Source organism: Platalea leucorodia (genome assembly GCF_965183815.1).
Source record: "Platalea leucorodia genome assembly, chromosome: 11".
NCBI classification, from domain to species: Eukaryota; Metazoa; Chordata; class Aves; order Pelecaniformes; family Threskiornithidae; genus Platalea; species Platalea leucorodia.
The window spans coordinates 23782692-23852793 of NC_138833.1; the positions used below are offsets into that span (position 1 = coordinate 23782692).

General features: G+C 55.1%; 1 protein-coding gene across 1 annotated transcript; it reads left to right on the plus strand.

The window, feature by feature from the left end:
- Positions 1-6705: 6705 nt before the first annotated feature.
- On the plus strand, positions 6706-41945 carry ADRB2 (adrenoceptor beta 2; the record flags this gene model as incomplete). The annotated part of the gene is made up of 2 exons (XM_082323722.1): positions 6706-7879; positions 38472-41945. 2 exons carry the CDS (start codon positions 6706-6708, stop codon positions 38504-38506), a joined length of 1209 nt encoding a protein of 402 aa, XP_082179848.1. The 3' UTR covers positions 38507-41945.
- Positions 41946-70102: the final 28157 nt, after the last annotated feature.

Here is a 70102-nt window from a genome sequence, read left to right on the forward strand (position 1 = left end):
GGATGTCCTCTTCAGATGCCTGGAAGAGGAATAAGGATTAATGAATTCTGCCTCACTGAGGGAAAACAGAAAACTAAGGGCACAGTGACTGAAAAGGTCTGTGTGATCTAGGAACAAAATCCCAAGGACTGCAGTCTTTTCTCCTTGCGTGCATTGATGCTCCAGGTCTGGAGCACCTGTGCAAATGCGAAGCACTTGCCCAGGGGCTCAGAAGACGGGGATTGCGTGGCTTTTGAAGGATGCCAGGGTGCCATAATCTCCGCCACGGGCTGTGCAAACCTGTCCAAGATCTCGGCATTGCTGAAGCCCTTCCTCCTGCGCCCTTACTGCTGCTGTCGGTCCTCCTGGCCACGCGTACAGGGCAGAGCTGTGCTTAGAGCTCAGCCCCATCTCCACCTGGCCATCTTCTCCTTAGGCACCTCTCTGCTCCCCAGCTGGCTCTGTCCTGCCCGGCGCAGGGCACCCAGGCACCAGCTGTTGGCTTGGCCCCGGCACTTGTTGGTGTACTTGCTTTCAGACCATGCCAAGGGCCTTGCCCACGGTGGAAAAGGCGATTAAACTGAATTAAAGTCCTCTGGGTGTGCACGCAGCACCCACCATGGCCACGCCACCCTGCAGCAGTGCGTTAGCAAATCCTCCTCTGGCTCTGGAACCATCCCTCAGAGCTGAGGCAAAGCTTGGTCTGACCAGCAGCCACACAAGCTATTTTGGGTTTGATATGCAGCAGATTTGATAAGAAAGCTCTCAGGAAAAAACAAATTTCCTCTTGGACTCAGTAGAACTGGGCACATATTCCGGCACACAGAGTTCCCTTTCCTATAAGCTCATGAAGTAGCCTTCTAAAATTAGGAATGAGAGGTGAAGCCCTGGCCCCACCGCCCGCAGGGATCTCTGTCCCCAGGCCCAGGATTCACCTGCGGGGTGCAGCAGCCCCTCACTGATGGTGGAGAGGTGAAGAGGGCAGAGGGCCCTGCGCTTTCTGTGCTGCTTCCCCGGTGTGCCTCCCAAATACATGCCCACTATTTGTGTGAGACAGAGGTTTGCATTGGGCCAGTGCAGGCGCCATGCAATTTGCCTCCTGCCTAATGATACTGAGCATTATCTGAGGAGCTCAGCCCGCCCTGCAAGGACAAGGGCAGGAAAGAGGCTGGAGGTAAGGAGCAAGGCACCTCGGGGTGGCCACAGCTCGGGCATTTTGTTTGAATCAAGCTTGTCTGCCTGCCTATGAATGTGCAATTCAGCGTGGCTCCAGCCCGGGCTCCCGTGAACTTACGGCTACATTTAAGTAGCCTCATCTGCTCTGTGGCCCCAGGTGCCCCTTGCACCTGATGGGTGTCTCCTCTGAGCGGCTGGGTGGGGGTGGCGGAGCAGAAGCCACCTCGGTGCTGATGGTGCCTGGAGGATGGGGTGCATTTTGCACTCAAAAAACCTCCACTGCGTGGCAAACTCCTGCTGCAGCCTCACACCACGGCTTTGCACCATGTGGGGAAACAAGATACTGGGGAGTGGACAAGAAAAACTGCTGGCAGCACGGGCTCAGAGGTCATTGCCAGGGACAAGTCAAGAGGGAGGTGCAGGTTAGAGACAGTGATCTCCTCCACTTAGGAAAATGATGTTCAATTATGGGAAAAACTGTAATAAGAAAAAAAGTCTTGATAACAATCTTTTACCTCTAACCATTACTCTGATGCTCTCTTCTGTTTCCTCTGCTGCCCTCACGTTGTGTCATTTTGTAACCTGTATTCACCATCAGTATTGATTTACAGGCGAGCAGTTCAGTATTTGGCCCAGAGACAATGAATCTCGGGTGCTCAGCTGTTCCAGCCAGTGTCATGTTCCATATAAAGCACCTCGGTTTTCACTGGGGTCATTGCTCATATTCAGCAGTTTCCTTTTCCCTTGGTCTCGTCTAAAAAAAAAAAAATAAAAGGACAATAACTGCTTCCCTGAAGGCCAGCACTTCAGAAGTTAATAGCCGTGATCTCCCACACTCAGCAGATGCCCTGGAGATGCACAGAGAGGACCAGAGGATCTTGCCCGCCTTGGTGCAAGATGAATGAGATCCCCGCGTTCAGCTTCCCTTCACCCCCCCGGCACCTTCACGGGGAGGACGTGGGGCCGGGCGCTCTTTCGCAGCGGTGGCACCTGTGAAAGCGCTGGGGATGCTCCCAGGCCGGACGGGCGCTGGCTCAGGCACTTCGTGCCGTCCTGCAGCCCCCGGTGCGGAGGAGAGCCCCTCCGGCCCCATCCGCTGCGCGGCGCGGGGTGGCCATGGGCCTGCGGGGCGCTGGGGCTGGGGCGGCTGCCCGAGGGTGGAGGTGGCAGCATCTCCCCCGTGGAAAAGAAGCGGGAGAGTTTCTGTCCCTTCTGGTGTCCTCCCTGCTGCGGGCTGGTGCCAAAGGGAGCCCTGGGCTGCGCCTTATGGCTGCGGGCTCCTGGAGCAAGGAGCCACCCCGGGGCTCCCGCCGGACCATGCAGGGAGCTCCAAGAGAGAGACGAGCAAACAAAAATCACTTTATCACTCGAACCCTCATTTCTGATTGCACTGTTTTTCCAAGCAAGGATAAACGAGAGATTAACGGGGTGGCTCACGGGTGGCTCCCCCTCATGGCTTATAAAGCAAGAGAGGAAGAGAAATCGAGAGCCGGGCGGCTGCGGGGCTGCTGCCACAGCTAACCTGCCGGAGCCTCCCGCGCCCTGCCGGGCGGCGTTGCAGCGGGAGAAGCCACAAGCCCCCGAGGAAGGCAGGGGCGACCCTCGGAAGGCGTCCCCGGCCCTCTTCCCCCAGCAGCACCGCCGCAGCACCGCCGACGGCCCGCGCCGGGCACACGCAAACGAACGCAGCAGAAAAAAGGGGAGAAGCAGAATGAAGCCCCTCCGGGCAGGTGCTGCCAGGTTGTCCGAAGGTGCCTGGCGTGGCTCAGGCCAGGGCGGGCTGCTCGCCCGCAGCAGGGGCTGGTGCTGCTCAGCAGCCGCGGGAAGGGGAATGCTTCCCTGCTGTCTGCAGGCTGCTGCTGCTGCTCTGCAGCCCTCCCCGCGGTGACGGACCAGACAAACGCTGTTACTTATCGGTTCTCTGCAAGAAGAGATTCTTACAAATTCCTCTCCCGCCCAGCACTGTGTCGAAGACTCTCACTTCCGAGCGCTTGCCAAGGGCCTGATCTGGCCAGCTGCTTAATGTCAGAGCGCTTCGTGCTTTCCAGCTTGTGATAAGCCTCTGGGCAGGCAGGGTTAAGGCCAGCATCCCAGCTAGTCACAGTCCTGAGGAAGGTCTTGCATGCCCGAAAGCCTGGCTGTTTTTTCCAATTATGTCAGTTGGGCTAATAAAAGTGATTACCTCTTTCTACCAACCCTGCCTTTCTCATTGATCCCACAGGCCGTTCCTCAAATGTCACCCAGCAAGGAGGGAGCACACATCCAATTATAAAAAGAGAAAAGATTAGCGTGATGACAAAGCAGCGGGGTCAGTGCGGGTGTGCTGCACGAAACGGATGAGATGTGCCTGGTTTGGACACCCTCCGAGCCCGGGGAACCCAGAAGGAGGCGTTCTGGGGTGGGCTGGGGCCCTCCCCACCACTTCAGGCAGCATAAGGAGTGCAGACTTTCCCATCTTGGCATGCAAACCTCAAAAGCAACTCAAGCTTCGGGTGGTGAAATTTATTTTTATGTGGGGCAAATTCCTGCCTTTATTTTGAACCTGTGGTCACTAGTCCCACTTGCTGTGGGTGACGGCTGCATAGCCAGGGGCAGAAATCTGCTCAAGCCACGGGCCCACCCCGACACACCTTGCATAGGCGAAGAAAGATTGCCAACACAAGCAAGAGCTGCAGAATCAAGGAAGAAAAATCGGCCTTTCTCTGCTTCCTCCACCGCACCCTGTTAACCAAAGCAGCGGTCCAGGCTTCTTTGAATGCAGTACAGCGAAGACAAAATGTTTAGATGTAAGCTGGGCTCACTGATTGCTGCACCCTGGGCCACAGAGGCTTCCAGAGTTCAGAAGCAGGCTCCAGGGAGGGAGGTAGGACTGACACCAGGGAGGTGCAGGACACACGGATGCCTTTGATAAAGCACTTGTTACCAAGCAGAGAACTCAGCTTTGACTCTCCTGGAGCTGGTGTTTCCCACCAAGTCCCCAAACCCGCTGTCCTCCTTTCGAGACTCAGTGCTTCGTGCACGGATGAACATTTGTATGTCTGTTAGGATAGGGGACCTAATGCCTTTTGAACGCTTTGATTTGGTGTCAGGTATTCCCAGGTGTTAGCCTAACCCACTGGAAGCAGCACAGCAAACTCGCCAGGTTATTAGCAGGAGCTTCCTTTGGTCGCTTGCTCGACCTTTCTGGTCAGCTCGTAAAAAAGAAGGGGGAACAGGGAGCTGGGACAAGGTGGTGTTTCCACACCTCCTGCTTTTCCTTCCCTGCTCTGCTCTCCCACTACTGCATCTCGTCTGTACCTCTGTTTGCCAGCACTTGCTTGCCATGGTTGCCCTGCGAGGTGCGTGCTGCTGGCCCCCGGGCAGAGAGGGTGCGTGGGGGCCCGTGTGCGGGTTACGGGAGCCGGGGCACGGTTATTGCATCCAGCAAGCGCTAACTGAGCCTGCGCCTGCGCACGGACCGGGTGCTCAGCGGGTGCGAAGTCTGTGAGAGCCGATGGAGTGCTACAGCCCCACGCCGGCTGGTTACAGCCGTACCTGTCGGCACCCGCGTGAAACGCGTGGCCCCGTTTAGCTCAATGGTGGGCAGCGGAAGCTCTGGGTAATTAGCTAAGGTGATTAGCACCACACATGTGGCTCCCCCAAATGCCCCCGCTTTCCAAAGGCTGCGCGTGTCTGCAGCGGGAAGGGTGCCCTGCGGATCTTCTGTTCGCGTGTCTTCATTTTTAAAACCTCTGAAGCGTGCGAATGCAGAAGCGGTGCGGAAGCAGCGCGCGGAAGCCACCGGTTAAGGAAGGTCCCTGCCGAGGCAGAAGCCTCATACCACTGAAACTGCCTTTCATCTTATTTCCCGAGGCCAGCACCTCATTTGCCCCTCTGTTTAAACCACAAAGCTTCCTCTCCGTGCACCTGGCTCTTCCCTATAAATAGCCCGGGCGCAGCGGGGTGGGACACGGGCCGCGGTGCGGGTGGCGGGGCGCGGGCTGCTCCCCACCGCAGCCCGGAGACGGCTGCCAGCGCCCGGCCCTCGGCACCGCGGCACAGCCTCGCCACCGGGAAAAAACGGGGCAGAATTGCGAAGCCCGGCTCCGGCGGCTGATGTGTTTCAAACGAGATTTAACATTAGTAACTGCTTAATTGCTAACGAAGGCGGGAGTCCTCCACTGCCTCTGCCGCAGGAGGGCCATGGTGCAGCACCCAACGAGACACCGGGCAAAAGCAGCTCTTTCTGGTCTCCCTTTCGGCGGCGTAAGGCGATTTTAGAGCCGCAGCCTCCAGGCTTCGCTGCCACCTCCGCGAGCCCCGCGGGGCCCGCAGGCAGCGTGAGGTGTCTCTGCGGGGAGCAGCGCGAGGCTGGACGGCGTCGGTACCGAGCAACGGGCAGAAATGAAACCCCGGCGGCAGCGTTAGCTCCCGTTAGGTGAGGAGGAAGTTTGCGGGATTCCTCGGTCCTTACTTAGCAAATTTGTCTGCTTTGGCGGGAAATCTTGCGATGGTGCCGGGGCCGACGGCGCGCCTGGCTGCAGCGTGGCAGCGCGCCGCCGTCCCCCAGCCTCGCGCCCGGCCGGCGCCCCTGGGACAGCCGAGGGGTGCCCGTGCCCCGGCCGGCGCCGGGGGTTCTGGGCTGGGGCCGCAGAGGCGCCCCGCCACCCCGGCCGCCTGGGTGCTCGCCGCGGCGGGGCTGGGGGTGCTGGGCGGGGGTCGGGGGGGACAGAGACCCGGGTGACGTCCCGGCACTGTCACCGGTGGGGTGGGGGCTCTCGGGAAGGCCAGGCCCCAGCGCCCAGCCAGGGACGAAGTCGCTGCGAGCACCAGCAGCGTCCTCAGGATTCTCCTGGGGACAACTGGGGACACCCCGGGGCGGGGAGCACAGGGGGTGCGTGGGTGGGGCGGGGGGTGCGGGGACACCCGTGGGGCAGGGAGGAAGGCATGGGGACGCTGCAGGGCAGGCAGCGCCTGGGGGCGGAGAGCACAGGGACACCCCGGGGCGGGGACACGCGTGGGCGGGGGGGGGGGAGCAGACGTGGAGCGGGGGGGGGCGCGGGGCGGGGACACGCGTGGGGCGCGGGCAGCCCGCGGGGGGGGGAGCACGCGTGGGGCGGGGTGCGCGGGGCGGGGGCGCGCGTGGGGCCGGCGGCCGGGGCGCGGGGGGTGCGAGGGGCGCGCGGGGCGCGGCGCGGGCTGCCATTGGCTGGGGCGGGCTGATGTCACGGCGGGCGTTGCTATAAGCGGCGCGGCGCCAGCGGGGCGCGGGGAGTCCGGCGGGCGCGCGGCTGGCGCGCGCGGGACGGGACGGGACGGGACGGGACGGGACGGGACGGAGCGGAGCGGAGCAAAGCAAAGCAAAGCAAAGCAAAGCAAAACGGGAGCGGAGCAGAACGGAGCAGAACGGGAGCGGAGCGGCCCCAGGCACCCGCGGCGGGGGCGCCCCCGCGCCCAGCCCGCCCCGCACCTGCCGTCCCGTATGCGCGGCGCCCGGTGCAGCGCTGCCGCCGAGGAGCCCTAGGCAAAGCCGAGCCCCCGCCGCCTGCCCGGGGGGCTGCTGGGGGGGCCATGGGGGTGGCGGGCACCGAGCTGCCCGGCGGCAACGCCAGCGCCAACCAGAGCGCCGCCGACCCCACGGTGTCGCGGGACGTGTGGATGGTGGGCATGGGGATCCTCATGTCGGTGATCGTGCTGGCCATCGTCTTCGGCAACGTGCTGGTGATCACCGCCATCGCCCGGTTCCAGCGCCTCCAGACCGTCACCAACTACTTCATCACCTCGCTGGCCTGCGCCGACCTGGTGATGGGGCTGGCCGTGGTGCCCTTCGGCGCCAGCCACATCATCATGGAAATGTGGAAGTTCGGGAACTTCTGGTGTGAGTTCTGGACCTCCCTGGACGTGCTCTGCGTCACGGCCAGCATTGAGACCCTCTGCGTCATTGCCGTCGACCGGTACTTCGCCATCACCTCCCCCTTCAAGTACCAGAGCCTGCTGACCAAGAGCAAGGCGCGCGTGGTCATCCTCGTGGTGTGGGTGGTCTCAGCCCTCACCTCCTTCCTGCCCATCCAGATGCACTGGTACCGGGCAGACCGTGACGAGGCCATCCTGTGCTACGAGAGGGACACGTGCTGCGACTTCTTCACCAACCAAGCCTATGCCATTGCCTCCTCCATCATCTCCTTCTACCTGCCGCTCGTGGTCATGGTATTCGTGTACGCCCGGGTCTTCCAGGTGGCCAAGAAGCAGCTGCAGAAGATAGACAGGAGCGAGGGGAGGTTTCACACCCAGAACAAGGAGCAGGAGCAGAAAGGGGGAGCCGGGCACCGCCGTTCCTCCAAGTTCTTCTTGAAGGAGCACAAGGCCCTCAAGACCCTGGGCATCATCATGGGCACCTTCACGCTGTGCTGGCTGCCCTTCTTCATCGTCAACATCGTGCATGTCATCCAGGACGACATCATACCCAAGTACGTGTACATCCTCCTGAACTGGCTGGGCTACGTCAACTCTGCCTTCAACCCCTTGATCTACTGCCGGAGCCCGGACTTCAGGTACGCCTTCCAGGAGCTCCTGTGCCTCCGCAGGTCCGCCCTGAAGATGTACGCCAACGGCTACTCCAACAGCAACGGCAAGAGCGACTACAACGAGGAGGACAACGGCTACCCCCTGGCATCGGACAAAACCTGCGAGCTGCTCTGCGAGGAGGGCTCCTTCCCTCGCCCCCAGGACTTTTTGCACTGCAAAGGTACTGCGCCGAGCGGGTAGCGGCGAGAGGCGCGGGCTGTGGCGCGGCACGCATCGGTGCTGCAGCGGGGCGATGGAAAAGCGACCCCCCGCTCGTAATAACAGTAATAGCGGTCCTCTGCACCTGAAAGCTGGTGGCTGCGAGAACCCCGGACTCGGCGGCCGGCCTGCCCACGGGCGGGGGGTGCCCGGGCAGGGGCGGGCGGGCTGCGGGCTCTGCCTGCGGGGGGCTCGGCCCCGGCTGCCCGGAGCGGGGCGGGGGGCTCAGGCTCGGCCCCGGCGGAGCTCGCTGGCCGCCGCCGCCGGCGGGAGCGGCGCGGGGGCTGCAGCCGCCCGCCCCGGGGGGTCCTCCCGCTTCCCGCGGGGGCCGTGCGGGGGCCGTGCGGGGGCCCTTGCTCGGCGGGGCGGTTTGGACGAGGCGCGCTCGTTCTGCCGGGTGCCGCGGGACTTTCTGCCGAGGCAACGGGAGCGAACGGCCTGCTGGCCCCGGGCGGGAGGCTGCGGCTGCGGGACGCGGCGCCGCGGCCCCGGGAAGCGCTGCTGCGGCCGCAGCCCGCCCTGTTGGGGCTCCACGCAAAGCGTCCGAGCCGCCGGTTTAACTTCGGGTCTGCAACGGCAGCGAGGCGGGGAGGTGGGAAAGGAGGAGAGGGTTCATCTTCTCGGCGCCGCTCCGGCCGCGGGACGGCGGTAGGTTGCTTGCTTGGTTTGTGGAGGGGCTTTTCGCTTCGCGGCAGGGTTTGCGGCTCGGTGCCGGGCTGCGGGAGCTGGCGGCGGGCGGGGGGGGCCGGGCCCCGCTGCCGGGGGCTCGCTCTCTGAGGGTCCCGGCCGGAGGGAGGAGGCGACCGGGCTGGGAAGCGGAGCTCCCCCCTCGCCGTCACCGGCGGCCGCTGCGTGCCAGGCTGCACCCGGGGGCTGGGCGAGTGCGGGGGCTTTTCCGAAACGCTCGGGACGGGGGCCGCCGGTGCTGCCGGGGGCTGCCGGCGCTCCGTGGGGCCGCCGTGTCCCGCGGGGGTGCTCGGCACCGCCTGTCCGCGGCTCCCCCGCCCCGCGCGGTTCCACGCCGCTGCCCCGCACCGCGCGGGTTTTGCTTGCGCGGCTGCTGCGGACTCGCCGGTCGGTGTGGGGATGGGCAGAGCTGGCTTTGCAGGGGGGTGACCGGCCGGGGTGGCCCGGAGCTGGGTCCCCGGGGGCTGGGACCCCCCGCTGCGGGCGGCAGAGGGGGTCTGGGGCAGCGCTGCAAGGAGGCTGGGGAGGTGGGAGGCGGGGAGGGCGAACGGAGCGGGGTTTCTGGCTGCGACGCCTCTTTGCGGTCCCCGTGTGGCCCTGGCTCTCCTGGCCGCCCTGCGAAGCACTTGCCCCAAGCGCTGGTGCCGAAAGGGGCAGCCCCGGGGAGGCGGGAGGGGAACCCCCCGGACCGGGATTGCCGCTGCTCTCTGCTGCGGCCGCCGCAAGGTGCAGGGCGGCAACCAGCTCCTGGAGCCCTCGCACCCCTCATGGCAAAGCTGCTGTGGGGCTGGGGTGTGGAAACTCCTATGCTCCCTTCTTTCCCAAAATGGACCTGATCCTGCTTGGAAAGGCTGCTGGGCAGGAGGAACACTGTAAGAGCACTCTCCTCTAGCCCTGTGGCAGGGGCTGGCTCAGCTCCGCTTGCCACCTCGCCAGCTCGGCACTACAGCAGCGGCCGGGAACGTGCCTGAGAGCCCTTCCCTCCTGCCTCTCCTCTGCTTCGACGCCTGCCAGTGCCCTCACCCGCTGCCTTGGTGGGGCTCTCGGCAGTGCCCGACATCCTCCGAGCGTGAGCCGCTTGAGCAAAGGCGGGCTGCGATGGCACGGTGCAGGGTGTGAGGCCCCGGGCCAGCAAAAACCATTGCTCCGCAGATAAACGTGAGCAGGCTGTGGGAGCAGGGGAGAGCCGGCACGGGGTCCCGGCAGCCAGGCGCTGTTTGCTTCATGCTGTACACGGGCTGAAACGTGTGCGGCCAGAGGGCCGCAGAGTCGGGGTAGGTACGCACGCTCGGGCTAGAGATGCACTTTAGCTCGGTGCCGGCCACGATTATTCTGTAGCGTTCAGCGGGAAGTGAAAATGTGAAAATGAACCTCTTGATCGTAGCGATCCGTATCGCCTGTGTTGCTGTATCCCCAGCGTTTTTAATCTTGCCCGTCGCTTGCCGTATTTTGCGACACGCAGGGGTAGCGGGGAGCAGGAGGTGTCCCGCAGTGACAGCCAGCTCCTGGCCGGGGGTCAGCAGGCTCCGCAGCCAAACTCCCCCCGGCGTTGGGGCAGGAGCCTCCAGCACAAAGAAATCCAGTGTCCACATTTCGGTTGCTGTCTGTATTTTTACTAGTAGTAATTATTTGCATTTCGGTAGCACATGTTGTGGACCAGGACTTTGTTGTCCAAATAATTGCTCTGTTTGTTAGGCTGGCTGCGTTCCTGCTTCAGATGTTGCGGCCGTATGTGGCCAAAGCTGAGAGGCGAGCAAGTGGCTACTTGCAGAAGCACTCCAGCATCCAGAGTGCCGGGGTGCGGAAGGGGCAGGGGCCGCTGGGCTCCTTGCACTGGGCAGTTGACCTCGGTACACTGACGCTCAGCTACGGTGTTAGGAAACCCCAGGCTTGCAATGAAGTCTGAGTGTTGAAGAACTGATTTCTTTCCTCTAAGGCAACGTTAGTAAAACTGGTGAAGTACAAACTGCAGTTCTGGGGGCAGCTGGAATCGAAAGAGAGAAATATCGGAGGAAAAAATATTATGGCAGCACCAAAGCTGAACCTGGCAAACCTTCCCTGTTCCATGGCTGAAAAAGAAAAGCTGTGTAAAGGAATCCTTTGGCCTATTAAAATACTTTGTAAGAAAAGGATAGTTTTATAGATACATGCTAGGCATTAAAAAGTAGAGCATTGAAGTCAGGACACTAGCTGCTTAAATTGATTTTAGGGTACTTAGGATTTTACAGGAGCAGAGAGTTGGCTCAGGTTAAATACATCTGATAAAACACACAGCAATGACTGCATTTGAGGTAATTCACTGTGACAAAATACCAAATTCTTACTGCAAACAGAGCAGGCTGGTTTCTGCCTCACGGCACTGCCGCAAAGGTGGGCAGAGCACGGGTGGGATGCTGCCCGTGCGTACAGCTAACGGGAGCTTTGCGGTACCTTCACTGCTTTTAGCCGCTTTGGCCAAACAGATTGTTGTTGTTTTTAAAGTCTTAGTCAAGATGAGCATCACAAATGCAGTTTTTGTGTTGTTACAAAATACTGTCCTCGCTGTCGGTTCTGCTGGTGAGTCGGGCAGCTGTAGTTCCCACGTCAGGGGCTGTCTTTGCTTTGTCCTCCAAAACAGGCAGAGTATGGAGAGCTGCTGAGTTATGTCAGTCCTTTGCCTCTGTGGGAGCATTCTTGGAGAGCTTTTGCTTTCTGGGAAGCCCAGGCCTTGAAATATAACCGGCTGCTTGCTCCAGCACTGGGGAGGTGTGGAAGTGCGAGGGGAGCTGGCGGAGGGGACGGGGTCTGGGTGCAGGTCCCCGCTGCAAGCTCGACTTGAGCATCTCTTGAGGGCTGGCCGCTCCCAGAGTGCCGCATATCCCGAATTGTTCAGCAATTCCTAATGCACAGCACTGCCTGTCAGCGCACATCGCGTTGCGCGCGGGGCTCGGCCTCGCCCGTGGAGCCGGGTCCACAGCTGGCAGCCTCCCCGTGGGACCCCGGTCTGAGGACACGGCCAAGGCAGCGGGCACGGCAGAGAGGGAGGGAAGAGACTTACGTTACCCAATGCACCCAAATCTTTGAAAACAGGCCAGGGATTAGTAGTGTAGAAAGGAGATCCCAGCTTCTCCGGAGGGGGAGCGGATGCGTGAGCAGGCACACGACGTGCTCTTCAGCTCTCCCACGTCACAGCCGCTGGGCTTTTCAAAGGGCTTGTTTATGTATTTATTTACTGTAAGGGTCATGTTTTTGCCATAGAGGGGAGGGTATTGACAGGCTAGGAGTAAACAGCAGGCTAGGATCCATCTCCCAGCATCTCTTGCCCTTCTGGTATTTCAGTGCTTCTGCTGCCAGGAGGCTCCAACACCCTCCCTGGCGAAGGGAAGGGCTTTTGTCCCCCTCCCTTTGCCAGTCCTCTGCTTCCGAGTGTTTGTCTTCACTGGTACGATGAATCCGTTTCCCAAGGAGAGGGGTTTATGAGCCCATAAAAAGGTTGCCATCCTTCCAAAAAAAAAAAAAAAAAAGTTGCCATCCTTCCAAAAGCAGCAGGGAAGGAAAGGTTTCCTGACCGACGGTGGCAGCGCCTGGCTGTGTCCCTGGGCAGTGAGGATGGAAAGGGGGACCGGGGACGGTGCCTGCTGCTCTGCTCACCAGCATTGCCAGTCTTCCCCCTCCCCAGCTGCCTCTGCAGAAGCACCCAGCCCTGGTGAAGCACCTCGTACCTCGGCTGACCCGCAGCTTTTGCTGACCTGTAAGACGGTATCGGTGCCTGCGCTGCAGGTTTGCAGTGTGCGCGGTACCCAGGGTGGCTCTTCAGGCTCAGATGAGCAAGGGCTGTTTTGAAAAGCTGCCCTGGCCTCGGAGGTTGTTCTCAGCAGGGAGGTGGTGTCACCCCAGGCTCCCCAAGACTAGTGTTCTGCAAGGATTAAGGTTCCTTTCATCCCTGTGTTTACACTTGTGCTTGGTTTCTCAGGCCCATGAGTGGGACCGCAGCCACTCTTGGGCATCTCCTCCCTGTGCAACAAGGTCTCTTTTTGGGGGAAAGCTTGGCTCTTTCTGAGACTTGAACCCAGCAGCTTGAGCATTTCTGCCCCTTGTTATTCTTCTTCTGGAGCTGTTTTGAAAGCGAGCGTTAGTCCTAACCTCTCTTCCTAGGGGCAAAGAGAACATTTTGCAATGAGCACACATCCCAGGCTGTGGAGACACGGTCATTTGGCAGCTGGGGTAGCTGCACCCTCTTATCAGAGACATTCCTGCGGTGTGACCAGCGGCACGGGTCACCCATGGGGACCTGTAGGCGCTTTTTGTCGTATTACAGAGCAGGGCAACGATATTTCACCCAGCGCTGCCTCTGGGGAGGTGCACGACGGCTGCTCCTCGAGGGCCCCAGCTGCAGCTGGCGGCACGGGCAGGCCCTGTGCCACAGCCGCTCCCCTGCACCCTCGGCAGAAGGACCCAGGCTCGTGTTTGCCTGCCGCAGGACAAAGTACAGCCAGCTCGGTCGGGAGCACAAACGCTCCCCTGGGGTCTTAGTGACACAGCCTGGGTCTAGACAGAGCAGCGCACGCTCGAAACTGGAGTTTACACAGACCTTGGAAGGAGGTTATCTCTCCTGGTAAGCGTTGTAAGAGCAGGGCACAACCCTGATTCACCTGGGTTTGGCAGTGGCTACCTGTGTGTAAGGGTGATGAATCAAGCAGAGTATTTCAGGGGGCATCGAGCCTCTACAGATGTTCTTCATCATGAAAAAAGCAGATCTGCTGCTTCTCCACGCATGCAATTTCCATTTTTCCCCTGCTTTCTCACCCTCCCAATGGCAGGAGCGTACAACTGAATTTCAGTGCGATATTGTCAGTGCCAACAAGAGTGGATTGGGAAATATTTACTTGTTTACTGTCCTTGGTAAGGTCATTTTTGCACAAGTGCATATATAATTAGATATATGTATGTATATTTGTGTATATATATGTCCATTATCTATATAAAGTGATATTAGATCTGTATATAAACAAGGAAATGTAAAGGTGCTTTGTTGTGCTAGGTAGGTACATAGATGAAGGTCTGTATGTTGAAGAGTTCGAGTATTTATTGCAGGTCCTATTGATTGACATTGTGTTTAAATAAAGAGTATTTATGGTATGCTCGTAGTCAAGTGTCCTTGCTTAAAGCTGTTTTGCTGGCTGTATTTCCCCTATACTCTCCAAGACTCTTCCAGTGGGTGCTGCAGGGCTCGTTAGCAAGCCCAGCACCCGAACAGGCTGGTGCTGGCGGGGCGGCACACCCAGCCTCCTCCCGTGGACGAGAGTTTCACGAGTTCGTGCAGCCCTGGAAAGGGTGAGGAAGTTCCTCGCCATAAAAGGGCCTCTCTGGTTTTCACCTCTTGTGTCAGGGTGCGCAGGCAAAGTCGTTTTTAAAAATCCTCCTGCTCTTCTGCCTGTTTGGACTTGAAACAGCGGCAGCCTGGAGTGGCTGCTGTGGCAGAGCAGGGCTGCTGCAGGAGCGCCGACCGGTACAGCTGGGGCCTTTAGTCCTCTGTGGCTGGTCACCAGTGCCAGCCTTCCCTGGGACTGGGAGGAAACACAGGTGTCCAGTGCAGAGACCGTTGGGATGGGAAAGGCGAACCACTGCCAAATGCGCGCGGGGCTTGTCCGTAAAGCCCGGTGCTGTTTCTGCTCTGCTCCGGCCCAGAAGCGAGCCCCCACGCCGGCATTGCGGCAGGGCTGAATACGGACTCCGCTCCCTCTCAGCTGAGCCAGGCCTTACCTCGCCCAGGATGAACGGGCAGGGCTCCTTCGTCCTGGCTCCCACAGTGCAAACACCGTGCTGCAGCCGCTCCAGCTGTGCTGGGCTGGAGCTTGGGCTGGAAGCAGGGGTGATGGGGTGGATTGCCCTGCAGGAACGGGGTGCCAGCAGCACAGTCTGGCAGGTCACTCTGTCTGTCCCGGGTTACTTTAGCTCCCTGTTGTCCTGGTGCTCTTATTGCTTCAGGTGGGGGTGAAGAAAGAGCATGGTTCATGTCAAGCAGGATCCCAGCCCAGCCTGTTGTAATGACAAGTATTTTGCATTCTTTATGCCACTTAAGACCATGATGAAAGTCTTGGCAGCAGAGGCTGGTGTGTGCCCTGCACGTTTTGAGGCTTCTCCTTTCCAGAAACAACAGCAGGGAGTCGTTGTGCAGCTTGGACAGGGAGGGATTACACCAGGCACTGCCAAAACACGGCCCAAATTATAACAATTTATGGGTTTGTAACTTTGTGCTTTCAAGGGATAGAGAGCCCCAGCTAGAAATACAAGCTGTTGCTGACTGCAGGGGTCCTGAAGAGGGAATCAGAGTCAGACCTTCAGCATCTGGCGGGGGGGAGCTGCCATCCAGCTTCCCCCACCCCAGTTAAAACGGGACATTCAAACTGGAGAACGTTTCATATCCCACCTTATGGAAAGGTGCTTGATCCTAAGAGGTGCTTAGAGCCCAGTCCCTACTTCACAGCACCTTCGGTGATGGCCCTGAGGCTCCCAGCAGCCGATCCTGGCTCTGGTCCTCCAGGAAAGGCATTAGGAAACCACGGCGGCCGCTGCCAGAGCTACCTGCGGTCTCGCAGACGTGACTTCATTGCAGGCGTAGGCAACAGGAGCAACGGCGAGAGGATCTCACCAGCCCTAGAGACGGTCCGAACGCAGCTCCCCACTCGCACCACCTCGGCAGCTCGGGGCGTTTGGGCTCCTGCTGAGCTCTGCGGCCTCAGCCCAGTCCTGAGAAATGCATAAGCAGCAAATGGCCTCCGGGGAGCCCCTGCCAAGTCGTTTCTCCCTCATGTAAATATTTTTTCCTCTTAAGTGTATGCGAGTGTGAAAAATCCTTCCTTAATCTTTTTTCCTCTCTGGCTGAAGGACATGCTTGTTCATCCCTGGGCGGGGACTGCCCTCATCTTGGTATTTTGCAGCCATCAGCCTAAGCCGGAGCCACACTGCCGAAAACATTTCTTATTGCCCCCAACGCCGTGCCGCCCTTCCTGCCGCCCAAGCCCGCTGGCGTCAGATCAAACGGCGCCTGCCACGACGGGCGCCTGCCACGACGGGCGCCTGCCAGGCTGCTCCTTGGTGGCTGTCGGGTGGGGGTCCCATGGGCTGCAGCGTGTGGACAGCAAACTGGTTCATCAGCCTTGAAGGACCCTTCAAAAACAGTGCAAAATATCCGTGGGGTTCCAGGGTTCCTGCTCCAAAGCCTGAAATTCCCATCCTATTGTATTGGTCTCGTCTCTGGAAATGAGTGGGAGTTTTTCCTGAGAAAAACTGGAGCAGAAGCCCCAGATGAGTTTCTGTAGGCCTGGCCCTGGAAGCAAAGGGCTCGGTGAGAGAGATGCTGATTTTCCAATACCCACTGAGTAGAGAAAGGAAGGGTGCCTGCACGTAGCAGAGGTAGTGGAAGCCCTGATGTATCTACGTGCAGGGGAGCAGGGTGGAGGAGCTGCGTAGGTGCCTGTTCACTGGGGAATCTCTTCTGGCTGCTCAGATGTTTTCTTACTCTCCATTCCCCCCACCTGGCTTGGGAATGGGTGGGATCAGGCGCAGGCTGAAAGGGAGGACTGTGAGGAGAAGCATCCGTGAATTTTTGTATCAAGGCTGTCCCCCCCCTTCCAGCCCTCCGCCTGGGACTTCAGCCAAGGTCCTTGTCTCACCAAAATAAGATGTTGCTGGTGGTGGTTTCAGAGAGGAAGCGTGCCAGCACGGTGGCCAGCCTCGCACAGGAGAACGATGCTGAGATAAATCTGCATCGGCCTTGACTGTAGGTCTTTTGTGATACCTCATTGTAGCCCGGGTCCTACTGTGATCCTCTGCCTTGACCTGAGTCTGGCTGAGCGTGGGTCGGGCTCAAAAGCTGGAGTGCAGAGCTGCTGAGTGCGAAGGGCTGTACAAACAGGTTTGTAGCTAAAGAAGAGGAGAAAGAAAGAGTTCCCTTGTGCTCAGGTGAGAAACACCCTCGTAGCAGCCCAGCAGTTCGATATGGAGAGATGCTGCCTTTCTAGGCTGGGTTTTAGGATGGTCTCCCAGGGGGATTTGCTGTGCTGGGCCCTGCGATGCCTCTCCTGCCCCTGCGCCTTCCCCCGTGCCTTGCTAGGCTCTGGGTAAGTTAGCCCAGTTGAAGCGGGACCTCCTTCCACCCAGCTTGCCGTATGGGAAAGACGACCATGCTGCGAACCATCAGGTCACAGATTTGCCGTTGGGATGGGTGTTGCTCTGTTCCTGTGCTCTTGTTGAGCTGGACTGCAGTGCCGGTGCAGGGGTGTAAGCTGGAAGGTAACTGGTGGCATGGGTGGTGACAGGGACTCAGCCAACGCTCTGCATAAGCCTGCTTGCGGCAGGGTCAGTGTCTGCTTGCAGCCCTCTTTGATGTGGAAGGTGGGAGGGGAGGGGAGGTGCTTTCATGGTTGGGCTGGAGGGGTAGGTCTTACGCAGCGTGACAGTTTTTTCTCGCACAGGCACCAGCGCAGTGTCTTACCCTGGATGGCATTTTGCTTTGGCTTGCGGTGGGTGCTGGTAGGGACCTGCCTTTCTCTGCGGCTCAGAGACACCCCTCCCCTTGTCTTCTCCTGGCAAGCACAGGTTGTCCTCTTCTTCTTTTCAGCTTCATGAAAGTGGAGCCATCTGTGAACTTGCCAGGGTTTTGCACAACGGAGATGTTAGCACACTCCCTGCCGTGGGAGATGGGGCCCTGAGCAACGTCAGTGGTGGTGGCGGTGGAGCGGCAATGAAGGCAGGTCCCACCCAAACCTGGAGGTCCTGCTGTCTCCAGCTGGGAGACAAGTACAGAGATACAGAGCAGAAGTACATGCCGTTACAGATGTGGAAGAAGCGGGGAAGGCAGTAAGCTGGGGGCACAACCCACGGCTGTTGGAGTTAATTCATATCACTTCAGCACAGCAGCCGAGGCAAAGGGGAGCTGTAGGGGGGAGACGTGGGAGGACGAAGGGGGAGCAGAACCACAGAAAGACACTTTGTGACTCAGGACAAGGCGGCCATTCCTCAGTAACTGCACGGCATGATTTGTTCAGCTCGTTTTAAAGCTGGCTGTGTGGTTCCCTGTCCCTCCAGGGCTCCCTGCTGCAGAGAAAGACCCTTCTTAAAAGGGGATCCTCAGGGTACCTATTTATAGCATGGAAACCCCTCCAGGAGAGTCATCCAGCCCTGAACGAACATCTCCCGTCCCCGGCAGCAGAGCGATGGACAGGCTGTTCCTCCTGCCGTCCCGGCCCCTCCTTCGCAGGCGCCCAGCTGACATTTGCTAGCAGACTGTAAGGGACAGTTGCAGGCATCTCTCTGCGGCGCAGGAGGTGATGACACACCGGCTGCCGCCGCGCCGGGCTGGCAGGGGCCGGAGGAGGCAGGGAGAGGGGCAGGGTGCCGGCTGCTCAGCTGGGCTGCCTCTCGCTTGGCGGTGGGCAGGAGCCAAGTGATGGGAGGCGAGGGGCGCGTGCTGTTCCCAGAAGGGAAAGGTCAGGGCACAGAGCCGCGGTGTGATCAGCCTCCGAGCCAGAGCCGGCGGCAGCAGGGCCGGGGGGCTGTGATTTCTAGGCATGACTTGTGGATGTTGGCCAGGAGAGCCAGAAATGAATTGGAGAGGGGCGAAAGGATTGTTGGTCTGAAGTGAAGCGTGGGGCTCTGCAGCAGTGCTGGCGAGGGGCACAAGGAGGTCTCCCTCCCAGTGTCCCCCCAGACCTTTGGGGGACCCCAGGAGGGGGTGCCGGCATTGCATCTGCTCGGGTTTGGTCTCGGGCCGGGCTGGCTCCAGCCCTCCGTGCCGGGGGCAAGCCACCGCGGAGCAGCACGCTTGGACTCACTTGTTTGGCCACAGGATAGGATTTCGGTTTGCTGCAGTTAGATGGCAGAGCTTTGGGGATTTTCCTTTCTGATACGATTTGCAAAGCCAAAGGCTTATATCAAAGACACAGTGATTCCAGGGATGTTTTCTTTCTCAGCCTAAGAATTCCCTTTAACATGCAAAACTCGGAAGGGGAAAGATAATGATAAAACTGGACAGTGCCAACTTTTTTAGCATAGGTTTGGACAACTGCAGCTCACTGAGGGCCTGTGTCTGTAAGGAGGCTTCCATCAACTCTGCCAATAAAGTCATAAATGCAGTACAGACTGGTGATGAAAAACAGGGAGAAAGAGAAGGACTCGAAGGAGAATGGTTGAAGGGACATGTGGAGGCAACCACAGAACAGAGGCAAAATGAAATATAGCCCAAGAGGAGTGTAAAAAGATGATGAAGAAACAAATGGAGATGAGCACTCGGTCCTAGGAGGATCAATGACTCAAGTGCCAGCAGGAAACTCACGGAGGAAAGCAAGAGTCTGGATCCCACGTGGAAGAGGAGGGAGAAGCTGGAAAGGGATTGCAGAAGGAGAAGAAACAGAGCTGGAAAATGCCATGACAGCAGGATCCGCATTTCAGTGCAGGCAGCTTGACTGGTGCCTCTTCCCTCCTCCATTAGGAGGTTCCTTGTCTGCTTTCAGCCAGTATGAGTTCGGTTTAGCAGATCTGGCAGGAGGAAGGCAGCAGGACAAAGGGAGAGGGAACAGTTTCCCAGTGATACAGAAACGCTGGGGAACCACGGGTGAGAGAGGATGGCCATTGGAGAGGCAGTGCATGCACAGTTTGTTCCCAGTGTTGGGGGAGTTGTCCGAGGCAAGTGGCCAGCCTAATTTATGCTCCCAGAGCAGGGAAGGTGAGTGTTGGTTTATTTTTAAAGACGGGCTCCTCTGCCTTGCACCATGCCACCTCCTGCAGTGCGGTTCCAGTTTCAGGAAGAGCAGGGGAAAAATAACCTCAACCAAATGAAAAGATTCTGCTTTTACCTGTAAATGGCATCACATATTTTTGTCTCGAATCATTACTCTTCCCTCCTGCCGGGCAGAGCCAGTGTTGGAAGCCCTGCCCCGCAAGCAAGCACCTTGGGAAGATGGCCCGGGCAGGGAGCAGGCAGGTGATGGGGCAGGTCTTGGCACAGGGCAGGGGGGCGATGTTTAAACCCAGATCACCCGGGCGATGTTTAAACCCAGATCACCCGGGCGATGAGCATGGCGAGGGCACACCGTGGCAGGGAGCTGCAGACCCCGTCAGCTGAGCCAGGTGCCCGTGCAGTGGGACCGCGTCGGGGGACTGTTGACAAGTTGGAGCTAGAATTTTTCCACGCAAGGCAGAACAAGCGTCCGATTCACCGAGAGGGCTAGCGAGAGATAAAGGGAGGTGGTGTTTGAGCATTGCCTCAGCCGAGCATTTCAGAGGGGAGGCAGGCTGCTCGGCGGACGCTCCTGTCCCTTGTCGCCGATGCCTTGTGCAGGGTTTGGTTTCTCCTGGGGATGGGAGATGCTGAGGAAGAGCTGACTCATTGCAAGCAACTGCTATGCAAGGAAAAGCTCTCTGCATCTGCAAACTGCAAGTAAGGATTTAAGTGGCCCAAGTTAGGTGTTCAAATCACGCCGGTGAGCAGAGCCCTGTCCCTGCTGATGGCTGAGTAGATCAGCTGGGACAGGGCATTCAGACCTAATGAAGGGATGTGGAGGGGGTTTCCACTGGAAAGGGATGAAAAAGAGACAACTGATCCTCCTGTCCAGTAAAAATCCAGCAAATCCTGGCCCTGGGTGTCACCTTTTCACTCTGCCAGTCTCAGGGCCAGGGGCCACAAGACAACGGTATCAAGCCAGTCCCTAGTCACGTCCCATCCTAGCCGGCCACTGGAGAAAGCACGGAGCATGTCCCACCCATGCTGTGCTGCTCAGGTATTCTCCCTGAGCAGGGGAGATGCCTGCAACTGTCCTCATCCCGTGTAGGCGTTGCCTTGCCTTGTGTCTCCCTGGGAGCGGTGGCCGTGCCTCTGCACTCCGGCTCTGCCCTGCAGCCTGCAGGTCTGCCCAGCTCCAGAGCTGAGCCACAATGCTGGTGCCCAGCACCGTCCCTGAGCCCCTGGCTGGTCCCAGCTGCTTTCTTCTGTTTGTGCTTTGGTGCCTGTATCTGTAGCTTACCCTCCTATTGCACAGGACTTGCACCTCTGGCATCCCTGCCTGTGACCCCTCCAACGTGCCCATCAGCCCTTCCCTTGCTGCCATTGCAGCTGGGAAAGGGGAAACCTTTCATCCCTCCTCTCCTCCGTCCTGAGCTGCCTCTGGCCTCCGCCAAGACTTTTCCTCCATCTCCTTGGGGCAGTGGGAGACCCCCAAGGACCCGTGCTGGCAGAGCTGCCCCAACTGGGAGCACAGAGCTGCACATCACGCTCACTCCACTGGGATCAGCGCTGGAGCTCATGCGGAGCTGGAGGTGGGGAGCCAGGAGCCAGCAGCTGCTGGTCCAAACGGTGACCACAAAGGGAAGTCTTGGCATGGGTGCTGTGTTTTGCCAACACGATGCCTACGTGGGAGCCTGCGTGGCTGGCGGACCAGAATACGTTATCTTTCCTGCGCTGGCAATGAGCTTTGCCTGTTGCATCCAAGCATAAAACCTCCGAGCACAGAAGCGGTCTTTGCTGTTGGTGAAACGCCTCTCCAAACTCTCGTGACGTGTCAGGAAGGTGTTTCTTGGATCCAGGCAGGTGCTCTGATGGTGGAAAGGGGACAGGCCCAGTTTCAGCCACGTAGCCAGAGCAAAGAGCCGTCTCCAGCAGCCTGCGCGGCTCGTCAGCTCTGCTCAGGGCTGCAGGGACAGAATTCCTCCGGCGGTTTCAGAGTCAGGCGCTCCCGTCAGGCGCCGCGGCACCCGCACAGCCCTGTGTGCTGGGTAGGAACGGAGTGAAGCTCACGGGGCTTCATTCGGCACCCAGGAGCCCAGGGCTGAGTTATTTCATGGTGAAAATAGAGTTTCCCAGCAGACTTCTGCTGCAGTCAAGTGAAAAATGTGGCAATCTCTCCTAGCATTTTTTTAAGAAAGAGCTCCTATGGGTGGGATGACATGCTTGTGAGCATCCCTCAAAGGCTCACAAATCAAATGGCCAGGAAGAGTCCCTGCAAAATGCATTGTTTTTTAAATAAAAGCCATAGCTGGGGAGAGCAGCATCTTGATTTGGAATTTGGGGCAGACGTGCTTGGGTAGTGCCTGCTTGTTCTCTGGCTGGCATTAGCTGGGGGTTTTAATTTCTGGTGTCCAAGAATGCTGAAAGAATTAGGAGGTGGCTTAAAAAAAAGCATTTTTTAATGTGTTTTCTATTCGGAGCCTCCACCTGTAGATAGAGGTGCCCAGAGAAAACCAGCGGTGGACAACAGCTGAAGACAGCCTGATGTCCATGCCTTAATACACCATCTTTGTTTCCCTTATTTTCCATCCCTCCCCTTCTGGAGCTGGGGCATTTGAGTCCTGCAACCAGGTTCTTTCCTGCCACATCTTTTTCCTCCTCTTCCTTGTAGAAGATACCAAGACAAACCTGTGCATTTGGAAAGTCCCCTCCCAAGCCTTGGCAGAAGGCAGGATTATATAAAGCAATAATTCACAATTTCCTCTCAGCCCCCAGGTTCCTTCCCGAGTTGTTGAAGCTTTGTGTAGAGCGATGATTTCCTCTAAAGTGAACACAAGCCTGCTTCCTTCTCGGAGGCCGCTCTGCGCCTGCCACGGTGCGATTAGGGAGGGTGTGGAGCGGGCGGTTCTGTCCTTCTGCAAGCACGCCTGCCTTTGCAGTGAGCGTCTCTGACAGGTATGGAGACAAATGGGGACAGCCGTCTCCCTGCCCCGGCGCGGCAATGGCCTTGGCGATAGGCGGGAGATGCAGCTGCGAGGTGCGAGTGTGGAGACGGGGTTTTCCCGCGAGGAGACCCGCGGGAAGCGGTTGGGTGCCTGGGTGGCACCAGGGATGCTGCTTGGGCTTTGGCATCAGCATTGCTCCCAGAAGGTTTGCTGCTCTTAGTTTGCTTTTAATTTATCATCTTGGGGTGTCTCCACAGTGCAAGACGTGCCAGCCAGCAGCTGTGGTTTGGAAGGGTCGGGTCAGCGTAGCTCACCGCGCCTGGTATGTCCATCGTGCACACTTGTCAGCGCGGCGCATGGGCCTGCGTTGCTGCAGCCATGCTATTTCCAGAGCCGGCAGTAACACGTATGCGTGCCGCGTGGCTAGCGTCAACACCGCTTGGCCGAGATGATTTTGCCGTGAGCAGCTCCAGGGGACGTGCAGAGGGGCCCGCAGCTGCACCGTGCCCCAAGGACAGTCAGACCTCCTGTGGGGAGGTGCGAGCCGGGCAGGACCGGGACCTGGGCAGGACCCTGGCCGTATTAGGGTGTAAACCTACCCATGGGCCAGGTCCCGGCTGGAGTTGTCCTGCTGTGCAAGGCACCCTTGGAGGAACATGGAGATGCCCCCAGTCTCCAGTGTCTGTAGCCGTCCCTGAAAAGCAGCCTGGGTTACATTGCCACTGGGTAGGGATTGTGCTGTTACTGAAGCACGCGTGACTCGGTAGTGCCAAAATGTTTGTTCAGGCTTTGTACATAATTCCTCAAGACCTCAATCCTCTCTGAAGCACAAAGGCTTTTATGTGAGGTGCTTGTTGAGTCGCAGGAAGAAATACAGCATGAAAATATCACCCTGTTCCGTGGTGACAAACATCTACGATGCAGGACCCAGATTAGAAACCGAGAGCGCTGAGGTCTGCGCTGCGCGGCGGTGACTCATCTCACATCTCGGTGCCTCGCCGCGCTCGCCTGCAAAATGGAGCCTGCCAGGCACGCGGCGCCTGCGAGAGCAGCGTCTCTGCAAGCGGCGTCCGGGAGCTTGGGGAGAAGATGCTTCACAACTGCCAGATATTGTCATTTCTTGGCTTCCGCAGCAGGAATCTGAACCTCAGCCTGATTAACGATTAAACCCTTTTGTTACTTTGCCAGAGCTTACCTAGAGTGCCGTAAGACAACTGCCACTCGGTCAGTACACCTCACCACCGAGAGGGTGAGAGGACAGGGCTAGATCCCCAAAGGATAAGATGCAACCCTTTGCTCCAAGAGGGCAACCCTTGCCTAGTAGCAGCAGAAAGCCATTTTGTGTTATATTTATCAGTCAGTCTTGAGTCATCCTGCCTAATCTAAAAGTGACTGCATCCCCTGCAAAGTTTCCTGTTTTCATTAACCTGAAGTATGCGTTATATTTCCTTCTTTCAGCTGATGACAAAAAAGGTTGTGTTTGCAGAGAACTTTCTTCTTTCCCCCCTGCTTCTTGCATGATTCATCCAGGGATGCCACATTCTTCTGCCTATGATACAAGAAGCAAGAAGGCAGCACGAAGGAGGCAATTGCATCACGAACGTTGGTGCAGATCAGGCCAGAGAAGTCGGCGGATGCTAATCGGTGCTTTTCTGTACACATGCTAATTATAGCATCAGCAAAGCCAGGTCCAAGCTATGGCTTTGCCTGAGGAAATCCCCAGTGATTTTAGCCAGGAGTTCCAATTACTGTTTGTTACAAGTAAATGACTAATAGAAACTAGATGTGTTAGGTCATCTTGTGCATTCCTGGAGGATTCCTCCACTATAGTGTAAACACAGGGATGGAGATATTGTGCTCAGAAGTCACCTGAAAGTTTTTCGTGCTGTGTTTGCCCTGCACGGGACGCTGGCGTGCCCACCTCTGCCCTGGGCAGAAGAGTCTGGGACACCCCAGAGGCACACGGTTTCCTATGCCTGTCCCCTCTGTTTTCCCCCCTTGCTCACAGTTATTCTGTTTCAGTCCTTGCTCCGGAGCATCCCCGTTCAAGGAGGGCAGCAGAGGCGTGCCGGGGTCCTGCCCACACGGCTCATCCCGTGCCTGGGCCATGCCTCTCACCGCAGGCATCCTCATCCCCATCCATAGCTCCTACAAAGGATGGCGATGCAAATAACAAGCACTTTACTGTTAATAATAGAGACAATTTAGAGATGAGCTGCTGAGTGATTAAAGGGCTGGCTGGACTGGTTTTTGAGGTGAGAATAATAGAGCGGAATGTATGTGTGCACCTCAGCTGCTCCACCTTTTATCTTCCTTACTTGGAAGTTGTTAACATTTGACTTCCAGTAATTTATGAAAAGCTCAGTTACGATTTCCACACAGACTCCCTCTGGATAAATTTCCGTGCCACAGAAACCACTCTTTCCTTGCACATCACGGGTTCTTTATTGGCCATTTTGGCACGCAGTTGGAAACTCCTGTGATCCTGAGCCCTGCTCTGTCCTCTCGCCATCGCAGCGAGCCCTTGTATCGCAGGGTCAAATGTGGAGGAATCAGACACCGCTACACAGCTGCTGGGCACTCGCTATAAGAAGTCGGAGGCCTTCAGATTTCAATGCTGTCATAACTATGCAACTGATTTAAAATATAATAAACTTGAAAGCTCCTCCATCTCAGACCATCAGAGGGCTGTAGATGAGCTGCTTGAACCCCTCATACATGCCAGGGCCGTCATTCCTGCAGGTGCATGATCCCAGCCTCCCTGGCTGAAAACTCAGCTGAAGACAGAAGTGGCTGCTGGTGAAGGAGGGCAGGGGCACTGGAGGAAGGGGTGCATCCATCAAGCGCAGCAGGTCACCCTGACTGAAACCATGAGATCATCAACAAGCCGAGCTCCACCTCGCAGGGACATCTTTTTATATCTCCGTGGCAGATGCCAACCATTTGCTCACTCGCTGAAGAAGGTGCTTGCCAGAGAGCAAAGCAGAAAAGCCCCTGAGGGCTGCTGTGGTGCAATTACCAAGCCGGGCCCTGGGAAAACAGGCCTTCTTGGTGCGGTTGTATTTACCCAGGTGCGATGCCCGCTCCACCCATGGATTCCTGGCCATTGCCTTCATGCTGTTTGCGCTGCAGAACTGGGTTGCTGCCTGCTGCGGGGCTGTGTTGTGTCTGCCTGCGATACCATCAGCCATGTGCAGCATCTCGGCGTGCCAGCGGCTGTCGCTTTGCTTTGTTGAAGGAAACCAAAGCGTAATGTGAACTCAGCCATGGTGAGGCTAAGCGTTTTCTGCGCAGGTTTAGCCCTGTAAAACCTGGGAGTGAGTATTTCTCAGCCCTGGCACAAACCTCCGTGCTCCACCCTTTGATGTGGGTGAGCAGGATAAGGGAAAAAGAATCGGCCTTACTCTCATCACATCACATCCACTCATCTACGAGGGGACGATTACCCAAGGCAATTTTGAAAATGGGGCTTAAGCTCCAGAGCTGCTTTTGAAAAAGTTACTGGGGATTTATTGCATCAGATAGAAATAAAGGATGACCAGAGCTCCATCTCTTTCCCTGCCCACACACTAATGTATTTCTAATATGGTTGTCACCGATTTAATGGGATGATGGAGCCGCGGGACTTCCCCAGGAGCAGTGTCCTCCAGATACCAGTGATATAACCATGATTGCAGATAATCGCCACTTAGACTCTCCTTCAAGTTGTTTGTGTGACTCCAGCATGCACAGGGGGAAATGAATGTGTTTGCTCTTAGGTTACTCTTGTGTGAGGTGAAAAATAGGTTCGTTCTTTATTAGATTAAGTACCGTGAGGAGGGGATGGGAAGGCGTGCCGATAGATGCTGTACACTGACGGCATGCATGTGGGCAGTTCAGAAGCAGTCTCAGGGGAGAACGTCCAAGGGGCAAAACGTGCTGCTCAGTCTTCGAAATAAGACTTTCCTGCTTGCTCTGAGGTGGGAGATGGCGTCGTGCGGGGACGCGCCAGCCTCGGGTCTGCTTCCAGTGCTGCACTCTGCAGTTCTGCACGGCTCTGCCACAGTCGCATCCTTTTCCGACGCCTCCTTGCTCCCTGGCTGGACAAGAGGAGGCCACTTGCATTGGTGCTCAGGAGCCTCCAGCCGTTCTTTGATCTTAGGAAAAAGAGGTGAGAAACTGCTGCTATGGAGAGAACAGGCTGAGAGCCCCAGCATGGGGGAGAGCTGCTTTGTGCGGTGCCCGGTGCGGGTCAGGGATGCCAGCTAAGGGGGGGTTAATGCCACCTGCCCCAGAGCCGCCTGTGTCCTGCAGGACAGCCACCGCGCAGGTGGCTGTGGAGACGGGCTGTGACGGGGATGGCCGTGCTGTTACACCGCTCTTGGGTTATTTGCGCTCCCTGTTAGCCAGAGTCGCCGCTGCCACCGGGGGGGAAGGACTCGCGCCTCAGACGGTTTCTTTGTGCTGAATCACTTACATTTACGTAACTGCCTGTCCCCAGGCGCGAGCAAACCGTACGCCTGCAAAGAAAACCTGTGGCTTTTCTTTCTTCTCCCTCGTTCGTTTGCTTTCCCCTGTTCTCTTTGCCTGCTCCCTTCTGAGCTGTTAACGTTCGTGCCAGCATCAAGTTTTCGAGCTGCCATCGACGATCCCAAGGGGCACCGGCATATCTCTTACTTCCCAGTGGCAGCAGCAATACCTTGCCAGGTCAAATGTCAAAATTTGAGGCTCTAAAAAAGAAACCCTGACCTTTACGAGCCCTGTAACCACTCCTGAGAAGAGAGAACGCTTCATGCCTCGCTGCAGCACTAACATTTCACCAGTTTCTCTTTCTACTTGGATTCCCATTCATCAGAGACGCTTCCCTTTCGCCCTGTGCACCTGCCGCGGTCTGGCTCAAAGGCAGCCTGAGCCCTGACCGAACCCCTTCTGCCCCGGGCAGCCCCTGAAATATTGCCACATCTGGGCGCCGTCCCCTCCAGCAGCAGGACGGGAGCAGAACAGAAACTGGTGACTTCTTCCTCCTGCCTTCCCAAAGCAGTGATGCTTGAAAATACATCCCCAAAGTCGTATTTCGGAATAGCTGCTTTTGAGCTGTCCCATGGCCTGCCTCCTCTCGCCAAACGTGAATTTGTGTAACACAACGGAGTGATTTCAGATCGCAAGAACAGAATTTCTCCCATCATCACCTCTCACGGGCAGCTGCTGCCCTGTCCCTCGTCCTCTTTGCCACATCCCAATCCCAAGAAGTGAAGCAGGTGGATAATACACAGTTTTGGAGACTAAGTTCTTCTAAGGGAAAGGAAGGGATTCATTTGAATAAAGAATTTTATTTGTGGCTGAAACAGCATCCACTATGTCTCTGAGTCTAAACTAGTATCCGCATTACCTCATTAGTCACGTTAGTCATAAACTAGCATTAGTGTTAGCTCACGCATTCATCGGGGATGTCAGAGCTGCGCCGAGAGCTGGCTGAAGATTGGAGATTTGGAAACCAGACGTATCACTAGTGGCTCTGGCTTGCTGAGTGACCTTGGTCAGATCCTAACCCCTTATCTGCTGGGTGGGAGAGATAACACTTCTTTCCCAACTGCTTCGAGATCAGCAGATGAAACGCACCATTTTGAAAAAGAGGGAAATACTTTTGTGTTGACGTAAACAGGCAAACGCCTTCCCTTCCTCCTTCCTCCCGGCCGCTGGCGGGACCACGCTCCGACGCCGGCCGCGCACCGCGGCGCCGGGGCCGCAGGCAGGAGCACTGCCTTCCTCCTCCGGGAGGGTCACAAGAGCCATTGCCTCCGTCTGGCCTCGCGTCAGGCCCTTCCTGGCATCACGCGGGGTCAGCGCCCGACGCGCGTCGCGCTCTGGCTTCCATCGCGGAAGGAGAAGAGCAGCGCGGAGGCGGGCTGGGCGGCAGGAGCGTTGGAGGTGGACGGACACAAACCACCCGTGTCCTTCCCCGGCGAGGCTCCGCCAGGCTCCGCTCCTCCCCGGCTCCTCCCCGACGGCCGCCAGCTCCTGGCGTGTAGAGCGGGCTGCGGCGGCTCAGCAGGGCACAGCAGTTCCTAAGTGTGGTGGAAGCGTCTCGTGCAGCCGCCCTGCGCTCTGCCCCTGGGGCTGGCGTGGCGTTCGTAGGCTGCCTGAGGATAAGGGACTTGGTTGTAAACCATTTCCCACATCCGAGGCCGTTCCACTCATGCCCTTGGGATCAGAGATCATCCTCGCTGGGGCCTCGCATGGGAACGGCGCCTGCGAGAGAGACAGCCGCAGAGCTGCACGTGAGGGATGGAGGGAGGACGTCCTCCGTGCCTTGCGCTCTCTTGCTGCCTCTTCCCCCCAGGAAGAGTCTCGAGGGAGCCACAGCAGCATCGCCAAAGCTCACAGCAAAGCACAAACGGGGATGTTAAGTCTCCGTGTTTCTGAAGGGGAGATGATAATGCCCAGTTTCACCTGGCCTGAATTCCACCTGTGTCCCCATCCCTTGTTCAAGGCTGACAGCCATCCTGGAAATGCTCCGTTCGAGGAGGCAGAATTTAGGTTAGAACAATCTGGTAGCTGTGACTGTCAGTTACGGGTGTTTGTATGTAGGAAATGCACCAAATTCCTCTAAAAAGAGAGATTCTGTGGTCTGACCAACCATGGGACAGCTGGTTTGGATGTTTGCCAGTGAATCAGAAGCAGAGATCTGGACCTTCTTCCCCATTCCCTTATCTCCAGCCAGCTTGCTGGTTGTGGGTTGGGTCTCTGAATCTGGCTCAGTCCCTCTTCACTAGCAATGATATGCTAGGCAGGGAAAAGCTCACTCTTCCCACTTTATTCTGTAAAAAGGAAGCCTTTTACAGGGAAAAGGAGCAGATTTGCTTCTGGTTGTTCCCTGTTGAACCCTTGCACCAACAGAGCATGGAGGTAGCCTTGAGGGACACTGTGATGGCTTCATGACGGCTTCTGTTAAGCCACCTGGCCTTGACAGCTTTACTCCTGATGCCCTGTGTTTGCTCTTTCAAATCAGACCCTCAAGAACAACTTACCACTGCGGCGTTGCGGTGGCTGCTGCCAGCTCATGGAGTCCCTCAAGAGAGCTGCGAAGGAGCCGCTGACGAGGTGTCTGCCCATGCCACGGGGCAGTACGGAGGGGACATCCCTGCTTTTTGTGGTAGAAAACAGAACCCTGGCTGAGCGCTTGGTGTGTTACTGCCCCATCGCACTATCGGACTTTCTAAAATAAAAATTCTTTTGCATTTTCCGCTGACCCCAGGTTATTTTGCATAAAACAATTAAACACACCACCCAAAATCCATGTACAAGGTTTCTCAGAACTCCTCGGAGCGTTTGAAGCAGTTGGAGGAAATCGGAGTTCAGAGCTGGATTCCACAAGCAGTGACGCAAAGCCTGGAGAAGGATTTTCATTGCTTGAAGGGAAAAGTCCACACACGTTTCTTTCTTAAAAACATAGGACTTTTTTTTAGTGTGAAGCCCCTCCAGGCATTCACAGGCAAGCCCTGAATGACCTGCTGATATGCCACTTCTGTCACATTTGTCAGATCCCTGGCTCTTTCTCTGGACCATTGTTTGCTATTCTCCTATGTGGATTTGCATCTAAAAGCAGGGCAGGGAAGGCACCTGGGCTTAATCTCTGTCATAATGGCCCTTAAATTTGGTTCTCTTGATGGTGGTCCCCCTCTGTCTCCTGGGGCTGGCAGCCTGTCACTTCAAATACTCCTGGGCCAGAAGGAAACTGGTGGGGCCTTGAGGAACAACTTGACCGTAAGTGGGATCCCACCTCATCAAACCTGAGAAACAACCCTGCCATCTCTCTCGGCAGGAGCTGGTAGTGCCCACGTCGCCAACGCCTTGCCACTCCAATGCCAGTGACACTTAATGGAAGGGTCCTCTGGGAGGACCTCAAGAGCTCCAAGGGAAACTGCCACTGGAACGCCCCTGGCAGCTGGTGTGTTTCCACAGCCCCGCAAGCCCGGTGTGCTGTCAGAGGGCAGAAACCAGACATTTCACGGGAAAACTAGGAGGTAGTCTTTGCTATTTCACAGCTGGCTGGCAGGAAAGAGGAGATGGTGGTGTCTTCGTGTATATCCTTTTTCATGTTGCGTGACCTTCTGCGCCTGGCACGCAGCAGTGCTCCTACCTGCTGTATTTCACAGGACTGCAGAGTAGTCGGGGCTGGCAGGGACCTCTGGAGATCACCCAGGCCAAACCCCCTGCTCAAAGCAGGGTCAGTGTGCGCAGATTGCTCAGAGCTGCGTCCTTTGATTGCGTGGCAGGAGGGGAGCTGAAACCCCGTCCAGCACCGTCCTTCGATAAGGTGTGGAGTACGGAGGCAGGTGGCGGAGCGAGGGTGCTGTTTGGGTGTTCTGTTGTTCCTACAGGGAGAAGGGTGTTCTGCTCATTGTTCACTTCTTGGTTTGGTTTGAAGTCTGTATTAGTTGAAACAACTGCATAGGAAACTGGGTGTAAGCCCAGCTTAAGGACAAGTCTACGCTATGTTGGCATCACACCAAGGAAAGGAAATTACCGTGTGCCACAAACCAAGATAAACACATTTCCTGCATTATCTGGCATGCAGGGCTCTGGTTATAACAGCACACTTATCTCTGTCATAATTTCAGCTTTGCAAAGCATCGAAAAGATGTGGGGTTTTGTGTAGTCATGAAATCATGTGTCTGTACCTCGAGAGCGTAGTGAGATCCCACATACAGGGTATTTTACACTTACATCATGTATGTGCAGTAGCTCATCTTTCAGAGTAAACCTCTTCTATTAAGGCTCCAGAAAGTATCTTCCCTTTCTCCAGTTCTCCCGCTGCCCTGATAGTCACAGCTGCAACGTTTGAGTGAAGTCTCTCAGCTGCGAGAGTGGAGTGCCCCATAGCAGCACATGCCCTAGCGCATTGCACTATTGTCAGGAAAACACAGGGATGAAAATCATTATTTGCCAAAAAGCCATAAAACCCCAGAAAAGCATTACACAAGGCTCCCAACTCTCCGACAGTCAAGAGCTCCTGCTGAGGGACTGCAGGATTTTACAGATTGATTTAATAGTTTCAAAGAGAATTGTTGCTCTGTTGGGAACCACCTTCAATCTGTTCAATGATTTAAAAAAAGCAAAGCAAACAATGTCTTTCCCACTTCCCCAAAATTCAAAAAAAAGAAACAAACAACCCCCTCAGAAAAGCTGGGGCAAGCAAACGAGAGAAATAAGCTAACGCAGCTTTTAAAAGCCTGTTGCTTTGCAGCTGTTCACACTCTGGCTACTTTCCAGAGTTACTTTGATGATCCTCTGCCAGGAAAAAAAGAAGTCCTTCAAACCTAGAACTTGATAAGGACGTTATTTCTCAGCAAAGTAAATGAAGATCCAGGTTTGGGACTTAGTGATGGGACTGCCATCTGCATCCATGTAAGAGCCGGTGATCTTCACCGAGACCCTGGCAGATTCGAGTGGTAGCCTGGTGGTGGGAGATCGGTGTCCTTCAGCTGGTGATAAAGGACAAAGAGGACTTAGGTCTTCAGAGACGTTTCATACCACAACCAACAAGTGGAGGTGTGAAGTGAAGCTGGTGCCTGGCTAGCAGGGAACGGGACACGTGCTAAGAACTGACACTAACTGGGACGTTGTGTCAAAGTTTGGCTTTGTTGCAGTGGCTGCTGGATCCCTGTCCCATAGGAGAGCTCATGGGGAAGGAGTATAAAATAAGCACAGCCTGGTGCAGGGGAGAGTGACAGGGAAGAAATACTACCCCTGCGCTGATGGATGCACTGCAGAGTGTTCAGAGGCGCTGCCAGGCATTCCCGAGGCTGTGACTTGCACCTAGGAGTCATGGAGGAAAGATGCTGTGTCAGAGCCCTGCAACAAAACAAGTAGCATCACCATGTGTCACCCAGAACATCGCCTCGTACAGCCAAGTACAGAGATGCCCTAAAGCACAGGTTTGGGTTACAGCAAACTAAAAGGGCCGAGATGTCATTTTGTCCTTTCTTAAGTAAGTGTGGTCTTAAAGTAGCTTGACTCTGGGATTGGTACACTGGGTTCCTCCTGCCCTTATGTTACACCTCAGCCTCTTGTCGCACATTAACTGGGTCTTCATGGATCTTTACCGTGCTCTGTGAAGAAGCAACTGATCATTCATTTCATGTTGTTGTACCCTAGGAATCTTTTTACACCCTGCACTTTTAACATATGCTATTTAAAGGTTATAGGAAGAATTGTTGGCAAATGGTAGATGACAGGTTGGTGAAACATGATAAAATAGCAAGAGTTTCCAATGAGAGACTGAAGAGGCAGGAAAGAAAAGAGGGGAGAATCTGTAGACAATCTGTGCCAATCTTTACGAGGCTGGCAGACCCCCGTTGAGACGCAGAGACTCTGCAGTGCAAGGCTGAGACTGTCTTGTTTGCCTGGAGTGCAGGGAGGCTCTGGAGTGAAGCCCCTCTGCTCTGCCCTCGCTCCTCCCTGAATCCGGCTGATGCTTAGGGGAGTTGCTGCTCAGCTGCCCTGTGGGTAGCTGCATTGCTCTGAGGCTGGCTCCTCGAGGAGCCCGTATTTCTGGACGACTAGCTCAGATGGAGATTTCCACAGTGTACCTGTCTCAAATGAAGTGAAGCAAATCTTCTAAGATTTGCGAAACCACTTAGCAAACCACTAAGACAATCGACTGCCAATCTACAGCCTCGGGCCAGGGCGGGAATTTTTTCCCTCTTCATCTTTTCCTTGACCCCTTGGGAAATGCCCCTTGGGGGCTGTGACCATGTGGGCAATAGGCGATTCCCCTTGATTGAAAAGGTCATTTTGTCAGCCTGGGATGTGTTATGACTAATGACCAAAAGTGATTTCATCGTTAGTCTTCCATCTCTTCTAGGGCTGTACTGAAACAAAATAAGGGAACGTAAATGAGTGATACCCAGCTGGCTGCGGTTAGCAAGATGAATGCTTGTGGCCTGCCTCCACACATCCCTTGCTTTGTGGGATGCGGGTGGTCCATCCCTCTCGTCGTGTTTGTCTGGTGAGCAAATCCAAGCTTCCCACAGGTGAACAGGCATCAGTCAAGAACAGAAACTGCAAGGTTTCTTCAGCCAGCTTCTGTTTTGAATATTATGTTTTGACTTGTGAACCCTGGGGAATTCAGATCTCGGGGCAGAGGAAATGTTGGAAGAGGTCAGGCGAGCTGTGCTCCCTCTGTGTTACCGAGAGCAGCAAATAGCACGCGTTCCAGTGCAACATCTGATTTTCTGCTTTTATGAGGCAGATGTTTAGGATAAGTGATCTGCTGTTTATTTTAATTGCCATCTTCCAAACCTCCTTCCTACGTGCGCACACACATTCAGAGACGATAAATAAGGATTCTTCAGATTAAGCCGTTATTTGGGTAGCTAGCCCTGTCTTCCATCAGTGCCTGGACAGGGCTCTGTGCTGCAAACCCAGGTCCCCTTGCACATCAGGTTTACAGTGGTGTAAATCAATTAGGTCTAATTCCTTTCTCAATGACACTAGCATAAATCTGAAATTGCTTCACTGACGTCAGCGCCGTAACGGCAGCGTAAAGGAAAGTTAGACTCCCTTGACTTTGCAACGTCGCTGCTGATTTACACCAGAACAAGAGCAAAAGTAGTTGGGCTCAGCACGTCCTAGCACTGTGTTACTGAAGAGCAGGCCAGGGTCTGCTCTGGGATACAGTGATGATGATGGAGAGCAACTCCATGGATTTCGCTGGCATTAAGTGGATGGAAATGAGTTGTACCTTCACCACAGTTTGGGTCTCAAAGAGCTCCATGTAGTAGGTCATTAATGAAAAGAAAGGATAAACCAATGTTCCTGTGTAAAGTCATTAGTCCCGTTGCTTGTCACTATTCCAGGAGAGCCATATAGGGATGAATCTGACCATTTGGCTCATGTTGTGATGATGATGATGGAGAGCAAGGCAGTGGTACCCTCATATCTTGGTGGACACCAGGCAGGTGTCCGTGGCGGAGCTGGTGGTCCTGGCTGAAGGCAGAGGGGCACGTGGAGGAGCTGCCCTTGCAACTGGTGCTAAGAGCTGATCCGGAGGGGTGGGAAAGCTGGCTGCACTTTTCTCTCCGAGAGGACACGAGCAGTTGTTGTAGGCATTCTGTGCTGGCAGCGTTCAGGGTGTTAATCCTTACTCACGTGTTTTTCCAGATTTTCCCACCTTGTCTCTAAAGGGCTAGCAGTGAAAGCCTGGCTGTAAAAGGCGTGCTGGCCCCTCTCTCTGCTCTGCTGTGGCTTCAGCCTGCAGACTGCAGATTCAAGCAGAAGGAGATGGGTGGATATTTCCTCTTGAAGCTGTAGGGCTTCCCAAACAACCTTGCTGCTTAAAGAGACTGTGGCAAGGAGGGCCTGGGTTTCTGGTGGCCGCTCTTTGGGAAGTCAGAGAGCCCAGTGGTCACCTCACAGTCCGCCAGCCTTGCTCCATTAAAGCCAGTGGAGACAAGTTGATTTATGCCCCTCTTCTCCTGGCGTCTGGCCAATCTCTTAATTGTTCGTAAGTGACTTCTTTTTTAATGGCACACGTTTGCTCTGAGTGGCTCGGTTTGCACACAGTGAAATGCAGCCATGTGTAGCATAACTGCTTTAAAGCCAGCGAGTCGAAACAGGGTCCATGTGAGCCACCAGGTAGCCTGGAGGTGCCACAGAGCAGGACAGGGCCATGGGTGTCCCAGGGAGCTAAGCCCTCGCCTTCTTTCTTTTTTTAAAAAAGCTGAGGCCATGCTTTACCCATCTCAGCCTCCCCCATGCTGGCAGAGGTGGGAGGCAGCAGCAGAACCTCAGAAACCAGAGAACTGCAGTCCTTCCCTTTCCCCGTCTTATCCAAGGGTCCAGCCACACCTATCATCGACAGACAGGAGAAATAAAACCATTCTCCATGCTCCTGGCCCCAGGCTGGGTGCACGAAATGGTTCCGGCATCCATGCTGTACAGCCACGGGGAGGGATGGCTGCTCCGAGCCCCCGACGTGGGTCTCGGCAGCTCAGGCTGGGCCTGTGTCCCAGGCTCGCACTCGCCTCCTCGTCTGCACGCTGGGCTGGAGGTGGCCCCGGGGAGACGAAATGAGAGCTAAGGGAGCATGGCCCCCGTTTTCCCACCGTTTTGTTCTCACTAGCGTTGGATAACTCAGCGGGGAGCAGCACAGTTTACCAGTGGTGACACAAACCCGTGATTATTGCCATAGAAACGGGAGCGTGAACGTGAAGCTCATCCAATGGGGCGGGAGAAAGAGGACGCCGGGCTTCTGTCTCCTGTCAAAACTCATGTGCGTGGCTTGGATTTGGAACACCAGAAAGCCAGTATTATAATAATCATGTCAAAAAATAGCCAGATATCAAGGAACATTGGCTTCTTTAGGGTTCCTAGGAAGAACAAAGTCAGGACCTCGGGGCTGGCCTGCGAGGGATGAGGGTGGTTAGTAGCGCCGCTGCGAAGAGCGAAGCTCTTGCCAGTTAGGAAAGGAGGCAACTAAATCACAGTGGCTGAGGGACGCAGAGCCAGAAACGCAACCTTGCTCTGCTTCGTGGCTCTCTTCCCCGAGTGCAGATGCGCAATCTGTTTGGAGAATTCCCTCCTCCTTCCCATTTGAACTCCCGACAGCAGAGGCTTTGCCCTGGGAGCTCACAGCATGGGTCAAGTTTCCTTGTAAGCTTACAAGCTCCATCTATAGGATAGTCGAAGAAGAGCCCTTTGGCTTCAAGCTGATGTAAAAGGGCAGAGAAGCTTCACCCAGAGATTCCAGTTTTGTTCTGGAAAAACTCCAGCATGCTTAGCATACCGCATTGCAGAAAGTCACTGATTTCATCGTCGTTACTTTATATTTGGGTATAGCTTTCCTCCCTGGTTAAACTGTCCGTCCTTGGTCCCGTGCTGCATGACTGGGGGGCTGTTGCCTGTGGAAATTGCTGGCGTCGTGGAGCTGCTGTTATTCCACGTGGGAAATCTCAGGGATTTTCTAAAGGGCTCCTGATCTGCAAGATTTCTGGGCTACAGTTGTGATGCCTTTAGGTTCTCCTAGCCCACAGTGCCCCATGTACAAACCTAAACAGTAGCGATTAACGTGTCCAAACCATCTACACCCAGCTGATATAGCAAATCACTTTCTCCCCAGCTCGGTGTTTAATGTTTACCAGCCCCAGCTCACGCTTCACCGCACAGCCCGCACCAGCAGAAGCAATTGCAGCCCACAGGGGCGTTTTAGGAGGAGGACACGCGAAAGGTGAAAGGCTTTTCTTCCTTCTTTTGTCCAGAGTAGAAGCCTTCGTGCGATAAGGTGTGGTACAGACTGGGGCTGGGTGTGCTTCGGAAGGAAGGCGGGGAGGGAGGGAGGGAGAATGGATGGAAGGAAGGAAGGAAGAAAGGAAGGAAGGAAAGGAAGGAAGGAAGGAAGGAAGGAAGGAAGGAGGGAAGGAAGGGGAAGAAAGGAAGGGGGGAAGGAAGGAAGGTAGGAAGGAAGGAAGGAAGGGGAAGAAAGAAAGGAAGGAAGGAGGGAAGGAAGGAAGGAGGGAAGGAAGGAAAGAGGGAAGGAAGGAAGGAAGGAGGGAGGGAAGGAAGGAAGAAAGGAAGGAAGGGGAAGAAAGAAAGGAAGGAAGGAGGGAAGGAAGGAAAGAGGGAAGGAAGGAAGGAAGGAGGGAGGGAAGGAAGGAAGAAAGGAAGGAAGGGGAAGAAAGAAAGGAAGGAAGGAGGGAAGGAAGGAAGGAGGGAAGGAAGGAAGGAAGGAGGGAAGGAAGGAAAGAGGGAAGGAGGGAAGGAAGGAAGGAAGGAGGGAGGGAAGGAAGGAAGAAAGGAAGGAAGGGGAAGAAAGAAAGGAGGGAAGGAAGGAAGGAGGGAGGGAAGGAAGGAAGAAAGGAAGGAAGGGGAAGAAAGAAAGGAGGGAAGGAAGGAAGGAGGGAAGGAAGGAAGGAGGGAAGGAAGGAAAGAGGGAAGGAAGGAAGGAAGGAGGGAAGGAAGGAAGGAAGGAGGGAAGAGAGGAAGGAAGGAAGGAAGGAAGGAAGGGGAAGAAAGGAAGGAAGGAGGGAAGGAAGGAAGGAGGGAAGGAAGGAAAGAGGGAAGGAAGGAAGGAAGGAGGGAAGGAAGGAAGGAAGGAGGGAAGAGAGGAAGGAAGGAAGGGGAAGAAAGGAAGGAAGGAGGGGAGGAAGGAAAGACGGAAGGAGGGAAGGAAGGAAGGAAAGAGGGAAGGAGGGAAGGAAGGAAGGGGAAGAAAGGAAGGAAGGAAGGAGGGACAGACACACTTGGAGTGTGAGTAGTCTTTTTAAAGAGATGCTGGCAACTGACACTGTTGCAAAGCATCTCTCTCATGTTGGAACTTCATCTTTGATTTGCGCAAAAAATACAACTTCATTTTGGATACCCAAAATTCTTCTGAGAGAGGCATTGTGTTCCCAAAGAACAGATATGGTTGTTTCCTTTCTGCAGATCCCTTCTGGTTTTAAATGCTGCTTTCTCCCCCCCCCCCTCCCCCAACCCCCCCCCCCGCCATAATCTGTGACGCACACTTATTAAAATATCATTTTCAGATAAATAAAAGCACAGACATATCCAGTACTTGTTCCTTTCTCTATCTCAAGATTAATTTCCCATTTTTCCATCTAACGTGTCTGTCATTCAGCTATCTCCACAATCAAGAAAAAGCCCTGTTTCTTCCCTTTTGTAGATTCCAGATATTAAAACCAGAAGGAAACATGTTCGCATCTCCTAGGCAGCTGACCTGAGTGTATATGTAGAGATGCATCTGTTTATTCCAATTATTTCATGCAAAGAAGCTTTGCTTTCTGGTAGCTACTGCGGAAAAATCATTGCTGGGGTGCTAAAGCACCCAGCTGTCCGGGGGTGCAACCCCTGCCGAATGCCTCGGTCGATCGTCCCGCTCACCCAGCTCAAGAGTGCAACAGCGCTGTGGAAACATCGCTGCAAAACACGGGGCAGGAGCTCGCCCACCTCGAGGAGGTGCAGCACCGGCGCGCGGCGGCCGGCGTGGGCAGCACCACTGGGCATGGCGAGGGCGGGCAGCTCCTGGTGCTCCTTCATCCCCTGGCTCCTCCGGGGTGTTCAGCAGCAGCTGGGGAGGGTGCCTGAAGGCTGCGATAGAGCCAGAGGACGTGGTGTACACCAGGCAGGACCAGCGAGTCCTGGGGGAATCTCTCTCCTGGCTTCAGCACCTGAATCCCTCCTCCACCCCAACCTCTACCATGCTAAACTGATGCGCTGCTTCTTTCTTCTTTGTCCCACAGAGATCCCTGGGTGCCCAGGAATGGTTGAGAGCTGAACGGGCTGACCTCTCTTCCTCACCATCCTGAGCTCATGAGGGCTCTGACGAGATTGAGTGGGAGCATGGCCTTGCTTCTCTGAGCCTGGGGATGCTGTGGGAAGTGATTGGCAACGTGGCAAATGTCTTCATCCCAACCCATAGCCCATCGTGCATCACCTGAAGGAGAAGTTGCTGAAGGATAACCAGAGGACCAGGAAAGTCTCTGCTAGCCTTGGAGGACACAGATGGGGGACCGGCACTAGAAGAGGCACTTTGCAGGAGTCACTGCCTATGAAACCGGCTCTGGAAGGAATCTACAGGAGCCCTGTGAACTGAAGGAGGTGAATGTCCAAATCACCACAAAAGGTGCAGAGGGGTTTCCCTGGCACAGCATCCTTGGAAAGCACTTTCAAAAGGGAAGGGGGTATCAGGACCCCGTGGCCGGTTTGGAAGAGGCACAGCAAGGTCACTGCTTACGGTCAGGTCAGGAGAGCGGCTGGACGTGCCCACGTGCTGGCTGGGGCTCCCGGTGAAACAGGAATCTCACCAAGCTGAGAGAGGAGCGTGGAAGATGATTGCTTTGACTTAGTCTGGGCTTGTTTCTCCTTCTGGTGTGTTCTCTGTCTACCTCTTCTTCTCTCTAGGCCTATGTGTACTGCATGGGGGGCCCAGACCCTCACAAACAAGCAGAAGTATTAGCACAGGGCAAATCCTGCCCAGTGCACGACTGTGCTGCCCAGTGCAGCGCTGTTGCTAGACAGGGCTGACATTGCACAGTGCAGACGTAATGTGGCCTTCATTTGCTCCTTATGCCAATAAATCTGCAACTGTAGTGCCTGGACTTCAGACAGGAGAAAGGCTTGAACCTGGCAATCCTTTTACTTGCAAGCAGCCACATGCTAGCACGACCAGCCACACCTGGGAGCCAAGTTTTAACACCCGAGCCCCAAAACATAGAGCATCCGTCCTTCTCCTGTGGCTGTGGCAATGAGCATGGTGGCAGGCTGCACACTCAGCTCCTGCGTCTTGGATTGTGAAACACTCATTAAGCATAGAAGAGACAGAGACGGAGGGAGTGACAGGGGCTCAGGCAGAAAATAGTAGGAAAAACTGATTCAAGACCATAGGAAAATGTGCACCTCTTACTTGCAGGCGGTGTCCCAGCTGCAGACTGTCGTGCCCAGCTGGGACATGCGGGTCTCTGTTCACCGAGCTGCTCCCAGAGGCCTGGGCAGAGCGTGCTGGTACCGAACCGTGCCGGGAGCCCCATCTCAGACCTCCTCTCTTGGGCTTCCAGCTGCAAACCCCTTCCCTCATGTGCAATCGTATTTATTTATTTATTTTCTTGCTGCTTGAGTCAAAGCTGCTGACAGAGCACCTTCCCCACAAACATCCGCAGCCGAGAGAGGATGGAGAGAGGGGGCGCGTGCTGTGTGCCTGTGCGACGGGCGCGGGCCCCGGGGCAGGCGTCTGCCTTCAGCGGGCCGGATCCGGGCATGCCCACGGGGTGTGCGTGTGAGGCGGGGGGGAAAAGGCTGCAGCTAAACCAGAAATATTTTCCCGGGGGGAGTGTGCAATTTTGATCTTTCAAGAATGAAGAACAGGCTGGGCAAATGTTTGTTGGGAAGGACAGCGGGACAGCTGTAGGCTGCAGGAGCTCCGCAGTGCCCCTCCAGCCAGATTTTCTCCACGGAGCTGTGCTTGTGCAGGGTGTGTGTCTCTCTGCGAGCTGCTTGCCCAGCTCGTGTCCTCCCGGCTGTAATGAAGCACACTTACTGTGTGTACGTCCTGGCTTCGGGCACTCGCAGGGGGCCGCATCCCCGGCCAGGCAAGTTCCCACCAGTGTGCTCTGTGCAGAGGTTCGGGACCTGGCAGCCTTTTCTGCTCTGTCCAAAAGAGATACCCGTGTACAGACCCATTTAACACAGCCAGCGTGAGACCGGCAGGCACGAGCCTCTCTAGCCAATGCTGTAGCTGTGCTGTAACGGTTCATGCTCAGCCTTGGCTGTTCCTACCCATTTTGCTAAAAAACTGACACACCAGCAGCACCCGCTCGCGGTCAGGCATCCTGTTTTATGGAAAGCCTGTGTGTCCCGGTGCAGAGGGGAAGCGTTTCCCTGGAGAGGGGGGCTCTCCCGTGCCCGGCTGCTCTCCCACAGCTCCCGTGGTCAGGAGGAGCCAGGGCGGCCGGGCATCCCTTGGCAGGGCTCCTGGCTGCTCCAGGGGAGCCTGCCTTCTCCCATACCCTCCCCTCGGAGATGCCCCACCAAGGCTTTGTCCAAACCTGCGTAGCTGCTGAATGAAATATTTCCCAACCGAAACCTGTTCCTCAGAAGATTCCTGCCTGGCTCTAGTCGCTTATTGTGTACTGGAAACACTGCCCTTGGGATTAGTTTTCAGGTTAGAGACATGCATGGGATCATTGTAGTTCTTTTTCTCGCAAATCCTCTTCTGTGCAAGAGCGGGTTGCAGTAAGTGAAATGGATACACTTGCTCTGATGATTTGCCAGTGTGGCCCAAAAGCAGTGACCTGCTTATTGCTGATTGCTTCCTTGCAGAGTTGTAAGAGTTGGAGATAGAAGAGATGTATTATAAATCCATCTGCCTATGACCCTTCAGGCTTGTTCCATGTATTACATTCACCGGTGGTGTGCTGGGTCTATTTTTAAATGCCCTGGCACCAGGGTTATTGTGCTGTCCTTTGGGAGATTGCTCTGTAGCCCAAGTCAGGAGCTGCTATTAGTATTCCACCTGCGTTTCCTCCTGAAAACTTCATTCCATTGTTCCTAGTGATGCTCTTCAAATACCTGCTGCTCATTATGTCCCGGTCCGGCTCTACCACTCGACCTGCACTCCCTTTTCCTCCTCCAAGAACGTCTCTGGCTCCCTGATCTCTGCCGCTCCCTGTCCTCCCATAGTTCGGCACAGAATGGGCCTGTTGTTAATTCAGCCGTGCAGAGTTTGTCAGGGATCCGTACCCACCAGCGGAGCAGCCGGGACCTCTGGCAATGCCCGGTCTCCCCAGCGGCTGCGGAGCTGCTCTCTCCCTCATTGCAAAGCCCATGGGGCGCAGGAAAGGGGCAGAGGCAGAGATGTGTCCGAAAGCGGACCAGCGTTGGCCATGAGCACTCGTATCCTGGCGGGAGCGAACGCCTGCTGGGGACAGTGCACAGCAAAGGCTTCATCTCAGCAAAGCCCAAGCTGAGCAATGGAGGTGGGTGATGCTCCAGTATTGCCTGTGCAGCCGTACTGGGGATCGGTGGGGGGCAGAGGTCCGTGCTGTGGCAGGGAGCTGTGGTCTGTCCTGCCTGGAAATCGCATCCGTGAGCTGGAGCCGCAGCTCCGCACGCGGGGAGCCGCGCGCGCAGCACGGGGGCTCAGCAGGCTGGGCGCACACGGAGCGCTTGCTTGGGGGGGTCTTTGTGTACAGCACTCGGCTGGAGCACCATTGTGATTGTGAGAGCTCTGTTCGTCTCACCGAACAAATTGTTCCTACAAATAAAGAATGAAAAGTCCTCCTCTTCCCACTCTCCTTTTTTGCGCTATTCATCGCGCGGTGCCAGAGGAAGGGACTGCACCTGGATGGTGGGAGCAGAAAGTCCCTGTGCTCCTGTGGATGCCAGGGCAGCGCATGGGGAGGTGCTGGGGGCACCTGGGGGAGAGGCTGAATGCGGGCAGATTAGCCAGGGGAAGTCAAAACACAACGTGCACCAGAGCAGGTCGCAGGGCCCCTCCACGAAGCTTGCTGATAGGTAACGGGTTGCAATATCTGCAGGCACTGCGGGAACGGGGCTGTGGGCCGAGGCTAGAGAGGGGCTGAGCAACAGCAAGGCAGTCCCTGTAGGTACCGGTCCTGCCAGTGCTGTGGAGCAGAGCGGGAGGAGGACAGGTCAGAGAAACCAAGGAGGAGAAAAAAAGACAGATGAAAGGGTGCCGAGTCTCCCAAGGGTTTCACAGGATGACAACAGAGGAATCTGGAGTCTCCTGCGTGGCAGCGTCTGGTCCCGAGGGCTGGTTCTTTGCCCAAACTTCAGATCAGTGATAGAGCCGAAGGCTCCTGAATTCCTCCTCTCGGTCCCCAGCTGTTCTCCCCGGTGACGCGGGGCAGGGCGGCAGTGACATTACAGCTTTTCAGAAGCAATTGTCAGGGGAAGAACTTGGTCCCCAAACAACAAAAGAATCAGAATGACACATTTCCAACAGAATTCATGATTAGACAATTAATCACCCCAATTTAAAACATCGGAGGGCCTGGAGTGCCCTAATACATAAAGATGTTGAAGGCAGTGGTTGTGCTGTACGCCTGTCAGCAGCCTGGTCCCCGGCTGCCCGTGGGCACAGGCAGATGCACGCTGCGGGTCCGCCGGCCTGGGGACCGGTCCTCTGGCAGGACCTGCATGCAGAGCTGCCAGGGGAATTGGGTAGGGCTTTTATCAAGGAACGGAGGCAGCCTTGAAGTGCTGCATAGCTGTATGCAGGCCTCCCTGGTGCCATCCCTCCACTTCTTAGTGTGACCGCGACCCACAAGAGCTCAGCATCTCGCCCCTGCTTTCTAGGGACGCTTCCGAAGTCAGTTATGGCTCAGGCACTTCGGTGCCAGCCACATGCAGAGCCGGGTACCTACCCGCCCACGCTGAAGAGGCTTGTCTACCCTCTGCAGGCCTCCAGCAAGCTCACAGGATGGATTTTCTCCATCTCCCAGACTTTGTATCTGGATTTACTGGGTCAGCGCTGGGATTTGGGACTGGATCAATTGTGAGCCTTATTTGCCAAGAGCACACACAACCCCATTGCCTCCAGACATGCCAGGATGTGTCCAAATATCTGTCTGAAGTTCCTAAAGCTTTAAAGCAATCCGGACAAAAGAGCTGTGAGGAGATTATTGCAGCACATAACTGCAGTAAACCTTTTCTTTATCCTTTCATGGTTAGAGGTATGAGCATGAATTATGGCAACTTAAAGCTCTTGAGAGCAGCGTGTAAAATCGCTTTCTCAAATGGCTGGTAAAGAACCTCGTTAAGCTAAGATGTCAGTGCTCGCAAATGCTGCTGTTTGAATGGGGCTATTTTACGAGTCATTTTAATCCTTCCAGGAATCAAACAACCCCTTTCCACCCACACCGAGCAGCAGATTCACTCTTTGCTCCTTGTTTTCTGACCTGTTTTTTCATTCAAGGCTCTGGCACCATCACCTCTTGCAGCAGATGAGATGCCTCATAACTTGCAAATGTAAACAGGTTAATAAAAAACTCCACGGCTGGCTAGCTTTCACGCTACCTGGCAAATAGCTGAGGCTACAGAGAAGTCAGGGGCTTTTCATGTGCAGCCAGCAGCAAAACGGGAGGAAAGAAATGTTCGCTTGCTCCAGCTGCAACTTTTAGGGTCATTTTGTTAGGTGCCACGCAAGCAGCTCGCAGGCCCCAGCAGCCCTTGCAGGACGCCTTCCTGCAGTGCCCTGTTGCTCCTGGGCACGGATTTTCCCGGAGGATGGAGGAGGATTGGGGGGACCGTGCCCTCAAGGGTGGCTCAGTTCCCACACCGACCCGAGAGCCATGGTCCCTCCCGGCCGCAGCCGCACTCCCGCAGCATGCAATGCTCCTCCATCCCTTAGCATCCTTTTAAAACTCACGCAGCCGGGCATAAGCAGCAGGTACTTTCCCTGCCTTATTTGCCTTCTGGAGGACATGTCCCTTTCCCCAGTCAAGCTTCCCTGGCCTGACACCCCCAAGGGTGCTCTGCCACGGCACCGATACCATCCCGGAGCCTCTCCTGACAGCCCCCGGCCCCGCTGGCGCCGCTCTCCCTTCCCCAGGCAGAAGCTGATTTCTGGGTCTCCCAAACACATTGGCTTTCAACTCTATAGGCACAAATCCCAGTACATGTTGGATTAAATAACTTTGTGCTGGTAATTTACCATAATTTTGATTATTATGGGAGAATGTTTAAATCCCAGATGCTCTGTTTTGGTCTCCATGGAAATTGATAGAAGGGGGTCACCTTTCGATTGCAGAGTCCTGATGCCGAGGGGAATGGTTTTGCCTCATCAGCTGGGGAAGCGATGGGGGCTGGGTTATTTGTTTGCTTTTCTTTTTGTACGTGTCTGTCAGTGAAATTCATAATGAAAATGTGAATCTGCACAGAGCAGGCTGTCATCTGACAGCAGAAAACAAAAAACAGGAAGAAGGGGTGTTACAGAAATGGAAATTATGGTAATTAAACACAAAAAATAACAGCAAAATGTATCCGGGCATTACAAACGCCAGGCTGGTTTATCAATGCTGCTTCTCTAAAGACTGTTGTGGCTGGAAACTGAAAGAGTAGAGAAATATCTAATGCTGTCGTTAACCATTAACTATTTTGCCGCTAGTCTTGACTGCAGCCTGCATGGGGAGCCCGTGTTTTTGAGACAAGCCTCATTCAAAGCCCGCCCAAGCCAGTGAAAGGCTGTACGGGGGCGCGGGTGCAGAGGGCGGTTAACTGTGCTTGCCACCGCAACAGCGACCAGCAGCCGAGGCAGGGAGCTCCACGGCTCTGAGCCTCGCACCCACGGCTCTGAGCGTCGCACCCACGGCTCTGGGTATCTCATCCATGGCTCTGGGTGTCACACCAGCCATGTGGGAAAGGGTCCAGTCTGGCAAAGCTCAAGATCTGAATAAGCAAGAGGGGGTAAGTGGGAGAACAAAAGACTGGCAGAGGAGACATCCCGGGGCAGCGAACAGCGTCTAAGTGTATACCCTTTCAGATTAAGCAGAGGTCAGCTAAACATCGGGAAATTATGACTATCCTATGCTAGGATAAACTGCCTCTCTATTTTTCTACCAAGATTGCAAAAGCACTTTGGAGTAGCTCTGCTGGAGGCATCTGCATCTGGTCAGGCAAATCCTGGCCACTCTGCTCTCCGCAGCCTTTTCAGTGGCCCTGCACTGGTACAGCAAGGGGGACCCGGCCCTGTGTGTGTGCTTTGCCCCCGGTGCCAGCCTTCCCGGGGCGTTCCCGTTTCATCCCCGCACGTGCGACCGCTGCGCAAGCCCGGCAGGAGCAGCGGCTGCCGCTTCTTGCGGGAAACGCGTAAAAATTGTAGAACCAGAAAGCACTTGCACAATGAGCACCAAGCTTGCAAAGGCAGATTTTTGGGAAAGTTCTGTTTTGTTTTTTTTTTTTTTTTAAAGGGAATATTTGTCATCTTTGAAAAATCACTTCAGATGTTTCTTTCTAAAAAAACAAGTCACATCTCCATTGCCACATTCTTCCCCTTCCCCTTTCTAACGCTAAGTGGAGCGCACTGAGCCATGGACTCCTCCACTTTCTCCTACACGCCTTCAGTTGGAGAAGTTCTGTGATTTTTTTTTTTTTTTTTTAAAAACAACAAAGGAGGGGGAGGCGAAAAACGAGAACACCCTCGGCATCATCTAGACAAGTGCATTCAGGGACAACGCAAATAAAGAGGAAATTAAATTTTTCAGTTTTCTTTTATCATCAAAACCAAGGCAAAATGAATGTGCCAATCCAAAATGAAGTTTGCCATGTTTCAGAGATCCCCCTATGAAAGAGTACTCAGAAACGAAGTTTCTTTGAGAAAAAGATAGTTTTGATGGAATCTGACTCTTTGATCCCCAAATTGTGGCTAGCCAGAGTTAAAATGGCACTTCCAGCTCTCCATGCTGTGGCTGTGGTTGAGTACTTCATGCTGGTCCTTGTACAAACTCCGGATGGTTTTGTTAAATAGCCAGAGAATCCCACTTGGCAACCGAGCCCTCGTGCCGCGCAGCCGTCCCGCGCCCCGCGGGAAGCCGGGCAGGCCGTGATTTTCGGCAGGACACGTGGAAGAGGGGGAGCCCTTGCTTGCCCTCCGTGCGGCCGCCTGCACCGCAGCCTCCAATGCATCCCAGGTGCACGTGGCAGCGAGCCACGGGATAACAGAGCAAGAAATTACACCGCGTTTGCCGGTGCCTGGGGGGCTCCGAGCAGCCCCGTCGGCCGCGGCGGCTCCAGGCCGGCACCTGTTGCTGTTGAGGCTGCGCTCGGCGGGGGCTCGGTGCTATTTTTGGAGCGTGCTTGAGGGCAGGAAGGATTAGCATGCCCCAAATGCAGAAGAGCCGGGCTTGTTATGAACAGAGAGGGCTTGGATTTGCTCAGCAACAAGGTCTGCCCCAGCTGGGGGCAGGGAGGGCTAACCTGGACCTCCTCGGGCGTGGAGGGAGCAGGTCCAGAGCAAGATGCTCAGAACTCACCACCGACAGCAATGGGGACAATAACGGCAAGTTCGCAGCAGTCCTGGGATGGCCGAAAGGTCCTGGCCAGAGGCCGAAGCTTCTCTGCCCACACAATGCTGAGCAAAGTGTCCTGCATCTCCCCCGGGCTGGGATACAAGAGAGAGACGCAGCCCCTCGTGGGGGCTTCAAGGGGGGAAGCAGGAGGAAGAGATGCTTTTTATAGGATCAGGGAGGTTGACTGAAAAGGGACAGTCGTTGCACAGATCAGAAAAACCAACAGAGGAACTTCACAGGGGAGGATTTTCTTGTCAATAGGAGCCAGATCATGTGGTGGCACCCATGGATGCCAGAGGAGCTCCAAAGCTGACACCCTTAATAAAGATACACCAGCAGGGCAAGCTGGAAAGCTTTCAGAGAGTGTTGTTTTCATCCTGCTGGGAACAAACATGCCACTTCTTCTGCCACCTGCAGCCCTGACCCTGCCTGCAGCCTCCCCTCTCTCTTTGGGTCCTGCAGGGAAAGGGGACCATTAGCCCACAAGATGCTCGTGCCAAGTCCTGAAGCCTCAAGAGTGCTTCTTTCCATGTGTTCCCATGGTTCTGGGTTTGCCCCCATTTTCTTCCTCTTGGTAATTGATTCATAAGATATGTAATGGATGCACACCCAGAAAAAATGGTGGCGCACACTCCTGCTCCCGCTGAGCCCCGTAGCTCTGAAGCAATGCAGTGCTGGCAGGGTGATGGAAGCAGCCAGGTTTATCTGCAAGATGCCGCTGCAAATGTGTCACAGGAAAGATTTCAGCAGATGCAGAGCTGGGGAGTCACCACTGCCACACTTCAGCTTCAGCACATGGAGAAATCCAGGATACTTCTCAGGAACAAGAGAGCAAGCCTGTCCCCAGAATAGAAACGAACACCCATTTCATTAGCTAAGACTTCCCTGTGCTTATTTAAGCATCGATTCCTGCGGTGGTTGCGCGCTGTACGGCGCTGATTAACAATTACAGAATGTACCAGAGCAGCATCGCCACGGCACAGCTGGGGCTGCGGAGCCGGCCGGGGCGATGCCGTGTCAACCTGGCGGCTGCATCTCCAAGGTCACTTTTAATAGGAAGCCACTTGCTGGATAACTTTGAAGGAAGCAAACATGGTTTTAAAGTCTGTTTTTCCTTTGCTGTGAATTCCCCTTAGCTCCGCACTCTACAGCTGCCTGATGGAGCCAGAGCCTGAGCAGCACCTCCCTTTCCAAGACTGTTTTGTCTTCTTGCTCTTCTCCTTCTGGGGGGGTGTGTTTCCTCAAAGCCCACCCACACCTCCATTTCTTCGCCACAGGCTGCAGAAGGAGCCTTCCAGCTCAGCGCTCATCCCTGCAGTCTTCTGCACGGCTGGTGAGAAGGAACAGAGTCTCCGTCTGTCCGTGGGCGCATCTTCCAGGACACTTCATGCCCCTCCTGCCCACCCAACGACAGCTTAGGCACTCCTGGCCCCAAACTCCACACGTTTGTGTTAAAAGCTGCAGAGGACCCACTTGGGGTCGGTTCGTCCTGTCCTTTGGGAGGTTGAGCTTCCAGGTTCAGCCAGACGAGGGTATGAGCGAGCAACGCAAGGGGGGCTCCCCCCCGCCAGCACCGCCTTCCCGCAGCATTCCCACCTTCCCGGGGCCCGGGAGCCGGCCGGCGCGCAGCCCAAAGGCTCCCCTGGGTGAATTGGGATCAGCTTAAAATACAACCTGGCTCTCTGGGTTTGAATCCTGCTCTATTATTAACTTGGCTGAGGAACAGGAAAACCTTGTGCGTTTAGCCAGGGCTTGCTTGCTTTGTGTATTCCCCGTCTTCCTCTGGGACATCAGGTGCCACCATCAGGGACAGGACATTGGCCCCAGTGCTAAGGCAGTGTCAAGTCCTCTCCCACAAGCTGTCCTTGCCCAGAGAGGAGCCTCCATGCAGCACCGGAGTGGTCTCCTGCCTCCCATCGGGCAGGGATCCGGGCTGTAGGAGCCTGCATCCACAGAGCTGCGGGTGCGTGGACATCCCAGCAGCTCACCGAGTCCTCCCGGCCTGCCTGCAACACTGCTGCTGGCTATGCTAATACTGCATGGGAACGTCGGCATTTCCAGAAAGTCCCATAAAATAACGGCCTCATCACTATTCATTCCTTCGGTGCAGACTCCTGTGCCCCCATGAATCCTAATGTGCTGATAGGGTATTAACGCGGGTGCCCTGGGTGTCCCTGAGGAGCCGGCACTGATGCAGTGTTAAGAGCCCAACAGCTTCACTTCCACGGAGAAGCTGCCACACGTGGTGCACGCTGACTTTAACGCGCTCTGAGCGAGCTCTTCTTCCAGGCCGTGGTTTCTTTCTGCTGACGGTAGAGGCCGGCTGCAGCGGGGCAGAGCGCCGGGGCCCCGGGGAGCCTGGCACAGAGGGGACCGCGGGCATGCCGGCACTGCTCTCCTGGAGCAGCAGATGCCTGATGGAGAGTCCTGAAGATGGGGTTTATACAGCCGCCTGTACACATCCAACAACATTTCCCCATCTCCTCTAGCTTCCCCAGCACTCATCCCCTGGCTTTGCTTAAATCAGCCCGTGGTGCCTTTACATGCAGTCAGGCAGAGATCTGCTCTCCCGCCTGCCCGGGCGGGCAGCGCTCTGCAGAGCAGCGCCGAGCACGGCCAGCAATGCGGATGCCCATTGCCGGGCGGAGGAGGGAGGTTCATCCCCGGCTGCTCAGCTCGTGCCCTGCTTGTGGTCTGAAACCCAGAGGCTGGCGCTCTGCTGCAGCCCGGCACGCTGAGCTTCCTCCCTCTGATCCGGGCAGGCAGCTGCAATGTGAAATTGAGGCAGCTTTAATTAACCTCAAAAAGAAGACAGACAGTATCTCTGGGGAGGGAGAGAAAAAAGAGAATTTACACTCTGGGTTACAGAACTGCTCCTACCAGCTGAGGGATGTCTGGGACAGCGGGGAGATGGGAAAAAAAGATTTGAGAAGAAAGACTTCCAAAGAGACCTGGACTTGGAGATCAAACATTGAATAGAGTATATTTTATACGTAAAACGCCTGCCGCTGCTGGAACCCAGGCTGTTAATTGGATTGACAATCCTTTTGATCTTAGATATAGCTCTCCTGGCTGATTCATGCTGAGACATCCTTCTGACCTTTTGAATATTCAGCTTTTTGGGGAGAAGCAAACGGGGAGCAGCTTTCTTTTAACAGACTGAGCAACAAAGCAGCCACTGTAGCAGTCCTCCTCGTTTTCTTCAGCATGACGTGTCAATATCTGACTAACGAATGTAGTCAATAGCTGAGTAACTTAACCTGACGGGAGCGTGGCCCTGCCACAGAAGGACGGTCTCCCACGAGCAGTAGTGCCAAGCAGGCAAGCGAGCAGGACCAGGCCTGATGGGACGAGCGGCAGCTGTTGGTCCAGGTCCTCATCAAAGGTGACTCCATGAAGTGGGTGCTGAGATTAACTCAGCTCAAAGCCAGGGACCATCCATAGCAGCAAGATGAGTAACAAGGCAAACGTTCCAGCATCAGCCCAGACCTGTGGGTGCAGAGCAGAGACGGAGCCCCGGGAGCACGGCTGCCACCTCCAGCCCTCTTCCTCAGACAGCGAGGAGGGCGGCGAGCCCGCGGCACCTCGGGGGAGAGGGGGCTTATCTTCACTAGCAGCCCTGCCGTACAGCCCCTACGCAGGCGGGTCCCGGTGGCACCGTCACGTTGTCCCCTGGCATGGCGTTTACAGCACAAAGCATCCCCTCATGTCTCTGGGGGGGACCAGGGAGCTGGCAGACCTGGTTTGTTTGTCATGGGAGCTCCTAACGAGATCCATTAATGTTCCCCTGGGAGATACTGAGACTAAAGTCTTTGGGAGATAAATAGAGCTTCTGCCAAGCTGAAGGGATTTCTTTCTGCAACAGCAATTTATCCTTCACAGCCTTTTCCAGTATTTATTGCCTGGCTTGTCTTCTTCTGGAACAGAAGAACTCCGATGTGGGGACTTCTGCAGGAGCTCTGTGGGCTGGAAGAGTGCCCCTTTCAGGGATGCTGTACCCATATGTATATATGCGCCTGTTTATTGGGAACCTGCATCCAAACTGGATCTCACTTCTCATTTACACAGGCGTAAATCCAACACCACTCCAGCCCCACAGGGCTGAGAAACAGCCAGGCCCTCCAGAGTTCCTAAAGCTCCGCTTTTTCCTGGAAACCTCCCCTGCTCAGGCTCCCCCACGGCCTCACATAACCCAGTCCCAGCTCCCGGGGACCCTTCTCGGGGTGGTATTATTAGAGGGGAGAAAAAGGAGCCTGACTCAACAGGTCCTGCACCTGTGTCTGAATTTCCCTCCAGACTCGCTAGCAGGGAATGCAGGTTCGTCAGGGCTGTTTTTCCATCCCCTTTTCGGGGTTAATCTCTCCAGGGCAGTGCCTGCTGGAGGAGGCTCCCTGACCCTGTCCCGCTGTGGGCAGATGCCTGTCTGATGACAGAAGTGCCCTTCACGCCTGCCTGTAACCTTCATCTGCTGCAACCTGGTCCCTCCTGCGCCGGGGGCAGGTAGCAGGGGGCTCCAGCCCGGAGAGGAGCAGCAGTGTGGGCAGAGGCGCTCAGTCCTGCCCACCACCCACAGCTCGGGTGGGGACTGCGGAGGGACAGGGGACCCAGCAGAGAGCCCTGCCGCCTTCTGCCAGAAGCCAAGGAACAAAGCTCAAGCTTCACCCATATGGATCTCCCTCTTTTCTTCAATCTCCCTCCACCCTCAACGGTTTCAAAGCCAAAGCAAGGAAAACCAGCAGGAATTCCGAGTGGGAAATTTCCTTCTAGCCCTGGATGCAGACAGTTGAGATGTATCTGTATTCCCTGCTCAAGCGCAGGGATAAATTTCAGTGGAAGATATATTTCTGTCTTTTAGTGATTAGTGCAGCCTTCCGCAACCTGAAATGCTTCTGCTGATACAACAGAATTTATAAGCAAGAGGATCATTTACTACATTAGGAACTGAACCACAGGTCTTTCAACCCTCCCCATAACTAAATTAAATCAATGTAAGTGGTCATTCCCCCCATAGCAGGGGCTCACCGAGGGCTCCGCAGCAGCAGCAGCAGGGCTGGGGGCAGACCTCTCCAAGCAGAAATCTCAGGAGGGACTCATTCCTGAAGCAACACCAGCCACAAAGATACCCTAATGATTAGGTTGGCATATGAAACCCAGAAGAAGGGTTAGAGGAGAGCCAGCACCCCCTGCCTGGCTGTGCAATGCAGTTTGCAGAATATAGCAAGCACCCTGGCCACAGGGCTCAGCCCTGCTCCTGCCTGCAGCCCGCTAGGTAGGGAGCAGCTCCCCAGGAGCTCGGGGTCAGCAGCAGCCCGGGAGGAACACAGAGCTCACCAGGAACGCATAGCAGGGAGACAGACACCAGCAGCTCTGACAAAAGATAGAGAAGAACAGACTTCCTCAGCTATGACCCTACAGCTCAGGTCACCTCACAGCTCCCTGGCCAAGCAGTATCAGAAGCAAACCAAGGGTTTATACCTGGGCAGCTGGTGATGCCTTCCCTCCATTCCTGCCAGCAGCCACTCATGCACAGATGAGTCTTTAAATTCTCCACAGCTGGCCTTAATCTACAGCTCTAAGGGCTGTGGGTGGTGGCTATGCTGTGGAGCAAACAGGAGCTGGTGCTGTTTTCTAAAGTAGCTCTGCAGGTGGGTAAAAGACAAGTGCTAATGGGGGAGCTCTTAAATCCAGCTCAGTGGCAAAGGCTTGAGGGAGGGAAATGCTGTAGTGATAGGGAGAAGGTGATCTGGGAAGCAAGGATCTGTCTTGGCTTCTTGCACGTCTGGAGCAGCAGGTGTTATAGGAACGCACCTACTGCTGGTGTTTGTGGTGCTCCCGCTGGCTGTGGTGGTTGTCCTGGCGTTCCTCGGTCCCTCGGGGAAGGTGAGCTTGGAGAGGGGAAAGAAAGCAGCAGTTGTTCATTTCACCGCAAATCACAGCAGGATCCTTCTTGAGCTGGAAGGATTCCTCCTGCTTTTGCATACAGAGCACTTCACATGTTTGCCTTGTAGTCTCTGCTTTAAAACACACTCTGTTCTTCTGTTGTGTGTTTTTCTCCATGTTACCCTGGACCAAGCAAACCCACTGCATCTGCAGCACTCCCAGCCGCCGCTGGCTCTGTAGGGACTGGCTTTGCTGGATCTGAACCCCAACTGCCTGTGTAGAGGTGCCTGAGGTCAGCTTAGCTCATGCTGTTCAAAACCAGGGGAACTGTAACCTATGGCAGTAATTAAGAAGAGAAAAGGTGAGGTAGTTCCAGAAAAAGCTCTTGTGGAAGAGCAAACGCAGTCATTGCTGCCTTTATCCTGGCGTGGTGGGTCAGAGGCAGGCTAGACCCCCCGTGCATGGAGGCTTCTGCCTTTCAGCCTCTTGGTGGGCTTGACATCGGGACCCCCATCTGAAACTCAAAGCATTGCACTTTGGCAGGCCAGAACCCAGCTGCTTTGGCCTGTTTGTGTATAACCATCACAAGCTACTTCACTGCACCGAGAGCAGTCTCCATATGCAGACACTGAACTCCTTGCCCTTCTCGCCCCGGCTGGCTCTCCCCACGGGAGAAGATAACAGCTCAGCTTGGCAGGGCAGCTCTCTGCGAGAAGCCCGAACCCTCCTCGGGCAAAGCTCAAGGCGTGCAGCTGGGTCCAAAACCTGCAGGTGGAAGTTGCACCGAGGATGCCAAAAACAAACCCCCAGAGTCCAGGCTGGAGCTGTGTGTGACGAGGGGGCTCAAAAAGCCGCTTTCTCACCCAGGCTTTCCACTAAAACTACAACTTTCCACGTGCCCTGCTCCAGGAGACCTCATTTGACACGATGTGAGCTCAGCGCGGAGGGGAGGGCGGCACCAGGCAGGAGCCCTCCGTTTCCTAAAATATCCCTGACAGGTGCCCTCCATATCCTGGCTCCAGTGCGGCATCGCCGAGCGGGGGCCATTAGCGATCCCGAAATGGATTTCATCTCATTGAGCCTAGCCGGACGTAACCCCGGACCTCTGGGTCACTTTTATTTGTCCATCCTCTCTCAGGCGCAGAGACTCGAGAGCAGAAACATGCCCGTGCCCACGCGTACACAGCAATCATCCTGCTGCTAACGCCCGTAGCGCTGGGCTGGGGCAAGCGTGCGGCGCGGCGCCGGCACGCCGCCAGTCCCTCCCGGCCAGGCGGCCCCAGGACATGCTGGCCTCTGCTGCCGCCTGCCATGCACCCGCCTTGCGGAGCTGCAATCTGTCTTCCCTCTGCTGCTTCTCATAGGGCTTCTGTGCTTTGTCAGGTCAGGGCTTTTTTTCCTGAATCTTTGATTTCACATCTTCTTTTTAAACTGTCACTAACTAGTAGCAACTCAGCAATTTCACTGCTGTGGTCTCTCCTTGTTTTTCCTTTCTTAACTTTTGCAGTTGAGCCCTCACGTGCTGTCTCACTTAAGAGAGGAAATAAATGCAATGGCAGCTCTCGGTAAAGCTGTGCCCCAGGTCACCTGTAGCTGTTGCCCCAGATGTGTGCAGCGATTGCATCCCGCTGGTCCTACGCGCAAACGTGTTCTTCCTTCGGATTTAAGTCTGGACATTTCCTACGAGGGCTGGGACTCGGTGATGGCTGGACAGCGTTTGGATGGACGGACTCCTGATGAGCTGTTGGAAGGCAAAACTGCCCAGCGCATTGCGCTGCGGCTTGGGGCATTTCTTCCCAGCGCTGCCAAGAGGATGTCGGGAACATCAACTAAATCGCCTCATTCTGCGTTTTGTCTCCTGACTCCCTCTGCAGAGGCACGGAGGTCTCTCCAGGACAAGCACCAGGGTTGGTAACTGCGGTTCTCCCTGTCCGAGGGAGCCCTAGGGATGCCATCTGCAGACAGGTACTTGGCGATCGTCTGCCCTCACTGGGACCTGCGTGGTCCCCGTCCTCCAGCCCGTGGTTTCTGGGCAGGGCCGGCGACGGTGGGGCGGGCAGTATAGCAGGCATTCAGCAGGAGGATGTGAATCCTTCAGAGATGGAAGTTTTTATTAAAAGGCAAGAGGGTAATTCTTCATTTGCAAAATGACACAATGTTCCACCAAGGCAAAAAAAAAAAAGGAAAAAGACCAGCAACATAACTGAAAACAACCCACCCAACCTCAAAACAGTAAATCCAATCAAGCTTTCCTGTTAAATGCGGGCTTTGAAGAACATTGTATTTAATCATTAACAGTGCTGAATCGATATGAATAATCTGAAGCGACTCTGAGCACCAGGAGCAGTTTATGTTTACAAAGAGATTAATATTGATGCGGCTGTTGCAAGTGCAGCCCGAATGCGGCAAAGCCCACTCCTGCCACGGCCCCTACGCTGGGGTGGTGGCAGGGGACGCGGGCCGCTGGGGCAGGGTCCCCACAGCCCGTGAGCTGAATGCAGGGAGAAAAAAATGCACTGAAAATATGTGAGAGGCTGTTCTCTGCTGAATGCAGGTCCAGGCTGTGCCGTGGTGCAGGAGAACCCAGCGCACGTCGTTTTCCATTCCTCTTCCCACTGCTGCTCTCGCTGGTAACAGACATCTCATCCCCGGCACCACCCAGGACCGGGTGATGCGCTCTGCCCAGGCAGCCCCGGCTCCCAGGATCAGGCAGGTGCCTCGGCTGGGCCTGCTGCCCGCCCCGGCGCGGCAAGGGGAGGACTCAAGGCAGACCTTGGCTTGCAGACCTGTCCTGGCGGGACTCTGCAATGAGCAAGGCGACAAGTTTGCTCTCACAATTTAAGTTGCCTTTGTAGGTTTAGAGTGTCCCAGCTGCCTTCAGCCCTGTCTTTTCAAGAAGGTCCCAAGGCATTAGCGTGACGCTATCTGCCTTGACTCATTTGGCAGGGAGCGCGGTGGTGGGTGGGTGCTGGTGTGTGAATCACACAACACATAATTGCGGCCCCCGCTTAACAGGCAACTGCTTAAGTTTTTGTTTAGTTTTGTTTGCTCTCCTATTTTTCCTTTTTGCCGAGCCATTTGACAGCGGTTATTCATTAGAGCGGTTTTTATTTGGACATTTTGAGAGGCCTGTTGCCTTTGGCTCTGGGGTGCCAATAATTTTTTAATGAATTCTCATGAATTTCCCCCAGCTGGAAATGAACAAAAGAGCCGGAGGAGAGGGTATGATTTCCAGTTTCTGGGAGCGCTTTACAAACAACTCAGATGATTAAAAAGGCGAGGGTGCTCTTTTAATAACAGGTTTTGTCAGGATTCAGCCAATTAATTTCAAAGAAAAATGAGGCATTTTGTTAAAGCAGCCACTTGAGCTTCCTTCTCTGTTCAGCTTCTCTTCGGCTTCACCGTGCCTTACGGCTTCAGCGTCCAATTCGCAGGGCGTTAATGCGGGGAGCAGAGGAGCCCTCCAGTTCCCACGCAGGCTTTGCGGGGGATGGCTGTCGTGACCGCCGTGCCGCAGCCTGCCAGCCTCTCCTTCCCACGGGGCAGCTTTTGTGAACTTTTTTTGGGAATACATGTAAGCAGACAAAGAGATGCCTCAACAGAGGGCAGATGTGGGTGACTGCCGAGATCGGGACTCACCTGGGTGCTGCTGGAAGGGAAGCCTGGCTCAGCCCTCTCGGGCAGCAGCCGCCCCCAGGCCGTGGCCCTGCGGGCAGACCACCACAGGCATCGCTGCCATCCGCCCCTGGGCCGAGGAAGCATCGCCTGCCGTCCGCGGGGAAGTGGTTGCACTGGTGGGAGAAGGTTCAGCTATGGGATAACCAAAGGGGAGATAAAATGCGCTGAAAGTGTGTAGGGGGCTGTTTTCTGCCCAACCGGCAGCGCACCCTGCCTGCACCCCTCGGAGCTGGGTACCGGCTGCCATGGCTGCGCCGGGTACCGGCTGCCATCCGAGTTGGCAGCTGACTTCCGAGAGTTTTCCACCGCAGCCCCCAGATCCCTTCGCTCTCATACGGTGCGTGGCTACGGCGTTGCTCTGCTGCCTCACAGTACACGGGGACCGGAGCCAACAGTTTGCTGTCCCGACTTCTGTGATTTCCTGGATTTCCTTTTCTCTGCACAGTTCCTTCCCCTCAGCATTTCAGACTTGGGGGGAAAAAACCCAAAAAACCCGTTGCCTGATGAAAAGAGTAAAATAAATAAATAAATCAATCTTACTCGACATCATTAACTTGGCGCAGCTGGGGCAATTTCGTTCTCCCGTACAGACATCTCCCAGCCAGCCACTGTCAGTGCCTGCAGCGGAGAGTGAAGATGGATTTGTGCAAAACAACCCTCAGAAAACATGTTTTATTTCTGAGGATTGAAACGGGCTCACTCTTTATACTGGTTTTCAAGTTCTTTATCCATATTTTTCCAAATGCTTTACCCCCCAAATTAACCAGCATGTTACAATACAAGAAGTCAAGCCTGAATTTAGCTAGCACTTCTTGGTGTTTCTGTTTCGGAAAGAAGGTATCAGAGACGAGAAAGAAAGTGGCTTTGGAAAATCATTAACATAAAAATGATTGGTGACTTGCAACTAGTGGTCTAATCATATACCTTTTGTGAAAATAGAATATTTTGATGGCTTTCCTTCCGTCTGAAATAGTTAAGAGCAGTATTGATCTGCGACGACAAGAAAATAACAAAAGTCTAAATGACAATTGGCAGCTATTTGAAATGCAACTTTTCTAGCTCTCTAATCTCACAATCTGCAATCATACAAGTAAGCTTCATTAACTGGGGGGACAAAAGAAGTAACACATACAGCTTCAACGAGAAAGTGAATTGAGTAACCAACGTGAGTGCCTCTATACTGGCTTATGGGTAACAAAATAAAAGAAGTGACAAAAGGAGGACATTTACAAAAACTGCATTTTGCTGATTGTCAAGGGAGATGTTAAAGACTCACTTTACTGAAACAAAAGGTCTGTCAATTTAGCACACTAAAAAGCAGCTTATAAAGGGGGTTTCCATTGCTCGTAGTTCGGATTTCTGCAACGTCTCCTTTCCTCTGCCTACCTTACTGCACGGGTGCCGCCTAGTCCCATCTCCTGGTGTCAGCTGGGACAGAGTTAATTTTCGTCTTGGCAGCCGGTACGGGGCTGGGGGCACAGGGAGCTGGGGGGGGCACAGCCGCGGGGGCTGGCCCCGACCGGCCCGGGGCTGTGCCGTACCCTATGGCGTCGTGCCCAGCATAGAAACTGGGGAAGAAGAAGGAAGGGGGGACATTGGGCGCGATGGCGTTGGTCTTCCCCAGTCCCCGTTACGCACGATGGAGCCCTGCTCTCCTGGAGATGGCTGAGCACCCGCCTGCCCGTGGGAAGCAGGGAATGAATTCCTCGTTTTGCTTTCTTTGCATGCACGGTTTTTGCTTTGCCTATTTAACTGTTCTAATTTATTTTACTTCAATTATTAAACTGTTCTTATCTCAACCCACGAGTTTTCTCCCTTTTACCCTTCTGATTCTCTCCCCCATCCCACCTGTGGGCAGTGAGCGAGCGGCTGCGTGGTGCTTAGTTGCTGGCTGGGGTTAAACCACGACATCCCACCATCAGGGCATTTCCCCACGTCCTCCCATCTTCACAGCTTTCGGCCTGTTTTCTCCCAGCCCTTGGTGCTCTGGTTAGGGCGCTGCCCTGCTTTTCCTGCAGTGCTGCTCATGCAGGCTATGGGTTGCATCCCACATAGAAAAGTCCTTAGCAATGCTGTCAGCAAAACCTGATGCTCTCCTTGCAAGTTCCTGTGCGCAGACAGTGTAGAAGATGAATGCATGTGAATGACATCATCTTCGGTGCTAACAGCCTCCAGAATGGTTGTCCACCTCCTCCTCCCAGGAAGGTGGTGGTGTGTTGGTGCACCAGGGTGGTCAGCCCAGTGCTCCCAGCTTTGCAGCAGCTGGTCCGTGTTGCCCGGGGTTCCCTGGCTCCGGCGGAGGGCAGCAGTTCTGGCCCAGGGATTCAGCCGGAGATCTGTCCATCACACGGTGCTCTGCTCCATCCCCTTCTCCTGCCAGGACACTGGGCAGGTACCCCAGCCTGTAGGCACAGCCCTTGGCAGAGCCCCTCTCCTGGCCGAGAATGCCGTGTCTCTCCTCCGTGTTCATCAACGTTTCACATGGTGCCCAGCCTGAAAAACGTTTCTGAGCCAATACTGCGAACAAGAGCCCTGTTGTGAATCACCCACCACCTTGAGCTGGGAAATCAGCTATCAAATTAATTTAATTAGTAGTTACTGCAGGCTTTCAAGAGCCATTTGTGCACTGAACATGCCGCAGTGGCCGCCCAGCCAACTGGCTGAGCCTCAACCTGCAGCCCGTCTCCCCGTGAGAAATGTGGGCAGGGTGAGAGCGATGAACTCTCCATGCTGTGGCCTCGGCATCCTGCAGGATAACACAGAGGAAAAGTTGCCTGCAAAAAAGAAATGAAAATGAACCATGCCTGTCCTCTCGTGCCACATTGGCAGTGGCACCTGGGGTCTCACTACACAGCCGGTGGGGCTGGTAGAAATCAGGCACGAGAAGGGGATGGAGAGAATGAGCACGGAGAATAGGGACACGTGGTGGGGAGAAGGAGCAGGGAGCCTGGGTGACCTCCCAGACATGAGGGACCAAGCCCACGCCCAGTTTTGGCTTGGTTTCCCTTGGTCCCTGATCAACCTCCCGCTCTCGCCCTCTCCAGCGCGTTGCACACCCGGAGAGGTGCCAGGGCTGGGAAACACCGGGGCATCTCCGGCAGTGCGCACCTGGGGAGCGGGGGGCCCGGCTGGGGGGCCAGCGGTGCCCAGAAACCTCTTGCCCACACACAGCAGGCAGCAAATATGCAGAATATTGCATTCATTAGGCCCTGCCAGAAGACAAAACTGCTGGTTAGTTTGCACTGCAGTCTGCACCTTGTTTAAAGGCTGTCAGCAGACTGCTGGTCCAACTGCCCCCTTCCTGCTGCCCTCCCCTTGTTACACTCGTTGGTTAAATAAATGTCTATTTTTGTGCTCAGTTTCTGCTTGTTCACCATGTACTCGCAGGGAAATGAAGAGCTGTGTTTATACCAGATGGGTTTATTGAAGTATCGGAAAGCACAAATCAATTTACAAACGAAATTATATGGTACCCCAGGAATCAAAACTGACAAACACAGAGATTTGCTGTTAAATTAATAGCAAGCCAAGATAAAAGGCAATGCGGACCATAAAATTAGTCAGGTACAATATACTCCCTAAAATTTAGAGCTTACAGGCTCACTGCTTGATTTCAGAACTAAATAACCAGCAGAGGGGTTTTAAAAATCAATATTGCAAGCCACATGGCAAAGAAAATTCCAGAAAGCACTGTATGCCTTTTGCGACGGAGGACTGACTGCTGCCTGCCCGTTTCCCCCGGGAGCCTGGGGCAGCGCCGGCGTGCGCACCGCCCGTGGCGCGGCTGCAGGAGCAGAGCCCTGGCAGAGCTTCTGCAGCAAGGTCTTTTCAGATTGATTTGGGCAGAGGCAAATTCAGCGCTGCCTGCTCTGCCTCTTGGGCAGAGGCTGAGGACCTCCTCGTGTCCTCCTCCAGCGCCGGTGGGGCCAAGATGCGGTGCTTCCCTGGCTGGTTGTGGTACGGGGCTGAGAGCGTGCACCGCTGCGGAGCTGGGGAAAGGCATTTGTTTGGTAAATAAATTAATGGAAGAGATCAGGGTGGCAGAGAGGGCTCACAGCAAACAGGAGCAGAGCAGTCATCACCCACCGCATGGTGAACAGGCATCTCGGCTTCCCCAGGGTGGTGTAACCCAGCTCCAGCGCCGTAACAGTGATGCGCTGCTGGAAGTCACCCTCGGCAGCGGGAGGCTGGCCCCCGGGCAGCCAGGGCATCCCAGCACGGGACACTCTCTGGAGATGCTCCCTTCGCCCTGCTCTGCAGTGAGGAGAGTCCCTGCTGAAAGCCGGGGCCCTGGCACGCTGCTGATGGTCACCCTCGGGCTGGAGGTGCCCCCTGGGCACGGTGCAGCAGCCAGGTGCTGTGCTCAGCGTGTTTTTCCACTAATAGAGCTGTCCTGGCATGGCACAAGCATCTGCCTGCACTCCGCGTTCATCCTGAACGACAGGAACAAGCTGTCCAAAGTGTGGCTTTCACAAAGGGCAGCACCTTGGGCTTTGCTGTCTGAGCTCATTTGACATTTCCACACACGTTTTGTAGGGCTTCTCCAACTTCCGCCGCTCGCTTTTCTGCCCTCTAATTAACTAACGAGACATATGATGAAGCCGTGACGTGCACAAGAAGTGACAGGGCCACCGAGTACTCCAGCGTGGCGTTCCCCTCGGGCACCCTGCGAAGCAGCAGGCGTGGGGCAAGCTTTCCGAGATAATTTGCTAATATACACTGAAATATGAGCACTTTCTAAAGAGAGGCTAACGCATGCCGCGAGAGAGGCTGAAGGCCCTCGAGCCCCGGGGTGCCCTTGCCTCCCCGAGGGCCCGGCGCTGCAGACGTTGGCCGGAGGGGTGGGAGATCCCTGCCTTCTCTGGGCGTCCGCCTCTGCCCAAAGCAGTGGGACATGGACTTTGTTAGAGCCGCCGTAGAGCTATCGTGAGCGCTCGTATCTCGAGGACGTGGGCTAAAACTCTCCTGGAATGTTCCAGGCTTTGAGCTAATAAAGCTATTGTACATAAATTAAGTTATAGGTATCTAATGTTAATCTCTCTGGTTTTCATTGCCTTTTGTTTATGAAACTAAATACAATGATGCATAATAATAATTAAAGATTGGCTGACGAGCAGGAAATCAATCCATGTCTCCTGGGCAGGCACTATCAGTCATTTTTTGAAATCTGTTGGTTTTTTATAAACAGGCGATTATTGTCTTACTAAAACTGAATTAACACACTCGGCTGATGTATGCCTGTACACGAAGCAGCTCTGGTGGGTGGCAATGATTTCTACAGGCTCCAGCTTGGGCTTCTCTCTGGAAGAGGCCCAGGGCAGCCCAGCACAGCCCTGCTTCGGAGCACCGGTGCCCCTTGCCACGGGAACCCCTTTCTGCCCGGCCACGTGCAGCCTTGCCACTGCCAGCCCCGGCTTGTGTTTTTCTCAGGCAGCCTCTGAGTTTTAGATGCTGTCCCTCACAACCCATCCTCTGCGCCATCCCGCCGGGTGCAGACCCCAGCCTTCCCATAAAAGCCTGCCTGCACCCTAAAAAAATGCAGAAAATGCAGAATAGCCTCTTCAGGGAAAAGCTTTCTGCATTGATCTCGTGGAGGAGAACAAATTGAGCAGACAGAGAGCTATCCCGGGAGCTGCCTGTCTGAATGTTTCATTTCACGATGAACCAAGTAAGCCAGTGCGCCGGCATGGCCGGTGCTGCGCGGCAGCCCCTGTCCGGCACGGCGGGAGAGAGGCAGCTCCTGGTGGGGGTGGCTAAAGCACGGACACCCCGGCACTGCTCCGGCAGCAGACGGACCGACTGAGGGGCTGTGCGAAATCTCCTCCCGCAGTCTCGAACTTCCCAGGTTGGGTTTAAAGTCTATTTCATGATTTCTTTGGCGGTCTCAAACCGCTGAGAGCCAACGAATCCGCGGGGGTGGGAAGTACAGTCACGGCCAGGCTCCTTCACAGCTCGCTGAGCAATGATAATGGGTTTGTGGCTGCTCGTGGCACGTCCCTGGGAGCTGCCATCACAGCCCTACCAGCCCGGCGTGGCCGATCTGTCACAGAACAAGAGCCAAGAAACCAGCATACGGACTGGACTGTCCTTCGCCCTCCAAACCCATCCCCATGCACAGCCCCAGCAGCAATTCTCCCTCCGCGTCCTGTTCCTCCTCCGCTGCCGCCCCTGTACCCGGGCCCGGCCCGCTCAGCCAGCTCTCCCAGCTCTCCCAGCCCACCGAGGGACGCTCCCGCCCACGGGGAGCGGCTGAAGCAGGCGCTGCCTCCCGGCGCTGGGCTCCCACGCAGCCGCAGGCTCCGGTTCGCCTACTGCGCCCCGGCCTGCGTCGCTCCTTGGCTGCCTGAGTGTGCCTGTGGCTGATCCTTCCTCGTGTCAGCACTTATTTCCATTCTTCTAAAAACGTGAAGTGGCTTTAGCCATCGTTGTAAGCACGAAGCAGACATTTGTACCCAGGCGTCCCTCTCGTTGCTTCCCCTGGTGCTTTTTCATCTGCCCATGTAAATGGCTTCCCTCGTTGTACCTTGTCTTACATGACCTTGCAAAACTTCAGGACAAGGGCCGAGTTTTGCAGTATAAACACATCATTTTGCCTAACTAAGGGCAGCCAGAAAAGCGTCATGTTTATTAATCTGTGGAACTGAACATTAAACACATTTCTTAATATATGGGAGCAGTATCAAAACTGGCAAGTGCAACGCCAATCTGAACTGCAAAATTCAGCCAGTTTGGGAGAGAAGTTCTCTCTCCTCTCCTTAAAAAGCTCCCTTGGCATGTATATGACACTTACAACTCCTGCCAAGGTGCACTTTATGTATAAGAAAATAAAAAGGGTCTAGCAACCTGGACTTGCAGTACCAGATTAAAGAAACTCAATCTATTTTCTTTGAAAACAAGAAGACAGACGGGTAACTTGATTACAGATAAACGCCAGCTTGGAAAAAGCTTTGTGATAATAAGAAGGTCTTCAACTGAGTAGCGGATCTAGAGCCTGGAAATTGAAATTAGACAAATTCCAAATAGGAAGCAGAGCAAGTAATTGAATAGCAGAACAGCATGCACAGGGATGGAGTGATTCACTCTTACTTACAGGCTTTGAGAATCAGGACTGGATGTCTTTCTAAAAGGCTGAACCAGGAGATCTAGGGCAAGTAGGGGAACACGTGTTAGTGTCCTGGGGAGCCCAGAGTGATAACTTTCAGAATTAATATTGACAAGACTTGAATAATGAGAAAAGATTTGGGATTTTAAAAGGTGCTGTGAAGGAAATAGCTGAGGCTGTAACCCAACGGTTGCTGGAGCACCGCCTGCTTTCAAGACCTTTGAGAACTCCACCTTGCAGCAGGGGAACACTGGATCAGGCTCAGCGTGATGCACGGTCTGCGCGTGCCGTGTCCAGCAGATCGGCGCCTCCCAGCCTCAAGAACATCTCCTGAAGCAGCTCCTGCTGCTTTCAGATCCATAACAAAGCCCGTCTCCACCGACATTAGCACACAAATATGTATAAATTACAGCATGCATCCCGGCACACACTACAGTCCATCGAGGCTGGCCCTTGCTGACAGGGTGAGGCTCTGAGCTGCTTTAGCCCCTTGGAGATGCAGCCGGTGGGAGGCCGGGCAGGGACACGGAGCCCCTCCACCAGCCTCCTGCCATCAGGAGCCACCGGCCGCTCACCGTGGGCAGGGACACAAGTGTCTGGGCTCGGTGGGAGCAGAGGAGCTCCCCAAGCCTGGCTGGACAAGGCTTTTGAGGTCCAGAAGCGTAATTTAAGTGTTTACACAATCTCAGTGTCAGAACCTGATAACGATTATAACTTACTGCAGTCTAATTGTAAGAGATGCGATGCATAAACAGTTACCCTGGACATGTCTTGACTCGAGGTGTCCCTTAGCCGAGTAAATCCAGCTTAATTAATGCTTCTTAGAAGAGAAAGGGACAAGGCTGGCTGCGTGCCACGTTCCCAAGCGAGCCGAGCGTTAGCTCATCTCTGCATCTACAGGCCCCTGCGGGCTGAGACCAGCTGGCTTGTCTCACTACAAGAAGCCCCAGGCGATGAGGTGGTCGCCTACAGCTCCGTCCCCCATCATTCTCCGCGCTGGCAGCGTGCTTGCCAGCTCATCCCCTGCCCTAGGCAGGTACCAGCACCCAGACACAGGGTGACGCTGAGGGCAGCTACCTGCAGCCTTCTGGAAGGGGTTTGTGCTGCAGCTTTTCTCCACTGAGGCACCAAGGCATCCTCCGTCCCAGAGGAGGGCTGCAAAGCAGCTCCCCACGAAAGGTGCTCCATCTTGCTTGCACTTGATTTCAGGCCAGCATCTCTCTCCACGTACCATCCCTTGTTCCTCTTCTTCTGCTTGTGAGCAAGATGGGGCGGAGCAGGAACGTTACCTGCTCCGAAGCCCAGTGCACGTGGGGTACCAGCGGGCTGAGCAGCTCAGCGCATGCCTCCTGGGCAGTTCACCGCAGTGGCGGGTACAGATGGGCTTTGCTCCCAGCTCCGGAGAGCGGGGCGTCCGGGAAGGGCTGCAGCAGCAGGCGGACGAACGCCAGAGCAGTACCTCAAATCCCCACAGCTCCCAGGAGTGAAGAGCGACTCCAGTTCCCCCCTCTCCGCTGCCTTCATCCTCTTCCTCTCCCACAGATACCGGACAGCACTACTCTGCACATCAGCCCAGCTGTGTGCTTTTTGGAAAGCAACACCAAAACAAGGCAGGGGAGCCAGACGCAGGGAGAACGGGCTGGCAGGGGCCGGAGGGGACCGCCAGGACAGCCTGGTGCCTGGGGAGGGGAGGAAGGGCACTGTTTACAACAGTGGCTGGCCCAGCGACTCGCCTTTGTCCTGATCATGGCTCATGTTTATTTTGGCGTCAGCCAAGGCCTCTCACCCTTGTTTGAAGGCAAGGGAAAGGAAAGGGCTCATTTCCCTCAATCGCACAGGAATGGCAGCTATGGTTTGGCAGGGGATGAGTTCAGGATGCCTGCGAGAGCGGGGCTGTGCCTGTGAGGCTGCCCGAGGTAATGGCCTTTAGCCTGGAGAGCAGGAAATAATAGGCTGTTAATTATTGCTGAGCTTCTCCCTGCTCACATACACCCCCCGCACACATGCACTTGCATGGGGACGGGCGAGGGGGTGCTGGCAGCAACTCAGCCATCCAGAAGCGTGCATTCCTCTTTGCTAGTTTCTCTCTCCCCTATGGGCCAAATCTCCCAGATCCACCTCCCATCATTTCCCACGTGTTCACCTGCCATCTGAGCATCTTCATCTCCTTGCCCTCTGCAGACAAGCTATCAGTGTTTCCCCTTCCCTGTAGTTCAGGCAGTGCAATCCCCTTGCGGAAACACAGTGTCCAGGGAATGGGTATTTACACAGCATCCTTTGCTTTGGACACTTGTTCCAGAACAGCAGGAGGCTGGTGAGGGATCAGCGCAGCGCTGCCCGGGACAGGCAGTGCTTCGCCCTGCTCTTGGCTGCTGGCGCCCAGCACCGTAACCTCTGAGCCTCCTGCGGTCCTGGGAAAACCCAGACAGTGGCCCTTTCAGGTTGCCACATCAAGCAAATCCGGGCCCCCGCGGTAGCACGCACGTGGTAGATATGCGACTGGGAATAGGAAACAGCACCTGCAGCTTCCTCAGTGCCTTGCCCTGGGCCGAGCACTGAAGCTTGCCAACAGCGCACTGGCAGCTGCCCCATGGCCCATTAAGATGCTTAAGCAATAAAGGCAATGCCTGGGACTGTAGAGACTGGCAGGGACTCGTACTTCCAGGCAGCACTGGAGGACCTGGAGCAGGAGGCAAGGAGGGAAGTATGGGTTTGTGCTGTGTGCTGGGCCACCACAAGCTTGCTGTGGCAAGCACCAGGCACAGGCAGGGAGACCGCCTTAGCCTGGCACCCATAGACAAGCAAATGGCTTCTGCCCCTCAGCAGGGCTTAGCAAGCAGGTCCAGAGCCACACGCATGCAGTCACATCGGCCCAAGAGCAGAGCTAGCTCAGAGCATGGAGAGCAGTGCCCACAGCCGTGCCGTGCCGCTTCCCTGGCTGAAGCGCCAGCGGGGCACAGGGACAAGCTGGCTCCCACAGGCACGGGCCATCACAGCCAAGAAATCCAGCGAGGCAAACAGAAAACAAACGGCACCCAGAAACAACGTGCAGGGCAGCACACCAGCTTCCAGGCCCCAAGCCTTTTGAAGCAAGAGGGGAAAGGTTTAGCAATTGAGCATTCTTCAGAGCACGATGGGGAGACAGCCGAACTGCAGCAAGGCTGGCTGCGAGAGGGTCATGAAGCCAGAGCAGCAGCGTTACAAGGAGAAACAGGCAAAGGTTGCACGTGCATATGCTGCTAGCGGCTCTGGAAAACCCCTGCAGCATCCCACCTGCCGAAGCGACAGCTAGGCACGGGGAAGGCAGTGAAAACTGCTAGAAATCAGCACCGGTGAGCAGCACCTTATCAACAGTTGTGATCCAGGAAAAAAACATCCAGGTGTGAGCCTGGAAAACAACAGATTTGTTCATGGCTGACGTTCACAAAGCACCTGACCTGCAAGATAATCCAGCCTTCAGAGCTGTGTTTGTTCACTGCAGAATGGGAAGAGGGAGCTCGTCTGAGAAAGGGCACCGAGGGGCGAGCGAAGCAGGCTTAGCAATATTCCACAGCCCAGCAAAGGAAATGAGAGAAAAGAAAAAAGCAAAACACATCCAAGAGAATATGCCGAGATAAAAAGCCGAAGAGAAAGATAACTGCAAAGAAAGGTCTGTGGGTGGTGCCGAGAAAAACATGACAATGGAAAATGACGTGCATGCGGTCCTGTACAGTCACCATGGCAAGAGAAATCGTTATCCTAAAGCTTGCAGAGCAGAAAAGCAAGGGAACGAGCCACCCTGTCAAAGCCACGACTGAGGGTTTCGGATTATGCCCACGGCTGACACTGCAGGTAGTGCAAATTTGCAGAAAACCGAGTGCCCAGACTAGCTCAGTCAAAGCAAGGCAGCTGCGCGCAGATCAGCCTCAAGCTCGGTGTCAAAATGGCACCGGGGCACCAGGGGATTTGTGAGCGAGCAGAAAGCCCTTCCGCGCCCCGGCAGCGGGGCGGCACGGCCCCGCAGGCGCAGCCGCGCCGCAGCGTCTCTGCTGGCACACCGCAGCGCGAGCTGCAGGTGGAAGTTCCCGCACCGCCATGGGACGCAATGCAGTTGGAGACTTTGTTAGCGCAGGCATTCCCACCAGCTCACAAATCCAGTGCCACCAAGCCTCGGAGAAAGTCTTTGTGCATTACAGGCAGAAGAAAAACACAAGGAAGTCCCGACTGCAAGTGATGTGCTGTGGCAATCCTCTAGAAACACAGAGTAAAGTACCCAAGATGGATTTCCAGGAGGGGCAGGCTTACAGAAGTGGTACCCATAAAAAGAAAGCAATGGTTCCTGCAGTGCAGGATCTGCCCAGGGAAGATCTACTGCACTGGAACGAAAAATAAGGGAGGGAACAGAGTAAATTGGAAGAGCAGCCCCTCCACCAACAAGGCAGAGCCCATCAGCCGTTCGTGGTCCTTCCTGCGACATTTTCCTTCTCCACCAGCCAGATGCAGACAGTCACAACCCTGAGTTAAAATGCAAGTGGAAGAACGGAGCAGCAGCAGCATGCCAGGCTGGCAGGACAACGTCACAGCAGCTGACACCCCGGGGTAAGGCACTGAAACACCACCCTCCACAGCCCTGGCTTCAGTCTTCGAGGAGAGCCAGGAGCAGGTTTCAGCTTGAACAAAAGCAAGATGAAATTTTCAGCAACTGTGGCAGCATCGAAGGGACACCTGCTGACTTCCAAAGGCAACAGCCTTCCTGCCAAAAGGCAAATGCAAATCACCAGATGTCCTTTCACAGGCTGTTATGATTTGTAAAGTATCTAACAGACACTCTTGTCTGAGCGTCTCTCTATCCATTGTATCCTTCCACAGGAAAATACAACAGATAAACAAGATCAAGAGATTTCCAATCTGAGATGAATACTGAGAGCACAGAGGGCACCAAAAGAGTAGTTATCCACCAGTTTTCAAGGCAGGATTGGAAAGAATCTGAGAACAAACCATACTGAACTAAGACCCGCAAGTGCTCACATCTACTAGTTTATCAAGACAGCATCAAGGAGATTTAAGAGGAAAAGATGTCAGTCCCAGATAAAGGCACTTTAAGGAGGAGTTCAGCAGGACACAGAAGGAAAACAGAGCCAACAGAGGACTGACAGAAGCCAGGACAGACTCACAAACCCTACTCTGCAGAAGCAGCCAGGTACAAAGCAGGTCCTGTCATCCCCAAAGACTGCAGCTTCTGCAGTATCCGCTAGCTTCCAAAATAGCCATAAGATGGTGCAGACCCCGAGGACAGAGCTGAGTCAGCAGGCAGTGACACTCCTGCCCGGTTCGGCTGCCCAGGGACACAGAGCATCCCCGCAGGCGCCTCGCGCCCCGGCAGCGCGCTCTGCCCCGGGGGCAGCCACCGCCAGAGCACGCGGTTTAGTCTTCCATCAGATCATGAGATGCACGAGGTGGGAAAGCCCAGCTGATGGGTTAGGGAAGTCTCGAAGAGACTTCAGAAGAACACAAGCCTGACACACCGGAGCCATATAGGAACTTCTGCAAATCCTTCCCAAAGCACTGGAGCAAGGTCGTTTTTTTGTTTGTTTGTTTGTTTGTTTTTTAACCTGGTTAATATTGTACGAATACTTTGGGATCAAGCATGGCTTAAATCTTGGACGGCGGTAGGAAAAAGTCATGCTGCAATTCAAAATACAGCTGCAAGGAACCGAAGGTGTCCCAGGCAGAATTAAACCTTAGCGTCAGGACGCAAAGGCTGCAGCCGCTGCTCCCTACACAGCGATGTACGGTTACGCGTTCTCGTGTGGCCCCCACGCCACTGGCAGAGCAGGTGCAAAAGAAAGGAAAAAACCCAAAGCAAAACAGAAAAATAAACCAACCACCCCATAACCAGCGCACAAAGGGAATTCTGTTATGTAAGAATTTATTCTTCCTTTCTCAAAAACCGTCTGGTGCTCAAGGGCTCGTTTCTTTGTATTCATCCCGATTCCTGGACTGTGTCCCAACAGCCTTCATGGCAGCCAAATACAGAGTCTTTTTTTTCTTTTTTTCTCCCCTCTCCTGTAGCGTGACAGGAATTGCTGGCACTTGTGCCGTTTCCTACACTTGTTACACTGCGGTGAGGGGAGCCTCTTGCTGCCAGGTTTTCTGCCTGTGCTTCCCTCTCGGAGGAGCCGGAGCTGCTGGGACAGCATGCAGGTGCTGGGGAGCTGCAAGCAGCTTAGCTGGGACCCTTCGTGCACCCCGGCACCATCACGTTTGCCTGCAGAGCTGGGACAAGACAGGAACACGGAGCTCTTTGCCCATCGGCTGTTACCCAGGAGAGACAGTTGCCCTTATCTCTACCAGCTGCACGCTGGGATGGGATAATGTTTTCTGCACCATGTTTACCAGTTCACTCTCTGCCCTCTCCAGTCCCAGAGAGATGTTTTCCCCGGCAAAGCCAAGCACAGCACCCGGCACTGGTCTCCCATCAGTCCTGCTGAACGCAAAGTGCCCACGAGAGCAGAAAGCAGCTCCGGAGATGAGTGCTGGTAAGTCCCGGTGATATCTGCGTGCCCGGTGGCCAGTGACAGCGGGGATGGCAGCTCCAGGGCTGACCCACGCCTGATCCCCTCTCAGCACAAGAAGTATTTAATCTCAGCTGGGAATTTCTTTACATCTGGCCTCAGTATTCCCTGTCCTTCCTCTCTTTTTGGTTTTG